A 60948-nucleotide genomic window follows, 5' to 3' on the forward strand; every position below is an offset into this window, starting at 1 on the left:
AGAATAATGAACATATGTGGATATCTGTAACTGGTTTTCAAACAAAACAAAGCCTTTACGCATTGGGTTGGAGTAAACCTAACAAGTAACTAAAAAGAACACACACATGTGAATAGGACAGGCAAATACGGATTTAGTAAATAAATACAGTAGATTAAAGGATGAAAGAATGAAAATAGATATGTTGTCATCAAATATTTTGGAAAGCACATATACCGTGAACGGTAACAACAGAGGTTATAAATCACTACAGGACCGAATAACAAACTTATTCATATTCATTTAGCACTTATAATGTCTCCCACAGAAAGAAGATATCCTCACTTATCCAGTATTTACGTGTGCTGCACATCATCTAGTTTACTTTCAGACCGCCAGATTTAGTTCTAATTGTGCGATGCATCTTTTTGTTCCTATCACAATGACGTGTTCAGAATTCGTGATTTATACTTGTAACATTTATCCTTATTCTACGTCGATATACAGTAGGTTCATATCACACAATCAGTGAAACAGTTATAGCTTTATGTGATTAAAGAATCCAATGTTCGTCCTAGCGGTGCGGTATAAATCATCCAAAGAGACGACACATTAATACCGTAGTTTTTTTTCCAGACTCTATAAAACCCGTTCACAGACGTGTAATTGTGTTTGTCGTGTTGAATTGACTTTAAAAGTTTTTCTCCGGTAAACGGCCTTTAATGTAGCCATGTACCTATGAAGAAACTACTAGTATGCGTCACACAAACAAATGTACTTAATTTCAGTTCTGGCTAAAACTCATGATATCAACTTTATGCCCGACAGTGAGATGTTATACATCAGTCACCAAACTACAGTTGTGTGTTTTGTTTACTCCCATAGGAATGTCAATTACAGTTGTGTGTTTTGTTTACTCCCATAGAAGTGTCAATTACAACTGTGTTTTGTTTACTCCCATAGGAATGTCAATTACAGTTGTGTGTTTTGTTAACTCCCATAGGAGTGTCAATTACAACTGTGTTTTGTTTACTCCCATAGGAATGTCAATTACAGTTGTGTGTTTTGTTTACTCCCATCGAGTGTCAATTACAGTTGTGTGTTTTGTTTATTCCAATGGGGGTGTCAATTACAGTTGTGTGTTTTGTTTACTCCCATAGGAGTGTCAATTACAGTTGTGTGTTTTGTTTACTCCCATAGGAGTGTCAATTACAGTTGTGTGTTTTGTTTACTCCCATAGGAGTGTCAATTACAGTTGTGTGTTTTGTTTACTCCATTAGGAATGTCAATTACAGTTGTGTGTTTTGTTTATTTCCATAGGAGTGTCAATTACAGTTGTGTGGTTTGTTTATTCCCATAGGAGTGGCAATTACAGTTGTGTTTTGTTACTCCCATAGGAGTGTCAATTACAGTTGTGTGTTTTGTTTACTCCCATAGGAGTGTCAATTACAGTTGTGTTTTGTTTACTCCCATAGGAGTGTCAATTACAGTTGTGTGTTTTGTTAACTCCCATAGGAGTGTCAATTACAGTTGTGTTTTGTTAACTCCCATAGGAGTGTCAATTACAGTTGTGTGTTTTGTTTACTCCCATAGGAGTGTCAATTACAGTTGTGTTTTGTTTACTCCCATAGGAGTGTCAATTACAGTTGTGTGTTTTGTTTACTCCCATAGGAGTGTCAATTACAGTTGTGTTTTGTTTACTCCCATAGGAGTGTCAATTACAGTTGTGTGTTTTGTTAATTCCCATAGGAGTGTCAATTACAGTTGTGTGTTTTGTTAACTCCCATATGAGTGTCAATTACAGTTGTGTTTTGTTTACTCCCATAGGAGTGTCAATTACAGTTGTGTGTTTTGTTTACTCCCAAAGGAGTGATAATTACAGTTGTGTGTTTGTTTACTCCCATAGGAGTGTCAATTACAGTTGTGTTTTGTTTACTCCCATAGGAATGTCAATTACAGTTGTGTGTTTTGTTTACTCCCATAGAAGTGTCAATTACAACTGTGTTTTGTTTACTCCCATAGGAATGTCAATTACAGTTGTGTGTTTTGTTAACTCCCATAGGAGTGTCAATTACAACTGTGTTTTGTTTACTCCCATAGGAATGTCAATTACAGTTGTGTGTTTTGTTTACTCCCATCGAGTGTCAATTACAGTTGTGTGTTTTGTTTATTCCAATGGGGGTGTCAATTACAGTTGTGTGTTTTGTTTACTCCCATAGGAGTGTTAATTACAGTTGTGTGTTTTGTTTACTCCCATAGGAGTGTCAATTACAGTTGTGTGTTTTGTTTACTCCCATAGGAGTGTCAATTACAGTTCTGTGTTTTGTTTACTCCCATAGAAGTGTCAATTACAGTTGTGTGTTTTGTTTATTTCCATAGGAGTGTCAATAACATATGTGTGGTTTGTTTATTCCCATAGGAGTGGCAATTACAGTTGTGTTTTGTTAACTCCCATAGGAGTGTCAATTACAGTTGTGTGTTTTGTTTACTCCCATAGGAGTGTCAATTACAGTTGTGTTTTGTTTACTCCCATAGGAGTGTCAATTACAGTTGTGTGTTTTGTTTACTCCCATAGGAGTGTCAATTACAGTTGTGTTTTGTTTACTCCCATAGGAGTGTCAATTACAGTTGTGTGTTTTGTTTACTCCCATAGGAGTGTCAATTACAGTTATGTGTTTTGTTTACTCCCATAGGAGTGATAATTACAGTTGTGTTTTGTTTACTCCCATAGGAGTGTCAATTACAGTTGTGTTTTGTTAACTCCCATAGGAGTGTCAATAACAAATGTGTGGTTTGTTTACTCCCATAGGAGTGATAATTACAGTTGTGTGTTATGTTAACTCCCATAGGAGTGATAATTACAGTTGTGTTTTGTTAACTCCCATAGGAGTGTCAATTACAGTTGTGTGTTATGTTTACTCCCATAGGGGTATCAATTACAGTTATATGTTTTGTTCATTCCCATAGGAGTGTCAATTACAGTTGTGTGTTTTGTTTACTCCCATAGTAGTGATAATTACAGTTGTCTGTTTTGTTTACTTCCATAGGGGTGTCAATTACAGTTATGTGTTTTGTTTACTCCCATAGGAGTGATAATTACAGTTGTGTGTTTTGTTTACTCCCATAGGAGTGTCAATTACAGTTCTGTGTTTTGTTCATTCCCATAGAAGTGTCAATTACAGTTATGTGTTTTGTTTACTCCCATAGGAGTGTCAATTACAGTTGTGTTTTGTTTACTCCCATAGGGGTGTCAATTACAGTTATGTGTTTTGTTTACTCCCATAGGAGTGATAATTACAGTTGTGTGTTTTGTTTACTCCCATAGGAGTGTCAATTACAGTTCTGTGTTTTGTTAACTCCCATAGGAGTGTCAATTACATTTGTGTGTTTTGTTTACTCCCATAGGAGTGTCAATTACAGTTGTGTGTTTTGTTTACTCCCATAGGAGTGTCAATTACAGTTGTGTGTTTGTTTACTCCCATTTTGAATGAAAAACATCTAGTTGTATTATTGTTAAAATAAACCTTTAATGAAGATAGGAACTAAAAGTTGTCAATTCGGCCAACATTAAAGGTGTTCTCGGCAATTTTCAATTTCCACAAAAAATCACTATTTTTCACCAAAAACAAGTCGAAATCATTCCAAAAGTAGTTTTTCTTTAATAAAGTGCACACTCTTAAATCTAGATATATACATTTAAAGTGAGCTGAACACAATATAACTTCTAAAGTCGATAATGACGTCGATGGAAAGGTAAATCCTTCGTATGAGTTTGGTGTACCTTTCTAAATTTAAACATTTGTTTAGAACTACATTTGTATTTTGATTTCCTAACGTTCCTTCAATACTCGGACATTTCTAGAATAAAGCACAGCTGTATAACGTATTTTATCCTTTTATTGTCCTCTGCAACAAAAATCTAATTTAATCCCTCCTGTATTTCTTTTATGTTATCCAAGATTATCGGTACCACGTTTCTTGTTACCATGATATGGTCCTTCCTTGTCCGGTGCGTTCGATTCGATTCGTTGCTGAGTATTAAAGATCTGAAGTTGCCAAACTGAATTTAGCAATCTAGACCCATATGACGTGACTCGGACCAGGAAGATATTCGCTACCTGTGCGGCGTATATCAGTGTGTCCCCAATACACACTGGTGATAAAATCAACGAATACGATCAATAATAACCAGAATAAATTTAATATTAAAAGTAGAATTCCAAATGACGGGAATAGTTAATCGACTACATAATCCGACACCAGCCATTAGCTGTTCAATTGTTCATCTAGTGCTTCGGTTTTGATTCCTAAGCATGACACTTTTCAAATTAAGGTGTATTGTTTCATTCTGATATATAATATAACATGTTGACTATTAAGGAAGTCACCCTTTATAGTTTTGATTGCTTACCTATTCATTTTGCAGAGAGTGGGTCTACTGTGTTGGTGTGTACATTACAGGGGACCAAGATGGAGTCACGTGAAAAATCAGTTGTTTACCAATTTTCCGTCTATCAATAATTAATATCTATACCTAGTGTTGTTCATACAATATCCGTCAAGTTACTTTCTATTTATTCCAATGTTTTAATTTTCATCTATAGGCAAGCCTGTACATCCTAGCATCTTTCCCCATTTTTCACATTCATTTTTATTCACAATATATTCGTTCGTACTACTTCTGTATACCATACGACTTCTGTATACCATACGACTTCTGTATACCATACTACTTCTGTATACCATACGACTTCTGTATACCATACTACTTCAGTAGACCATACTACTTCTGTATACCATACGACTTCTGTATACCATACGACTTCAGTAGACCATACGACTTCTGTATACCATACGACTTCTGTATACCATATGACTTCATTAAACCATACTTCTGTATACAATACGACTTCAGTAAACCATACGACTTCTGTAAACCATACTACTTCTGTATACCATACTACTTCTGTATACCATACGACTTCTGTATACCATACGACTTCAGTAGACCATACGACATCTGTATACCATACGACTTCTGTATACCATATGACTTCAGTAAACCATACTTCTGTATACCATACGACTTCTGTAAACCATACGACTTCAGTATACCATACGTTCTGTATACCATACGACTTCAGTAAACCATACGACTTCTGTATACCATACTTCTGTATACCATACGACTTCAGTATACCATACTTCTGTATACCATACGACTTCAGTAAACCATACTTCTGTAGACCATACGACTTCTGTATACCATACGTTCTGTATACCATACGACTTCAGTAAACCATACGACTTCTGTATACCATACTTCTGTATACCATACGACTTCAGTATACCATACGACTTCTGTATACCATACTTCTGTATACCATACGACTTCAGTAAACCATACGACTTCTGTATACCATACAACTTCTGTATACCATACGACTTCTGTATACAATACAACTTCTGTATACCATACGACTTCTGTATACCATACGACTTATGTAAACCATACGACTTCAGTAAACCATACGACTTCAGTAAACCATACGACTTCTGTATACCATACGACTTCTGTATACCATACGACTTCTGTATACCATACGACTTCAGTAGACCATACGACATCTGTATACCATACGACTTCTGTATACCATATGACTTCAGTAAACCATACGACTTCTGTATACCATACTTCTATATACCATACGACTTCTGTATACCATACGACTTCTGTATACCATAATACTTCTGTATACCATACGACTTCTGTAAACCATACGACTTCAGTAAACCATACGACTTCTGTATACCATACGACATCTGTATACCATACGACTTCTGTATACCATACGACTTCTGTATACCATACGACTTCTGCATACCATACGACTTCTGTATACCATACGACATCTGTATACCATACGACTTCTGTATACCATACGACTTCTGTATACCATACGACTTCTGTATACCATACGTTCTGTATACCATACGACTTCAGTAAACCATACGACTTCTGTATACCATACTTCTGTATACCATACGACTTCAGTATACCATACTTCTGTATACCATACAACTTCTGTATACCATACTACTTCTGTATACCATACGACTTCTGTATACCATACGACTTCTGTAAACCATACGACTTCTGTATACCATACGACTTCAGTAAACCATACGACTTCAGTAAACCATACGACTTCTGTATATCATACTTCTGTATACCATACGACTTCAGTATACCATACGACTTCTGTATACCATACGACTTCTGTATACCATATGACTTCAGTAAACCATACTACTTCTGTATACCATATGACTTCAGTAAACCATACGACTTCTGGATACCATTCGATTTCTATATACCATACGACTTCAGTAAACCATACGACATCAGTAAACCATACGACTTCTGTATGTCATACGACTTCTGTATGTCATACGACTTCTGTATACCATACGACTTCTGTATACCATACGACTTATGTATACCATACGACTTCAGTAAACCATACGACTTCTGTATACCATACGACTTCTGTATACCATACTTCTGTATACCATACGACTTCTGTATACCATACGACTTCAGTATACCATACGACTTCAGTAAACCATACGACTTCAGTAAATCATACGACTTCTGTATACCATACTTCTGTATACCATACGACTTCAGTAAACCATACTACTTCAGTAGACCATACTACTTCTGTATACCATACGACTTCTGTTTACCATACGACTTCAGTAAACCATACGACTTCAGTAAACCATACGACTTCAGTAAACCATACGACTTCAGTAAACAATAAACTTCTGTATACCATACGACTTCTGTATACCATACGACTACTGTATACCATACTACTTCAGTATACCATACGACTTCTGTATACCATACGACTTCTGTATACCATACTACTTCAGTAAACCATACGACTTCTGTATACCATACGACTTCTGTATACCATACTACTTCAGTAAACCATACGACTTCTGTATACCATACGACTTCAGTAAACCATACGACTTCAGTAAACCACACGACTTCTGTATACTATATACTTGCATTCATAATCATTTAGTAATTCACTTTGATAATCGACTTATCTTTTTTTTAAATCATTATCAAATATTACTGTATAATGCTTGGTCTTGTTTTGTTGTTGTTTTTTTATTGTTTTTTGTTGTTGTTTTAACGTCAACGTAAATGGGTTTCTAGATAAATTGATTTTCGCAAAAAAATACGATGTTTGATACATTTTTGCATTTCAAACTATCAACACTTTCATTAACAGTATATTCAAATGTATAGAAAACAGTATAATGCCAAACACACTACGTATGGTATATGACATAATACATTAATGAATACACGAACGGTTCACCTCATGGGGTCAAATTGTATATAGTCCTACATTCATAACAGGTTTCAAAATAGAAAGTAAAGATATATACATGTACTTTGCACGAACGGGAATTCCAGTAGACAGAAAACGTATCGCTTGCTCTATTCAAACCTGCAAACAATATTGGATCTCAAACATAAGTCGGGTGGTCGGGTGGTCGTCGGGTGGTCGGGTGGCACAGTGGTAACACACTTGCCTTTCAACTAGGCGGCCGAATTCGATTCCCCGATCTGACGTGCAACGGTGTGAGGTCACCTGCTCGATCACGTGGTGCAACATGCGTGATTGATAATTGTTGTGAAATAAATAAAGTTTACAAAAGAACATTTGTATATCTGAACCGTGTCATTATTCAAATGAATCAATGCGTAATATACAGGTTAGGGTAAACATAATCATACTTTAAACATGACCATTATCATATATTAAACTGTGGCTGTAGTAGTTATGTGTATATGGTAATAATAAGTTGATAACAATTAATGCTTTTCAATTTTGGAAGAAATAACATAACAATTACAGTACATATATTATATATGTGATATATTGTTATTCTATCACATACATTAACATTTTTTATCATTTTATGATAATGCCACGATGAAACAGCATATATACACGGAAACGACTAAACATGTGCAGTTTTTCATATCTTTTCCCCTTAAAACGAAAATGTTCAATATGGTAACAACAATACGGCCCAATTCTATTTAAAAATTAAGCTGAGAAACAATATGGCTTGTCTTTTTGTCGTACTATTGGAAGTTCATATTTTAGTTTATCCCAAAACCAACGTCTTTCCGATTTTGTTCCTCCAGGTGAAAGCATTTTTCTATCGCCTATTCTTGATTTCCAGGGATCCTTATTAAGAATTTCTGTGACACTCTCATGATATCTTATATAAATAATCCTTCCTTCGTTAAAATCTAATATTTCAGCTCTTTGACATTCAAATTGGCACCATTCATGTTCATCGTACGAATCTGATAGCACAATGATGACTCTCTTACTTTGCTCCAAGTTTGTCATCGTTTCATCACTTCTGTCCGCACCTACAGGAAGGTCGCGAATAGGAATAAACATTTTATACGTAGGTTCAAGTCTGGCGGCCAGTTTCATCAACACCCATTGTCTAATATGAATATCTTCATCATCAAAAGACACATATGCATCAAATTCGGTCCCGGCCTGTCTGTCAACAATGTATCTATCGCGTGGGTGAAAACCACAAAACCTAAACAGCAGGACTTTCGTTTCGTATGGACAACGTTTCGTCCATATCACTACAATAAGAACAATAATAAGAAGGACACCAAACCCTACAGCCAGTCCTATCGCTAAATCGTATGTACAGTCTAGAAGCGAACTCGTAACTTCTAAAATGGTAAATTCTTCTTGTTCCTCAAATGTGCATTTCATGCTTCGCCCAGGAGAAAGCATGGGTGACCGTTCTATCCACCCAGCCATCCAGATCATATCACAATCACAAACAAATGGATTATTACTTAAATCTGTCATCTCAAACACTATCTTCTGCATTGTATTTGGTATCGATTTCAGTTTATTGTTTTTTAAATCTATGAATTTCAAGTTCTGAGTTTCACTGATTGCTGTTGATTCTATCTCTTGGAGTCCATTCCCTTCCATGTCAAGTGTCTGAATTGTATCCAGATAAGGTCTCTTTGTCATACTTCTGATGCTGTTGTAGCTAAAATCCAGAGCATATGTATAGTTAGGTGGTAGTGAAGGCAATACTTGGGGCAGGGAACTCAGTCCTCTTCTATTACAATCTACTATTAAAATCTGATTCTCTGGCTGTTTTTGACAAAGACAATTTTCAGGACAATCTACTGTTATATTACACACAAGTTCCTTCAGCCTTCGTACAAAAAGCATTCCTTCGCCATGAAGCTGGTACGGGTTTTGACACTTAACGTCCGTCAATTCGTTCCGCACATGCAAGAAGAAAGTACTTTGGAATCTGCTTACGACATTGTGCACATAGCAGTCACACTTCCAGGGGTTCTCTCGTAGGTCCATGTTGTAGGTGATAAGGTCGACGTTAGGGTCACCTTCGGGATGGTATTGAAGTAGCAGGTTGTCTCTCCAATTCGTCATATTGTTGTACCTCAAGTCTACCTCAGTCAGGAACGGTTCCCTCAAGTCATATTTCCATCCGATGGTGTTGCTGAAGTTAGAAATGCTGTTATTTCGAAGGTCAAACAATAGGATGCTCCTTAACACATAAGCCCAAGGCTCCATTACCAATAGGTCATTGTTTTGCATATTAACATGAGTCAGAAAATCAAGCTTTCCTGACCCAAAGACTGAAACATCAATGGTTTGTATTGAGTTGAAGGAAAGGTCCAAGACTGTGAGGTAGTTTAATCCATCAAAGATGCCTTGCGGGAGCGTTGTCAAACTGTTGTGACTCAAATTCAGCATTGACAAAGTTCTGAAACAAGAAAATGTCCCATTTCCAATACTATTAATACGATTATTTGTCAACTGAAGCAGTCTGAGACTGTAAAACGCACATAAACCAGATTTCTTGAAGGACATTTCAGTGAGTGATCCCATGTTGTTTTCAGATGCCGAGATATCATATGCACCAGCTGGACAAACAGCATACGTCGTCTCGTTAAGGTAGCTAAATGTTTGGTTGTCGAGGAAAAGAGTTGATTGGTCGCCACTATTACAGGTGAGCCAACTGTAGCTAACGATAGTTTGTACGAGGATCCAGAATATACAACGACATAGCCTGCCGACAATCTTCATTCTGGTGATCTTGGTGTGCACTCAAAACACGTACGTATCTGAAAGGTAAGGTTTTAACTTTACGTACGTAGACAGCATTAAATATGGTATGTATGGTATACTATTATACAGTTCATTTGTACATTTTCCCAGAAAACACTGATATTTTTCCATCATATTATATTTCAGATATGAATGAGACTGCTTCGTTACGAACGTATTCAAATCCACCGAAATTTATATATATCTATATATCATATCCACAAAGATTTATATACAGATTCTTTATGTTTGTATCAACCGATATTCATATACAGATACTTTATATTTTATATCCTTCGACATATATAAAGTTACTTTACATCTCATATCCACAGACATTTATAAACAGATGCTTTGTATTTCATATCCAACCACATTTATATACCAATACTTTATATTCCATAACAGCCGAAGCAGCTGATCAAAATACTTACCACTATGAGAATATCCACACTAGTCTGCAGTCAAAGCTTGTATAAATGTCAAATTCTAAACATGTACGTTAAGAAAAGCTTTACTTTATATAAAATGCTATCGTGTCCTTTTCATTGGACCTGAGAGAATTGTTTAAGTGTGGGGTTTAAATATCATATCAGCACCTATCCCGGAAGATACCCGGTACGGGGGAATACCTGTTTCGTATTTATATACACTGAGTCATGACGAAAGGTGTATACACAATTGGTTTGAATGTGTACAAGCATGACAACATATACAGTTACATGTATATATACATACACAATGCTGTCCGACGATATTTACTGGAACATGAACGTCCAATAGTAACACAGTTTTCTGGCAGCGACCCCCCCCCCCCCCCCCCCCCCCCCCCCCCCCCCCCCCCCCCCCCCCCCCCCTACTCATTCTTAGGCCGAGCTGTCAATCAACACTTGACAAACATTAAGCACATCACTTTTTATCCAGAAACTTACATAAATATACATATGTATATGATATGTAAGTAGTTACGTTACCTATGTGGCGATTTATACAAGTTTCTTTACAAGGACGTCGACAGCCTTTGATAAGCCTTCCTTCTCGCTTCCTCTCTGATTACACAGGTTTACGGGGGTGTTGTTATTATCCAGTTTTATTGTTTTGGAAGGGGATCCGGATGGAGGGGGTTTTCTTCTGAGAGTCTAGCTAATCTTTACTTTAAGGACCCTTTGTCTTCCCTTTTGTAAATTATTCTCTAATGTATATATTTTCTTAAAACATTCTTAATAAAGCATTTAGGAATATGTCAAGTTCTTATCAGTCTGTCATTCACTTTTAATGATTCACTTTAAACAATAAGCACTGAACTGCAATTGTATCATACTAAATATTCATCGCACATCCTTCGTTACCCTACAGAAGTGATCTGTATTATAGTTGGAGTTTAGCACAATTAGCTTTTCCACTTTGTGCACTACCAAACAACGTTTCAAACTGGAGGGACCTGAACTTGACATGGGAGCTTTCCTTTTAATGAGAGACGATGGGATGACACTAAAAACTATCATAGTTTTTGTCAAATCTGGAACATTGTTTATTAACACGAACATTGTGAAAATAAAGTATACCGAAACTCATGGTCCGCTGACATACTATAGAACTCGTGTAAACAATGTAGTTCACCGATCTTGGCCAACTTCTCTTCGTATACCGGTATTGTACGAGGCCGATTTTCCTTAACAGTGTACATGTATCATTCAAATATCAATCTTGATATATCTCCTGAACTTTAAATCAATAAAACATAACCTTGTTACAACGTCTGCGAAATACAGGAGAAAAGCAAATATTACATGAATATAAAATAGCTGGTAATAAGAAGACATTTTTATTGTTTTTTAAGTGCCTTCCTGAATGTTTTACTGGTGATTATCCTATGTCATTTTAAGGAATTATATTTACTTCAAAAGGGCTGTGGTTCTATTAAGTTGTGATGAACAGTGAAGAATTACGTTTTTAAACATCACTTGAATTGGTATACTATGATTAAGTTTAATTTTAATTTTCTTGATAAACCACATCGCGATTCCCTAAATTATATTATGTCCGTGTCACACCTTAAACGTTTCAGCCAGCGTATGCCGACGTATGAAAAATGTGGCGAATACGCTAGCGTATGTCGGGTACGTTATGAGTAAGTTATGTATATAAGTTACAGCACGCTGAAGTACGCTAGTATACGTCGGTGTACGGCGAGGTCGTCGAAAACTTTTGTGCATATACAAAATTTTCGACGTATACCAGCGTTTGCCAGCGAAGGCCTAAACGTTCGGCATACCTGGGGCGTAAGTTGCAGGTTAGTTCTGTGATCGTTCACACACATTCACACATGTAACATGTAAGTTATCATAAGTCAAAAAATGTCGAGATACTGTCTAGCGTACCCAACACGTATTGTAAACATATGGGTAAAGAATGCTTAGCGTGTTGCCAGCGTTCACAACTTATGTCCAACGATTGTCTAACTTATACATAACGTGCGGCAGCACTATCGCCGACGATCATGTGACTCAGTCTATAAAAGTATTGCCGCTCGCCAATTCAAATCAAAACTGCATTGACATCATGCCTAAGAAGAAGTCTGCTGGTCGTGGGCGTGGACGTGATCGAAGACCAAATGATAAACCATTGCCAACACCCTCAGACTCTCCCTCTGATGACAAAGGTACAGGAGATTACGTTTGGCCGCGTGTCCTCGCCTTCGCCCTCGTCCTCACCAACTCGATCTCATATAGGATCCAACGCCTCTCGATCGTCCGTGGCCTCTAACTCTTCTCAGGGAACCCTTGTCAAGGAGCAGAGGGCCAAAAACATAAGTGGTAAACAATCATGGACAATAATAAAAAGTGCACGACATGATCCTTTGTATATCAATGAAAAGTAGGAAAAACGTATATTTCTCAAATCCACTTTCATCCAAGAAAATACATTCTATTTCCACATTGTCCACAAATGTTCCATGATCTGTTGAATTTCACTCGACTGTTAATGCACAACTGTCAATTGACTGTAAAACTGTTATCTATTATAATAGTAATACAAATGTCATCTATATCATCCTGTCTTGCCTCGGAACTACACCAACTGGGGAGTTAACCCAATACTTGAAGAGATTCCTCTGCTTCCGTCCGTCCTTAGAGGCAGTGTTGGGGCCACTAGCTGCCTGTGTGTCTTCCAAATTACGTCCCTCTTGCCATACTCCTGGATCAAAGTCGCGGTTCTCATTCTCAGGTCGGTCAATCTGCTGGTTTTGTAGTCATGTGTACCTTGTCCTCATGAGGTTGTGCAAGATCAGGCATGTTTTGACAATGAGCTTGACAGTGGAAGGTTGATGCTGCATCGTGCCAGTAGTTGAAGATGCGTTGTTCATTCGTAAGACCCGGAGGCTGTATGGCTTCTTCATGGTTAGTCGTCACCGATGAAGAAGTAGGGCACATCCTGGTTGTCGTTCGGAAGCCTTAGATATGTCTTCAGTGCATTCTTTCAGCTCACACTTATTGTTTATCTGCGCATCTGATGCTGATCCAGTACCAGCGATATCTGCCCAAATGAATTTGCAGTCAGCATCTACAAGCGCCATCAGAAAAATGAAGAAGAATCCTTTGTAGTTGAAGTACTGGGGCCCACTGTTTGGAGGACAGCGACAATCCACGTGCTTCCAATCAAGTGCCACATATGTATTGGGAAAGTTCCATCTTTGGAAGAACTTATCAGCTATGGCGCGCCAATCATCAGGAGTACTTGGGCAAACCAGCATCTCATCCATGCGTCAATAATGGCTTGCCAGACCTCTCTGACTATTTGGGACTGGGTGTTGTGAGGAACCCTCCATCCGAACTTCATCGAGGCATATTTGTTTCCAGAGACAAGGTGATGCAAAGCCAGGGCCAGTTTCATCCAAGGCTCAAGTGGATCCCTATAGAAGGTGTACTGCTTGGTTATCCTTGGGCCCACTCTGCCTAGCAGCACGTCGAACATCGCTGGGGGCATACGCAGGAAATAAGTGAAGGATGCATGGTCCTCGTTACGGAGTTCCAACATAAGTTGGTCATACATGCCAAACTGACGTCGCCTCCCGATCCATGGTCTCACTGATGTTGGAGGACAGCTAGTAGGTATTCTCTTCTCAGTTTGGCCGGATCCTCCATCTCTCGGATGACATTACATCTGCTCACCATGGAGTTTTGAGGAGAACTGACGGGTTCCTCTTGTGTACCTCATTTTATATACCAATCACCTATACGCTGCCAATACTGCCAATACGCTATTATACAGTAGTTGTTAAGATTCCTGTGAATTAAGCTCCCAGTTTATATAAGTTTTTAAATTGTACTCAATTTACTGGGGTTTTTTTTTCGTGTAATAACTTATCTGTATCCTCATTAGAGATCTGACAACTTTCGTTAGAAACTCGTCTCGGAAATTTGTCCCCCACTGATGAATTGGTTTACCGTATCTGTTCCGATGACTTGTTGAATCGCACGTTCATGTTATATACTTTGTGCAAGCATTTCACTATTAACTGATTTAAAGCATGCAACCTCTTTATTGCTATCGGAATCTCTGTTGCGGAAACAAGCTAACGTTAGGTTTCACTTCATAAGTTAATCACTTCAACCAACTCAACCAGCACGGCATTTTTTTTTGTGTGGCATTTTTCTCGGAAATGACGAACCAATCCGAAGTATTCTTCTTTCATTTTACGTATCGAACGTAAAAAAAATCCCAGAAATTAAATTATCGATTTCCAATTGGAAAATCCGAGACTAAAAACAGTATTTGGCGGTCAATGGCCATTCTTATCAACCCAAGAGCTCGAGGTGACTTTCCAGTGTTGCATCAACAAGAGTCATTCTGCTAACTTCGGCCGATTTCGATACTCTTAAATGATGTACTGATGTAGGTACGGAATCGGCCGAGATGTGACGAACAACTAGAGTGTATACGAGTTACCTTCCCTCGCACAAACCAGGAAGCAAGCGTAATAATTTGCACCGAAAATAGTTCGGAATACTAAGCGATAAAACAGGTCATTGTGTACGATTTAAGCTGTTTTTCTATAATTTATTCAAATTCAACAACTGTCTTCAAACATATAAAAGCTTAAATCATATAACTTAATCACAAACAAATACTTCGCGGAAGGAGACAAGCTTGTCCAGTGTGTTGTTTTTTGGGGGGAAATATTGCCTGTCCCTTCCTGAACTCATCGGAATTTATCATTGAAATAAGCGGCATTTTGATTCCCCCGAGAGTCTGAATGAATTTGTTCTAAAGAAATTTGGCAATGACCGCTTAAGTTGCTTAAAGCTGCTTAAAGTTAACAGTATGACAACAATGGTCACTTCTTGACAAGGAAAAAAAACAAGAGACACAATGGGCCACTAGCGCCAAACTGGTATTCACTAGTTTGATGATTGTCTGCCTTTCGTTTAATAAGAACTTCTTTATAGATCTTACAGTCAATCAGAAAAAGTCCTTTATATGTTTGAACAAATTTGACCTCTGGGATATTAAATATGGTTAAAGGTAAATTCTTAATGCAAAGTGTGTTGGACACCATCCCTGCAACCTACAAGCAAATTATTATCATTATATGCCTTCTGGTTTGTGCGAAGAAGTCGCTTGAATGTTTCAACAAATTTGACCCCATGATGTTGAATATGGGTTCAGGTCGTTTCTTTTCACGAACTTTATGAGGCTTAATCTGAGAAACCCACCAGTCAAAAATCATTATTGCAGGGCTTTTTGTTTGTGGGAAGACATTGTTTGAATATTTTACAAAATTTGACCCCTGTTTCTTTAAATACACATACCATCATGTACATGGATATAACTCAAGGTCATTTTTCTTTTAATTTGTCCTGCTCTCACTCTTTTGCACTCAAAGTCAAAGAATTCTGTACGGACTTAGTAAGAAATACCCCTTTTATAAATAAGCCAAATTGACTCAATATTACTCATGTATAACAAATCTGAGACTAACGTGAAAGAAATGACAGGCTTCATCAAAACAACCTATCAGCTTAATATTATGATTCAAGACTTTTTGGCAAACCAAATGAAGTTAGTTAAGCTTTAACAACTTCGACCTCAATGACCTTGAATATATGTAGGTCAAAATTATTCCTTTATTTTCACAAAGTTTATGGGCTCCATCCAAGAAACCTGTCAGACAAATATCATAGTTCTGGGACCATTGGGCAAAGTGAGCTAAAGAAATCGATTTCAAGAATGTTAACTTTCCTTTTCTCAGTAATAACATGTACTCATAATACTGCATACCAGTACAGCTGATACCCTACAACATGATTAGGATTTACAGTCCTGCTACTAGTAAACCATAACTTTTCAAAGTCATTTCAATCTTTATTGTATTAGTTTAACGAATCAACAAACAAAATAGAATACTGATAATAAGTGATTAACTTTTAATTATGCATCACTTTCCTATGCAGAAGTCTCTAAATATCACATCTAATATGTCCTCTGAGGTTATTTTCCCTGTGATCTTGCCAATTTCTCTTGCAGCATTTTGTAGACTGTATGCAGCAATGACCACATCCCCACAGTGTTCCTGATACTGCTTGAGGTGACCTATACATGCCTGAATGTGCTGTCTGTGACGCGTCTGGGTCAAACTTGGAGAGCCAGCAAGGGGATTACCACATCTGCAATCATTTATTCAAGTCAATGTTAAGTATATACAAACCACTGAACAAGATATTATATAAAATTAATCTAGACAGATGTGCCAGACTTTTAAACTTTTATTTTTTATATATACAATGTATAATTTCAAACAGTACTTTAAAAATTCTTACATTTGAGCCACTTTTGTCTTCAGTAAAGTCACAAATTCATCCATTCCCTCTCCACTCTCACAGGAAATCATGCAAGATGTAATATCACACTGGTGTGTGACTGCCTTCAGCTTGATGAAGTCATCTTTTGCAAGCTTATCTATTTTGTTGAACACCAAAATATAATTTTCAAATAAATATTGTTTGTCTGTAACATCATGTTCATCCACAGAACTGTTTGTATTCTGAAGGTCATCCTCAGATTTTAATGATATCCCAAGGTCATTGATATGTTGAAGGATAAAATATGAGATTTCTTTTCCAATATGTTGAGTAGAGTCACAATCCATCATTAAAACTTTTATATCAGCCTGTTGAGCCCTGCAAAATTAAAAAAAAAAAACACAAGCATTGATAAAATAACAACCATCATCGATTTTCTATATCTATCATTATAGAGATTAGTGCAATGCACTGCAAAATCATACTGAGAAGTAGACTATTCAGTTAATTTTCAGATTTAGTCTATGATTTTACTTTACTTTCTCCCATCAGTCACAACTTTGTCTACACTTTTACCTGTTTAAGATTTCTGTGGCGCCCCCTAGGGAGTGATTTCTGTCAACCCCTACAGAATGACAGATAGCATGTGCTGGCAACAAAACAAGAAGTCACGACAAAAATGCAATGTCACTGCAACAATACAATGATGTCAAAGCAACAAAACATTCTCAGATGTTGCAGCAACAATACAATGTCACATCAAGAATGACGTTATGGCAACAATACAATGTCACTACAACAATACAATGTCACTACAACAATACAATGTCACTACAACAATACAATGATGTCACATCAAGAATATAATGTCAGGATAATCTTTAATGTTTGGACGACTGGACCATGCATTAAACAGGATGATGGGAGAAAAATTAATCATCCTCTACGTTGAGGATGTGACAGAGAAATCTTTACCGCAGGGATAATATCATTGATAGTCTAACACTTGACAGAGCCTAGGATAGGACAACCAAGAATATCACCTGTCTGCTTTAAAGATTTCTCTGTCTCACCCTCAAGGTATGAAGGGAAAAATTCTAAATTTGACAGGTACATTCATACCTTTCAACTTACTGACTGTTGATATTTTATCCTGTTTCTGAATTGAATATCATATCTACTACTGTAGCTATCCTCTGTAATTCAGTGCTGCAAATGTATGTGCTTAAATTTTACTGTAAGCATCGATCAGTAGTTAAATACTTGTAGGTCAAATTACAAGATCATTTTACTGTTGTTCAAAAGGGCTTGTGTTCATTGCGTAACATATTAAAGTTTTTTGTATCTTCTATCTTGCTATAATTTACAGTTTTTGATGAGACAGACCTGTTGAGGGCCCTTCTGACCCCTTCCTTTTCGACAGTGTCGTGCGTCTCCCTCAGACCTGCTGTATCACTAAGAAGGACTGGATACCCTCCGATGTTCACTCCTGTCTCCACTACATCTCTTGTGGTACCTGCTAGTGGAGACACAATGGCGGCAGGTCGCTGGCCTGTACAGAAGAACTTAGGACATGTACATAGTAAACTAATCAAGCAGTTGTAAGCATGCAGGGTGTACATATAAGTATATATGGTCAATCCAAATTAAAGGACTTTTCCAGGCATTTTCACATCCCTTATTACATTCTTCAAGGAACTTTTCACACAGAATAAAAGACATTTTGAATTGCTTGCTTGATTTCAGCTTTGATTCACCTGCTTTCTTTAAAGCGATCAGTTTGTGACATGAAATGCAAATTTTTAATTTTACATGTACAACTGCAGACCGTGATTTCACAAGAGTCACCCTTCCCATTTGGACTAAAAATATATTTCTCCTTATTCCACCAGGGTTCAAGGTCGCCCATGCAATTAGCAAAATTAGACTGAAGACACAGGGATAAATGTCTTTTAAATTAATACTAGGTGAAACATATATACCCACAAAAAGATACCTAACAGTTATACCGAAAACTTAACCCCTTGGAGACCTCTAAATGGTACAAATCTGTTCCACACCTGTTACACTACTTACAAACTGAGTTCCACACCTGTTACACTACTTACAAACTCTGTTCCACACCTGTTACACTACTTACAAACTCTGTTCCACACCTGTTACACTACTTACAAACTCTGTTCCACACCTGTTACACTACTTACAAACTCTGTTCCACACCTGTTACACTCCTTACAAACTCTGTTCCACACCTGTTACACTACTTGCAAACTCTGTTCCACACCTGTTACACTACTTACAAACTCTGTTCCACACCTGTTACACTACTTACAAACTCTGTTCCACACCTGTTACACTACTTGCAAACTCTGTTCCACACCTGTTACACTACTTACAAACTCTGTTCCACACCTGTTACACTACTTGCAAACTCTGTTCCACACCTGTTACACTACTTACAAACTCTGTTCCACACCTGTTACACTACTTACAAACTCTGTTCCACACCTGTTACACTACTTACAAACTCTGTTCCACACCTGTTACACTACTTACAAACTCTGTTCCACACCTGTTACACTACTTACAAACTCTGTTCCACACCTGTTACACTACTTACAAACTCTGTTCCACACCTGTTACACTACTTACAAACTCTGTTCCACACCTGTTACACTACTTACAAACACTGTTCCACACCTGTTACCCTACTTACAAACTCTGTTCCACACCTGTTACACTACTTACAAACTCTGTTCCACACCTGTTACACTACTTACAAACTGAGTTCCACACCTGTTACACTACTTACAAACTCTGTTCCACACCTGTTACACTACTTACAAACTCTGTTCCACACCTGTTACACTACTTACAAACTCTGTTCCACACCTGTTACACTACTTACAAACTCTGTTCCACACCTGTTACACTCCTTACAAACTCTGTTCCACACCTGTTACACTACTTGCAAACTCTGTTCCACACCTGTTACACTACTTACAAACTCTGTTCCACACCTGTTACACTACTTACAAACTCTGTTCCACACCTGTTACACTACTTACAAACTCTGTTCCACACCTGTTACACTACTTGCAAACTCTGTTCCACACCTGTTACACTACTTACAAACTCTGTTCCACGCCTGTTACACTACTTACAAACTCTGTTCCACACCTGTTACACTACTTACAAACTCTGTCCCACACCTGTTACACTACTAACAAACTCTGTTCCACACCTGTTACACTACTAACAAACTCTGTTCCACACCTGTTACACTACTTACAAACTCTGTTCCACACCTGTTACACTACTAACAAACTCTGTTCCACACCTGTTACACTACTTACAAACTCTGTTCCACACCTGTTACACTACTTACAAACTCTGTTCCACACCTGTTACACTACTTACAAACTCTGTTCCACAACTGTTACACTACTTACAAACTCTGTTCCACACCTGTTACACTACTTACAAACTCTGTTCCACACCTGTTACACTACTTACAAACTCTGTTCCACACCTGTTACACTACTTACAAACTCTGTTCCACACCTGTTACACTACTTACAAACTCTGTTCCACACCTGTTACACTACTTACAAACTCTGTTCCACACCTGTTACACTACTTACAAACTCTGTCCCACACCTGTTACACTACTAACAAACTCTGTTCCACACCTGTTACACTACTAACAAACTCTGTTCCACACCTGTTACCCTACTAACAAACTCTGTTCCACACCTGTTACACTACTTACAAACTCTGTTCCACACCTGTTACACTACTTACAAACTCTGTTCCACACCTGTTACACTACTTACAAACTCTGTTCCACACCTGTTACACTCCTTACAAACTCTGTTCCACACCTGTTATCCTACTTACAAACTCTGTTCCACACCTGTTACACTACTTACAAACTCTGTTCCACACCTGTTACACTACTTACAAACTCTGTTCCACACCTGTTACACTAATTACAAACTCTGTTCCACACCTGTTACACTAATTACAAACTCTGTTCCACACCTGTTACACTACTTACAAACTCTGTTCCACACCTGTTACACTACTTACAAACTCTGTTCCACACCTGTTACACTACTTACAAACTCTGTTCCACACCTGTTACACTACTTACAAACTCTGTTCCACACCTGTTACACTACTTACAAACTCTGTTCCACACCTGTTACACTAATTACAAACTCTGTTCCACACCTGTTACACTACTTACAAACTCTGTTCCACACCTGTTACACTACTTACAAACTCTGTTCCACACCTGTTACACTACTTATAAACTCTGTTCCACACCTGTTACCCTACTTACAAATCTGTTCCACACCTGTTACACTACTTACAAATCTGTTCCACACCTGTTACACTACTTACAAATCTGTTCCACACCTGTTACACTACTTACAAATCTGTTCCACACCTGTTACACTACTTACAAACTCTGTTCCACACCTGTTACACTACTTACAAACTCTGTTCCACACCTGTTACACTACTTACAAACTCTGTTCCACACCTGTTACACTACTTACAAACTCTGTTCCACACCTGTTACACTAATTACAAATCTGTTCCACACCTGTTACACTACTTACAAATCTGTTCCACACCTGTTACACTACTTATAAACTCTGTTCCACACCTGTTACACTACTTACAAACTCTGTTCCACACCTGTTACACTACTTACAAATCTGTTCCACACCTGTTACACTAATTACAAATCTGTTCCACACCTGTTACACTAATTACAAATCTGTTCCACACCTGTTAAACTACTTATAAACTCTGTTCCACACCTGTTACCCTACTTACAAACTCTGTTCCACACCTGTTACACTACTTACAAATCTGTTCCACACCTGTTACACTACTTACAAATCTGTTCCACACCTGTTACACTACTTACAAACTCTGTTCCACACCTGTTACACTACTTACAAACTCTGTTCCACACCTGTTACACTAATTACAAACTCTGTTCCACACCTGTTACACTACTTACAAACTCTGTTCCACACCTGTTACACTACTTACAAACTCTGTTCCACAACTGTTACACTACTTACAAACTCTGTTCCACACCTGTTATCCTACTTACAAACTCTGTTCCACACCTGTTACACTACTTACAAACTCTGTTCCACACCTGTTACACTACTTACAAACTCTGTTCCACACCTGTTACACTACTTACAAACTCTGTTCCACACCTGTTACACTACTTATAAACTCTGTTCCACACCTGTTACCCTACTTACAAATCTGTTCCACACCTGTTACACTACTTACAAATCTGTTCCACACCTGTTACACTACTTACAAATCTGTTCCACACCTGTTACACTACTTACAAATCTGTTCCACACCTGTTACACTACTTACAAATCTGTTCCACACCTGTTACACTACTTACAAACTCTGTTCCACAACTGTTACACTACTTACAAACTCTGTTCCACACCTGTTACACTACTTATAAACTCTGTTCCACACCTGTTACCCTACTTACAAATCTGTTCCACACCTGTTACACTACTTACAAATCTGTTCCACACCTGTTACACTACTTACAAATCTGTTCCACACCTGTTACACTACTTACAAATCTGTTCCACACCTGTTACACTACTTACAAACTCTGTTCCACACCTGTTACCCTACTTACAAACTCTGTTCCACACCTGTTACACTACTTACAAACTCTGTTCCACACCTGTTACACTACTTACAAATCTGTTCCACACCTGTTACACTACTTACAAATCTGTTCCACACCTGTTACACTACTTACAAACTCTGTTCCACACCTGTTACACTACTTACAAACTCTGTTCCACACCTGTTACACTACTTACAAATCTGTTCCACACCTGTTACCCTACTTACAAATCTGTTCCACACCTGTTACACTACTTACAAATCTGTTCCACACCTGTTACACTACTTACAAATCTGTTCCACACCTGTTACACTACTTACAAATCTGTTCCACACCTGTTACACTACTTACAAATCTGTTCCACACCTGTTACACTACTTACAAACTCTGTTCCACAACTGTTACACTACTTACAAACTCTGTTCCACACCTGTTACACTACTTATAAACTCTGTTCCACACCTGTTACCCTACTTACAAATCTGTTCCACACCTGTTACACTACTTACAAATCTGTTCCACACCTGTTACACTACTTACAAATCTGTTCCACACCTGTTACACTACTTACAAATCTGTTCCACACCTGTTACACTACTTACAAACTCTGTTCCACACCTGTTACCCTACTTACAAACTCTGTTCCACACCTGTTACACTACTTACAAACTCTGTTCCACACCTGTTACACTACTTACAAATCTGTTCCACACCTGTTACACTACTTACAAATCTGTTCCACACCTGTTACACTACTTACAAACTCTGTTCCACACCTGTTACACTACTTACAAACTCTGTTCCACACCTGTTACACTACTTACAAATCTGTTCCACACCTGTTACACTACTTACAAACTCTGTTCCACACCTGTTACACTACTTACAAACTCTGTTCCACACCTGTTACACTACTTACAAACTCTGTTCCACACCTGTTACACTACTTACAAACTCTGTTCCACAACTGTTACACTACTTACAAACTCTGTTCCACACCTGTTACACTACTTACAAACTCTGTTCCACACCTGTTACACTACTTACAAACTCTGTTCCACACCTGTTACACTACTTACAAACTCTGTTCCACACCTGTTACACTACTTACAAACTCTGTTCCACACCTGTTACACTACTTACAAACTCTGTTCCACACCTGTTACACTACTTACAAACTCTGTTCCACACCTGTTACACTACTTACAAACTCTGTTCCACACCTGTTACACTACTTACAAACTCTGTTCCACACCTGTTACACTACTTACAAACTCTGTTCCACACCTGTTACACTACTTACAAACTCTGTTCCACACCTGTTACACTACTTACAAACTCTGTTCCACACCTGTTACACTACTTACAAACTCTGTTCCACACCTGTTACACTACTTACAAATCTGTTCCACACCTGTTACACTACTTACAAATCTGTTCCACACCTGTTACACTACTTACAAACTCTGTTCCACACCTGTTACACTACTTACAAACTCTGTTCCACACCTGTTACACTACTTACAAACTCTGTTCCACACCTGTTACACTACTTACAAACTCTGTTCCACACCTGTTACACTACTTACAAACTCTGTTCCACACCTGTTACACTACTTACAAACTCTGTTCCACACCTGTTACACTACTTACAAACTCTGTTCCACACCTGTTACACTACTTACAAACTCTGTTCCACACCTGTTACACTACTTACAAACTCTGTTCCACACCTGTTACACTACTTACAAACTCTGTTCCACACCTGTTACACTACTTACAAACTCTGTTCCACACCTGTTACACTACTTACAAACTCTGTTCCACACCTGTTACACTACTTACAAACTCTGTTCCACACCTGTTACACTACTTACAAACTCTGTTCCACACCTGTTACACTACTTACAAACTCTGTTCCACACCTGTTACACTACTTACAAACTCTGTTCCACACCTGTTACACTACTTACAAACTCTGTTCCACACCTGTTACACTACTTACAAACTGAGTTGAGAAGACTACTCTTCCCCACATTTGGTTCACCCACAATGGCCACTTGTACCCCAGACCGTAAAATCTCGCCCTGACGCTTATCCTTCAAGTGATTTTCTAGCTCTGTTAAAAGTTGTTCAACACCAATATTTACTGGAAAAAATACAAATCAAGAAATTATACTATCATTAATTCATGATCCAATTAATAAATATATTTTGTATGAGGTAAGTCACCCGAGACTCAAATAATTTTTAACAAGAAATCATTTAAATATCAATTATATATGTATTTCTTTAAAATCAATCAATAGGAACATTTAATACCAAATATGGCAATATTTCAGGATAAATGTACCAATATTTTCTCTTACATTTTGTATTTACATATGATACTTGGACCTCAATGGGAAATCAATTAATACATTCATCCCAGTACATGATACAGTAAGAAGACAATGTAACATACCTTGATCAAGTACATCATCTTCTATATTGTCTTCCTCAGCAAAATCTATGTAGGCCTCTACACTGGCAGTGTGCTGCTCGGTTAAGTACACATTCAATTTAAAGACATACATGGGAGAGTCTTATCGCTAGTTTACAATTGATATTATCAAAAAATAAAGAGAAACAACATCTTGAATGATATCACAAAATAAGACATTTATGGAGTATATCTGTTATCATTGCTAGTTTTCAATTACAAATATCAAAACAAAATGAATGTAAACTGTACATGTCTTTTCACACTTTCATAACTCGGCAGTGTACATAGTATTGTGTGTTTCGTTTGAATTAAGCTCCAGCAATAAATTCCATACTGTAAAGCTGTACCTAAAACTATGAAAGATACAGATGGATGCCTGGTTATTTTCACTATTTTCTTTTTATAAATCTATCATTTCAGTCATATTTTCATACAATCTATCTGAAATTTAAAATTGGGAATCCAACGTATTATTTTTGCATTAATAAACCAGTATACATGTATACACATAAACCAATATAAAATGTTTGGCATGGACACCATTAATTAAGGTCATCAAAAAAGGCCACATTAACCTAAACTATTGATCACAGGCCCGTACAAGCTTAGTGTAAAAACAATTTAAGAATCAGTCCCCTTTTTAAATCTGATTTCAATCGTAGCTTAATGTATGAAAGCAATGGTATTGCATGATGTCATTATGCGACACTTTAAATCAATCACGCAAAACACACAAATTTTTAATTGAAAATTTAGACTTAGTATATAGATAAGTTAGAAATGGTAGGATGACATGTTGAAGAGTATGAAGTGTAATCAAAACAAAGGTGATCACAAGTATATTAACCAACTCACCTTTATAATCTGTTTTCTCCATGTTGTGTACAGCTTACTAAGCTCCCCGTCCATTTGTCGGAGAGCTTGTTTTCTCTGAGCTTCTGTTTCAGCGTGAATCAAATCTCCTAATCCCTCCACTTCTGTCAGGTCAAGTTTACCATTGGAAAAAGCTCTAAAATCATGTAATGAAATAATGATGGTTAATTACACAGAATTTACAAGATCTTACTTGATGTTTAAAGATGGGTTCCCATGTAATTATGCTCAATTTCTGAGAAAATATTTTTAAAATGCTATTTTTCCTGGATTGCCTTAGTTATGATCATGAGCTTTGCATTTATAATACCTTTCTATCAGAAAACTTTCTGTATAAGTGATAAAATGAAAAAAAAAAAATCTTATTATTAATGTCCCATATTAAACCACCTACCTAGCATGCCAGGAAAACACCATCCAAAACATTTGTACATCCATGTAGATTCTAAGCTTTCTTTTAACCATCGTGTTTTTGCTTTGGCATTTCAAATAAACTAGCTCTTATTTTGACTATAAAGTATATATACAAACTAAGTTAACAAGTTATTTAAATCTCCAAGTGTCATTTTAAATTGATTGAATAAATTCCTTCTGTTTTTGGACAGCTCATTAGAAAGTCTTAGATTAAGAAAATGCCATTCTACTTATTTTGCCATTGTTTATGATGTCCTAAAAAAAACTTGTGATGGTCCAAAACATTGAGAATGAATCCACGATTACGAAGTGATGTTGCATGTGTCTATTCTTCAATTTTGTAATTGGTTGGATCAGGAAAATGCCTTTTTATATAATTATGTGATTGGGAGTATCATTTTGTAAAATGATTGTCTGTTTACTTCCAAATATAGTGTTTTCTTGACCTGACACCAAGTATAAGCATATATAAGGTGGGTACATATTAAATCTGAGATAAAGTTATAAGTTACACTACAAGTTACTTTTAAATTATAAATTTACAAATCTATGCTAGTGATTCTATGACACCCTTCACCCTCATCAAATGCCATGTAAGACATGTGGATATTTTCATTTCAATCCACACTAAACCCAGATGCATGTAAATCACTTCTGTGCTAAATTCTTAATAGGTGTTACATGTATGATTCATTTATAGTGAGCTGATAGACATTCTTGGAAATGGGAGAAAATAAAATTGTGTAGAAAGTTAAGAGGTAAACATGTTGTTTCTTTCAAAACAGAATGCAACGATACTCATACAGACCTACAATTATTTAATAAAACATATACTGATGTTAAAAAGTGTTTTAATTTTTATTGACTATGAAACTTTTGGATAAGTTTTTTTCAAAGGAAATCATCAAATATCTTAATATTATTGCATGAACAATAATCCTACCTGGTAAATATTTTTTTGTGTAGCCTAGCTTCATTTATTTTATTTCATATTTTTCAGATTTCAAAAGACAATGTATTATAAAACATTATTGTAAATTACAAATCAAGCAAATACGTACCACATTAGAGGTTAATTACAACATTTCCTGAACCATATAATAATAATTTTTTTAAATAGAAATTTCACACTACCACATTAATAAGAAATTCTACAAACCGTTTAGTGAACTCTCCTGCTTCTGCAGGTCGGACACCATCTAAACTACCTAGGACTTTAGCCATCTCCGTGACCACAGCTGGACCTCCATGGACATGATACTCTGTACAGTCCTCACCAGTAAAACTGTCTGGACCTGATGAAAAGATAAAATAATTGCATCTAGAAAAAAATGTAAATAAGGAATGACAGTAAAAGACTAAAATGAAACAAAAAATCCCTTTAAAACATATTTAAGTAGATTTTTTATGAAGGTAGTAGTTTACACTTCAAAAATTATCCACAATCTGTAATCTGTTATCAGATTGTCACAACAACTTTGAATGGTGATTAATGGCCAAATCTGTAATAGGGAGGATATCAAGCCCAAACCAGCAATCTTAATCTCTACAAGTGTACATCCTACATCTAGGTAGTATATACTAGTAGGAAATTTTCATACGCCAAAACTAGTTAGATGACCTTATGCTCACCCACTCGCATATCTTACCTGGAAACCAAATCACAAGTCCTTTGTCTATAGGTTCAACAGTAACAGGGTTGAATAATTTCTTGAGATGAGCAAATCTAGGCTTCGGTAGTCTTTCTGTTTCGCAAATCATTTTAAGAGAACTGGCAGACCTTGGTCCCGACACTCGGATAACTGCCACGCCACATTTCCCATGACCAGATGACAATGCAAATATAGTATCGGAACACTGCGACTCACAGTATGAGCGGGATGTCTGATTATGAAATCTAGACTGTTTACATATACTTGAATATGGTTTTCGGTTGGCAAAGGATTGTATAACCAATCTGCATATAACATTGATATTACTAAGTTTCATTTTCATTATAGTTCACTATTAGTTCACTAGAGTAGTCTATCTGAAAATCACATCAACTTTAAAATAGGCTTCACCTGTTCGACTATCTTATATTATCATTTTTGACTGTTTTAACTTTATCTGAGGTTAACTCATAAGTGTGTTAGGTTCATCAATGTCATACAACAACAAAGATATGCTACACTGTCAAAAACACGTGTGCCTTAATCCGAAACCGAAAGTAAAACAGGAAGTCGGTTGATTCGCTTCCGGTAATAATTTCTATTATTTGGCTAACCTTTTGTGTGCTATATTTTTATGATTTATTGATAATTATGTGAAACACAATAAGTAGTTACATTTTATTGTGTTTTAAAGGACAGTTTATATACAACTCAGAATAAAATACCAAATACATGTATATTTGACTTTTGTTTTACAGCTAACTGAACTTACCGGAAGTCAGGATTTACAGAAGCAGAAGCAGACGAAAACGATGTCGGATGAAAAGGTAAAGTTTTGTAAGATCTTACACTGAATAATTAAACAAAACACGATCGCTTATTATAACACGACATAGTAGATTACTTATATACGTCACAAAAGTGCGCTTCTATGAGAATGGCTGTGTCGGAGGCGATGCTAATTAGTCTTACTGTAGGCCTACATGTCATGCAGCTCCGACTCCCGACTTCGAGCTCCTTGTAAATAAAACCAGCCTAAATATATTTAAACTGTATACTCAATACAACATCTAGATCTAGTGATAGACTTATTTAGATATATCTCTGTTCTAGTTCTTAAGGTGTAATCGGTTCGTTATCTGTTGATGGGTTAATCTGGTTTTAAATTTGTGCAGGTGTGTCGGAGGCACTTCTGGAGTTTTTATAGATTTATATTTTAAGTTATATTAGAGAATACCTTGTTCCAAGATAGCTCTGAAGAATAGTATTAATTGTACACATCCATGTCGCAATCATCCATAGAGATCATACTACTGACAGCCATATACAAACATATTGTTTTGCTGAATCCGTGACATATAGATCGCATACTTCTTCTGATGTATCCCTCTGTTGAATGTCGGAGTATCCCAATATATTGGGTAAGCCTTATACGATTTCAAAGATATACAGTACTTATCTGGGTACTGATTTTAATACTAATTCGCTGGTGCTGCACATAGCACTAAAATGTATTTACAATCATGCAAGAGATATATGTGCAACATCAGCACATTAACATTAAAATTAATGCATGAATACATAACTAGGTAATGTTATTAGTCATGCACTGTTGTACTTAATGAATTTCACCCACAAAAAGCCCTGGTGCATCTTCTAGCTAGCGGTGTCTCAAGGAAAGATAGCTTATGAAGCACACAGAATTAGATTGTTTCAATTTTGTACCATCATGTACATGTAGGATCCTTGCTGGTGGCGGTCTTCATCAAGAATCAGCTGATTTTCTTAATTTCTATATTTAATGCAATTGGACACCACACTTGATGGCATTTCACCAATTTTTGGTAAATGTGCCATACTTTCTGAAAATGTGTTTTTTTTTAATACACCAAATTCAGTATGGTAGCTGTCACAAAGCTGTGTAATGTTAGTAATAGACCATGTGTATTTCACAGCAAACCACCACAACTTCAATGGCATTATTGAAAAGGTAGTGTAGGAGATTATTGTAACAAACCTATATTGACATCTTAATATTCATCATTTAAGTAACAGATTCCACATTTTGGTATATTGTATATATCATTTAACTCATTGTTTTGTAATTTGATTTTCAGCCAGAAGACTTGAAGGCCAAGGGAAATGAGTGTGTAAAGAATGGAAATTTTTCTGAAGCAATATTGCATTACAGCCATGCAATCAAACAGGATCCCAAAAACCATATTTTCTATAGCAATAGGTCTCTGGCCTTCCTTAAGCTTCAACAGTATTATTATGCAATGGAAGATGCCAAGGAATGTATCAAATTGAAGCCAACATGGCCAAAGGTATTTACTATAGAACTTCACAATTTTTGTCAAAATTATGACATTTTGGGCACTAATTGATACATATGGAATGGATAAACGATTTAAAGATTCCTAATATAAATGACCATGACCTATTTTCAAGATCACAGGGTTCAAAAATGTTTAAAAACTTCAAGAATCTTCTCTAGTTCCAGCTAGTTTAGCAAATTAGCTGAAGAAATCACTGTTTAATAAGCATGAAATCTACAGTTACAGTACAGTACATTGACTGCTTTAATGCATAAAGAGTAAAATATAAATCTGTCAATGTAATTAAAGCCTGATTAGAGAAAAATGTTTACCATATCATGCTATGAACATTTAGATTTTGGATGAAGCTTTAAATTTAAACATGAATTTTCAGGGATTTTACAGAAAAGGAGAAGTTGAATATAATGTTGGAAATTACACTCTTGCACAAATGGCATACAAGGTGAGTGATTTGAAACAATTATCTTATTTCTGTATGAATTTTTTTTATGAATCATTTTAACTCCTGTATGACATTTATTGTACACCGTTATAGTTGGTCACACAAGTGATTTAACAATTCTTCCTAATTAAAATAAACCACATGTAATAGCTAGATCATGTTTTACCTGAAAAATCTGCTTATTTCATTAAGATGTTGTTCAACAGCATATATGTGAAATGAAACAAATGCTTCTTTTAATTATCATTTTTATCAAATTATTTGCAGAAAACTTAATTAATCATTGCTATCAAATTATTTGTAGATAATGAGATCAAATACATATTCCGTTTAAATCTTGGGCATTGTATTAATTATATATATGATCTATTTCCTTATTCAGCAAGCAATGATGATGGATCCAACAGATGAAGGAATAAAAGATGCAATTGCTAGGACAACAAAAGAAGTTAATAAAGTTAGAAAAGGTACCAATTAACTTCCAGAAAATATGGATCAACTGTATGGATACAAAAATGTATCTACACTTAGTCTAATTGTTATGAAGGATTAGGCTCCATGTAACAAAGTAACACACTGTATTTCATGAAATGAAAATGCTGCAGTGTAACAGTTAAAAACCTCGCAGGCTGTCTAAAGAAATATAATTGTGTAGCGATTATCTCCCTTCATCCACATCAGTTATGCATTGGAATCTCTTCTGTTGTCGAAAAAGGTTTATCTATAAATTCCAGTCAAATTTTATTTGTTCATTCAAATGCATTAAAGCAATATTGATGTCAATATTTGATAGTTTCATAGGGATATGGAAAAAAAATTGTTTGCAAACTGTATGAATCTGCATAGCATACCTGCATACCCCAATGATATGGAAAAAAAAATTAAATTGTTTGCAAACTGTATGAATCTGCATAGCATACCTGCATACCCCAATGATATGGAAAAAAAAATTAAATTGTTTGCAAACTGTATGAATCTGCATAGCATACCTGCATACCCCAATGAAACTAAAAAATATTGACATCAATGCTTTTGTAAGGATTTCTTTAATTTGAACAAATCAATGCGCAACGTCAATACTCATATTGTGCCATCAGGTTTTTTTGTGCCATTTCTGTTTTGTTTTTGTTTCTTCATAGAGGAATGAAGAGAAAAATTCAAGCAATCAGAAAGCTGCATGCTTCATACAAACAATCATGGAAAACTGATTATTAGAATTGCTGAATTTATCATTATGCATATGACTTAGTAAAATATACGTATTATTATAGGCATTACTTTAGCTGTTACACCCAGAAAAAGTGCTTTCCTCACCTGTAAAAGGCAGGAACCGTGCACATGAGTGGAAGTATAAAATTAAAACAGCATTATTGGGAAAACAATGGAAATTAATTTGGTTAAAATGCAGGTTTTATTTCCACTGACTTTTCTGCTGAGAAACAGTAGTCTTGTAAGTATATTTCAGAAGTGATGGTTTGAGGCTAATGGGATTTGATTTGGTTTCATGCAGTTTTTATGTCCATTTTTCAGCTGAGAAACAAGAGCCTTGGAAGTATGCTGCTGGAGGATTGGTGGTGGGGATTGCTGTAGTATTAGGGGACCAGTTCATGACAGAGAAGCCAGTTATTCAAGTAAGAGTACTACAAATAGAGCTGCTTCATCACTGAAATGCATATTTGTCTCCTTGTTCAAGTCATTTGGACATTTTATCAACTCTATTTTAATTGTATAGCAGTCTGGCATCAATTAACCAACATAAGTCTTGCTCATATTTAGGGTCATGAAACTTATTTTGTACAGTTACACAGATATGCAGTGTACTAGATTCAAGGCCAACAGCTCCTTGTCAAAATATAATTGTCTTGAGCATAATTTTGCCCAAGCAACTTTGGCAAGGATCATGACAATTATTGTGTATACCGGTTACACTAAGGCAGTTGAAGTGTACCAAAGTCAGGCCCCATAACCATTTATTTACCGAGTTACTGTATTGTCCTTTGTTAAAATTTCATGTCCGGATCTTATTTTTTCCTCTTCCAATCTCTCCATTCTGACATATTTTTACAGATATGTGTCCTTAAAGTGACCAAATACACAGCCTCCAATAGTGTTTGGTAGCATTCATCAGTTCCAATAATACTCTGGTCTTACACAGTAACTGATAAAAACATAACTTTGAATGCATATCATAATCTTAATTTATAGAGTATTATATCCTAAATTGTATTCAAAATAGTTACTGTATAGTTAATATGTTAGTAGTAGTACTACAGTGGACCCTCGATAATCCGAACACCTTCGTTCCCAGCCCAAACCGTCTGGATTACGAGTTTTCTGGACTGACGAGTTTCGTCTACCAGGTCTAAAAAATTGTCGTGTACGAGTTATCTCCCTTGACTATACATTTAAATGACATACTTCCATTTCATTAACACGTCTAATTGTCAGTCTTTTTAAAAAATAAGTATACATGTACTTATGTTTCTGATATGATTCTTGTTTTGTTTTATTTTGTAGAAACTAAAAAATAAACAAGGTTATTAAAAGAACTTGTAAAGTGAAAGTTGTTTTATTTTTCGTTAAACTTAACGGTGTTACAAACCGATATCCTTATTTACCCAATACAAATGTAACCGAACCCCCCTTAGTGTTCAAATGTTAATGATGTTAATTACCGATCATAAATTTATTACATGTATTTGAGATTGATTAATTATCGTATCATGTACTGTATGTTAGTGCATGAATTCTCGCTAACCACGAAATAGCAATATGTGTTCCTTTTAAAGTTGCCGTATGTAAAATAAGTATAAAAGATATTGTACGTCAAGTTGATAAAAGCAAGACCAGTCTATACTGTGTAAAGCGATAGTCTGCACAGCTGTCGACACGGGTGACTTGCCCCGACATTTTCCCCTCCACGTGGTGAAAAAATCGTCCGGATTATTGTGGGAAATTTACTAATGATTCCGATTCCGGAACCCCATTTTGGGAACGGAACGTACCCAAAGTGGGATTCCGGAATCAGAATCCGAATTTCCGGACTGATGAGTACAAATAACGTTACGGAAATCTGTTCTCGTGCATTTCTGTCCGGACTGCAAGTTTTCCGGACTATCGGCGTCCGGATTATCGCGAGTCCACTGTATAGGCATCGGTGTAAAAAGTATGATCATGGTCCTTTGAATTTTTTATTACAACTGTTACAATAGTCCTCCAGTGAATTAAAGTATTAATGACATTATTTCATATTTGCACAGCACATTTCCCCAGGTAATTAATATTTTGTTTTTCATTACAGCACATAGTTCTTCAGATATTGATGGTAATGGCATTTCTGTTGCTGTCACTGCTCTTATGGAAGGGATTTAGGTAAACAATTTACCATATTATATTGTACAAGTTTTAATGTACGCGTGACTAAAAAAAATTGTTGAAGGGAGTAAAACTGGAATAAACTTTGAGGTATAGTTGAACAAATATACTATGTAAAATTGGAATAAACCTTCAGGTACATGTAAAATTGAACAAATATACTTTGTAAAATTGGAATAAACTTTGAGGTACATGTATAATTGAACAAATATACTTTGTAAAATTGGAATAAACTAGCTGGCTTTTATGATGATACAGGAACTTTTAATCTAAGAGTTCATTTTGCTGGTGAGCTTGAATGCAGTAGAACCAAATTAGTCAGAATGTTCCTTTTGGGAAGGTGAACAGATTTTGCATAAATAGTTGCTCTGACTACCTTTTGAGCTTGGGGCCAATGGGAGTGGGAACCAATAGGGGGAACAGAGGAAAGTCCTTTTAATCACTACTTGTCACAACGTGCTGAATGGATTTTTACCATATTTTGTCAGAAACATCCTTAGGGGAAGGGGAACAGATTTTGCATGAATGGTGACCCTCCCCTCCCCCTTGGGCCACTGGGGCTGGGCCCAATAGGGGAATTGAGGTAAATCCTTAAATTGCTGCTAGTCCTGAACAATTGAATGGGTTTTTATGACATTTAGTCAGGAGCATTATTTGGCAAAAGATATCTAATAGCGTATAAACGGAGGGTGTTGGTTGGTCCCTTGGGTCTAGAGAGGGGGGGCTTATAGGGGAAAAAAAAAATCTCCTTCTTCCTTCTTGAAGAATGACAGGATTCGGTCCATATGTGGCTTAAACCAAAGTTGGAAGATGCAGCAAAAAAGGTAGAAAAATCATTGTAATATTTTTGACAAGATTACTGAAATATCTAGGTGAGCGATGCAGGCCCTCTGGGCCTCTTGTATTCAGGATCAACCAGATCTGGCAAAAATGTGAAATTTTCCCTCTCTTTTCCAGATTGATGCGTGATTGGCAGAATGATAATTTGTTAGAACCCCCTATTGATCTCCTTAAAGGTTTGTGTTTATATTTACCACATTTACACATGTATGTACAAGTAATGCTGTTTTACTACTCTTTTACATCTCTTGGTATGAATCCTTAGCAACAGCCATATTCTACATAGGTTACAAAGTAAAATGATATTGATAACTGTATGTGTCTGGGGGTCAAGGTCATGTAATTTATGCCTGTAGCAAGGGACATTATGATTTGTATAATGTTAAGCTGACAATGTAAGCTGACTAGGTCAAGCATGTTGTGTGTTGTGTATGTGTGTGTCACTGTGACCCTTGTACTCCATGCACATGCCCTGTCTGTGGTTATGTTTTTTGTAATTCTTCTTAGTATATATTGTTAAGTTGTTGTCTGAAAAAGACTGTAATTTCTTTATTCATAATATTTTGCTTTTAGAATTTGTTGATGTGGATTCAAAACAAAATCCAGAAAAGACTGCAGATGATCAGACAGAAGAAGGAAATACAAGGAGAGGAGGAACTAAGAGAGCTCAGTCAGGAAAGAGAAAATACAAACTGGGAAAGTCCTCATGATACTGGCTGTTATGGTGCTCTACTCCAGTTGTCTAAATCCTTGTCAAGGGACCACAAAGCCGTCCTTGGTGTATGTGTGGCATAGTCTTCCTAGCAATAGGTTTTGTTGAAAAAGTTCATGTACTTATGTCACAGTAATGTTGAGAGATACATAGACCTCTAGTCTGTGTTATGTAGGACTGTTCTGCAGGGTATAGTGTATCAATTTTTTACTGTTTCACACTATTTTTTTTACACTACATTGTAATGCAGAATTTTAAATCTTATTTTTTTGTATGTTGCCATGTTTTTTATTGATTTTGAAATCCATTCATAGACCAAAGCAATAATAGTAGTCGATGTGTGATCAGTGGTATTTGAATGTATATAAGTGGTGTATGTCCTACAAAGTCAGTGCAGCAAGATCAACCAGCCATTATTACAATGTACAGCGAAAAGTTCCATTTATATGTACATGACACAATTCACACTTTTTATCCAGGTATACATTTTAAAAAAGCTTAAAGGGATGTTTGTAGATACATGTATTTGGAATGTGCTCTACGATATTTGACAGATGGTAATGTTGTAACTGTAGGTGAACTGTCAATGGGCCTAGGCCTCTTGTGACTGCTTTGTGAGTTGTAAACCACTTCTGGTTCAGCTTCCAAAAGTTCTCATCATAACAAACAGATGTATAATAAAATAATGTGTAAAACAAGGAATAAAATGGTGTCTGATAAGGTTACTCTCTGGGCATTACAAATCTTCGTTTGGATATTCTTCCAAACTTGATCTGATACAGGCAATAATGCCCAGCAAAAACAACCTTACTTTTATAAATTTTGATCCATATCACATTTCTATAAAGCTGGTAACTTTTAATTAGAAAAATTTTGTTTAAAAATAATGCCTTATCAATCTAATTTTTAATTGTTAATGTTTCCAAAAAACAGAACAATGTATAGGATTCAGAAAGTACTTTGTTCTCCTTTTGAAAACAGTTCCATCACAATTATTTGTTATAATTTTTGGTCAAAAACCTTTGATTTTGAGAAATTGATACAAAAGCTTCTCCAGTTTGTTTACAAATCAGTTTATTGCCAAATTGGAATGAAACTTACCACATATATTGGATGTATTTTCCTCTCACTTTTCATAAAGTGATTTTTGGGGAAAAAACGCCATATTAAGGTGAATTTGAGAAAAAATGATTTTGCGATATTTGATAATTATTTTGCAATGCATTAAATTTCACACATATGTGTAATGTATTCAGGGTAATTCCATACTATTGCTTTGAGGTTTTTGGAAAAGCTAGATTTTATATGTGAATTTTTTGCTTCAAACTAACTACACTGATAAAGTGGGATAGGTGAGACATGATGATGTGTAAGATCAGAATCGTATCTGTAGTATAATTATGTACATGTGAGTAAGTGTGATGTACATGTATGCAAGGTGTATAAATTTCATTTTACATGGGAAAAGAATACAAAAATCATATAACCATTTTACTTTTTATTGACCTCCAGGATTTCTACACAATCATAATTATATTATTATAATTCAAACATTATTTTCAAATCGGCACACTTAAATGAGGACAAGCTGTATATAAGTTGTGTGTCAATTTAAAATGTGGACATGTATTGATTTAAGTGCCCACATCACACTTAGTATCTAAGTTGACAGGTGCTTTTTCCGTTAAGATAGTTCATATTTCTGCAAACTCGTATTTTTCTCCAGATGTCCTTTCAAAGTTCAATTGGCTGCAAAAATACAAACAGTTTCAATGGAAAAATAGATCCTTCTGTCACAATCGTGAGACTTTTTATATAACCAGCCTTCATTACATTTACAGATACATTGTGAAAAGTTCAATAAATTAATAAAATCACATGTACATCTGTTTTGTCATTATTATTATCATTATATAGAGTAAGCTTTGTTTTAATTTCACACAAGAAATGACCCCATTTTATCAAAAAACAGTGAACACAAAAGATTATCTTTTCACATTTGCAGATTGCACATCATCAATTTCTCTATTAAATAATAGAATACATTAACAAGTTGCTTTATTAAAAGCTTTTGAAAGAAATACAATTCATTTGTTTTTAATCACTCTGACTTGGAAAAAATGCTTGTAATTTATATATATATCAAGTATTTAAAAAATGTGTTTACTGGTATCTGTTAACATAATGAGGCATTCTATAATGAAGTCTTTAAAATGTCACAAAATTAATTAAACATGATTTCATGTTGATGTTTTTTTTTTAATGTCTTTTAAAAAAATGATATACATGTACTACGGATTCACATTAATCAAATATCAATTTATTATATATAATGGATCAACTGAAGCACAGGTTCTTAACACATCAGAAGACATTATAATTTAATAGTATATACTTTCTATACTATTATTTGTAATAATGTATAATTATTCGTTTGCATCAGATACCTACACCTGAAGAAATGTCACTGAACTAAAATTGCTCCAATGCCCAGGTGTTCAATAACAAGTATACATAATAATTTGTTCTTCATATTCTCCTGATAGTTAGGTTGGCTGTAAATCTATTTCAGTTTTAATCTGCAATTTATGGGCTAGCTAGGTGATGAGATCTTAACATGCTCTATCGGGAAACAAAACTTGTACCTTACTGTTCTAATAAATATCCTATCTGTAACTCACATAACAATTTACTTATTAAATCTGATATGCACTAATAACTACGCATTAGTCTGGACACATATCATTTTAACAAGTGACTGAAAAGTTAATCTTGTCATGGTCATCAGCACCAAGTTATATGATCAATCATTTGTTTTAAAACAACACAACCTAAATCTGTTTAGTAATAAATAAATCCAGAGTCTGGCATTTTCCAGATTTATAACAGAGTATACCATTATCTACAATGTACATTGTACACATATATACATGTACTTCCCTTTTGTATTACATACAGACAAAAAGAACTTTCTGCAGGATCTCTGAGATTTACAATGGTATGGAATGTTGTTGCTTGGTTTACAACTGAGTTTTGTGAACAATTAATCACAGCGATCATCAAAAGACCACATCTTTTCACCCTTATACACACATTAATATCCCTGCAAACTCTCATTATCACACAACCAAAGTTACCACAATCCTGACACACTAAGATAAACATCAGATGCAAAACTATGAAGTTAACTTTCTCATCTATAAAATGTAGGCACTAATTAACATAGCAACATAAGATTACATTAATTACCATAGCAACACAAGATTACAAATTTGATGTTTTCTCTGTAACAAATAAAGCAGATTGATACATTTTACATGTAATGTGTACCTCCAGCTACTTGTTTACTCAACAAGTACAAATTGGTTGACAAAAATCAAATATATTTTTTTACATCCATAACACTCACAAAATAAAACTGACCGGAAATAATTTCCTCAAAATACTTGGAGATTACTGTCATGGTTTTGTATGACAAAGAATTCACTGGATCAAGCACTGATTATGCTTTTAATTCTAAGATGCTATTTCTTTCTGTTTTGGAGTGAAAATTTAAATGTACATTCTGTTTATATATTTACTTAGACTTTGCAAATTCTAATATATCATGAGCATAAAAGTAACCAGAATGTTTTGCAAATATTTCTACAAAACTTATTGCAATATATTTCTCCAAATGATCAAAAGCAAAAATGATGAAAATAAACATAAATCGTGTGAAACTGCTAAATCAAATAATGATTTTTAAGTAGAATCTTCATCAGTTAAATTAAAACATTAGTTAAATTAAAATTTATCAGATAAAATAGAAACAAAACAAAAATCTTCAACATATTTTCCACAAAGGTGCCCACAATAACTGTTATAGTTAAGAGGTGAAAAAGTATACAATAACACTTGTTAATAAGCCCTCCAATATATACATTTTGTGTTTACTATGACCTAGAATCTGCCTCACATCATTGATTCGATATACATGTATTCACTTTCCTTTCAAAATCTTGTGGTATATGTAACATGTATATCACAATCATTTAGTGTATATTACCAACACTTACACACACATAATTTATCATACAGAAAACGATTTAATATGTAAGTAAAACATACAAATGCAAAAAATTATGTCTACATCATATAAGATGTTATGAAATGTAAGAAATAGATACATTTGTCTCCAAACAAGATGGAGTGACACGACACAAAGAACGTATATCAATATATAGCATTTCTCCCAAATTATTCCAAGGTGAATGCTTGTCCTTTAAGTATGAGCTCAAAGTAATCATATTTTTGACAAATATCAATAGAGCAAAAAAAAAAATACAATGTTACAGTAGTTGTTTTGTTTGTTTTGTTTTTGCTTCTTGTTTTGTAGCCACAAGCATAAATAAATTTTGTTAAGTAAAAGTTGGGAAAAACATAAATTAAGGGAAAAAGAGGAGAGGAATGGTACACACATTCAATGATTTGGTGATAGGATTTTTTCCTTCAAGAAAAAAAGACACAACATTATTATTTATATGTTTAGATGAATACATTAAAATTATAGTTTAACAATGAAAAGAGCAGGCCATGAAATTTTTTAAACATTCAAACATTAAACAAATACAATACTTAACTTATTCTGAAAAGGCGGCTTTAATAAAATGAAAATTTTTCGTTAATTGTTCCCTTCATGACCTAATCACTGGTAAAAACATTAATGTATTTCAAATAGAATGATAGATCTAGTACAAGACAAACATTGACCGGAATCTGCGGTGCTTTTTGTTTTATTTAGTGACTTTTGTGTGCCTGAAGAATATGTTTTATGAGATTCTTTTTTTAATGCGATATTTAAAATATTAAAAGTTTGCACTATTCTGATGGAAAGAAGCATTACAAACAGCATTGCAGAATATGACACATTTCGTGAAAATTATTAATCATGACAGGATAAATAAGTGTATACGCAAATTTCCGTAAATTGAATTAACACTTAGGGATTATTGAAGAAAGTATCTTGTTTTTCCCAATTTTAACTATCACATTTGCATATTATCACAATCTTGATGTGGAATATTGTAATGGAACAGACTACTTCTGTTGATCTTCGAACTTCATCTTTTTCTCCAGTGTGTCTATACTGTCATCTGCTGCCTTCACACTTCCAGCTTTATCATTTCCCTGAAATTAAAAATAAATTGAACAATCATGTATACATGTATGAAAAAGCTAAATCAGACTGTTTTACTACCGTAAGTGTAGATCCTTAAAATAAAACTTAAGCAAATGGTTAAAAGTTCATAAGGAGTTGAACTTGATACCTACATTTAATATACATGTACATGTGACCCTGTTGAAATACAGGCTGTAGTATACCGCCCGGCTAGAGAGATCTTCTCTTTAGCTTGATCGGTTGAGCGCAAGACTAGTAAGCCAGAGGTACTTGGTTCGATTCTTATTGGAGGCAGTGATTTTAAATTTAATTGATCATGCACTCTGTTACATTAGCACCCACGTAGGGACTCGGGAATGACACTCAGCAGTATTGTGAAAGCACCACTGTAACCATGGAAACTTATTTAAATAACTTGGAAACAGTGAGATTAATTGTTATGTGTATATGATAAATTATCTACTCCAGGAATGTTAGAGGTTCAATAGAAACTTTTTACAGGCAGCACAATAAAGTCGGAAAATAAATCGGTGGCACTAATGTTATAGGAATAATGGTCCTGTGTTCAGATTGAGTGTTACACATTTACCCTTGTGTTTTGTGATGTTATTATTAGAATACTCACAGGAATAAACTTAAGTTTTTCATCTCCAACATCTGTATCATCATCATAGTTGTCCTGGGAAAATATAAGCATTAGGTTACATATATAATGCATTAATACCCCATAATCTTATTTCATAAACTAATAAATACTACACAAATATATACACAATTCTATTATTGAACAACACTGCATTTCACTACTTCTAATCATTAAGTCATCTTTGAAGTGTTTACTGTCATCAAGGCTATATTTTTATTAATTCATACTTTTCAAACATTAATATCAATATTTTGTCTCATTCCATAATACAAGAAATTAATAATGAAAGTTTCAATTTTAATACAATGACCAAACAATATTGTATAACAGCTGCAGGCACTACCAAAGTCTAGATACATATCCAGAACCTGACAACTGGTATCATTTTTGTTACATGCAGGGTTATCAAAGATTCCAGTTAGTTGTGATATGCGTAAAATATAGAGATCAATGACTGATTAAACAGTTACATTAAACAATAAGAAAATCTCCAGTTGAAGACATTCTACAAGAACCAACATCCTGTTAATAATGTTAGTTCATGTACATTGTATGTGCTTTATCTACTAGGTTCCAGGATCCCCCAATGTGGATACAGTCCACGGAAACAAATAAATGAAGTTGTTACTCTGCTTGATTTATTTGTTACAGGAAAAGTTTAACTTCTGTTATAATATAAACGATTGCCTATATAAGATAGAAATTTACATACCAAATACAGTATAGAGGAGGAGCACAATTAGAGAATCGTTTTGTAATTTTTAGCAATACCTCTAAAAAAGTATGCTTATTATGAAATACTAAAAGTTACATATTTTGTACTATTACCACACTTGTAGAATTAGGGCTTTTAATTTTGTATCTTCTAATGTAAAAAAGTGAATAAATAAATAACTTCAAGCCCTAATTCTACAAGTGTGGTAATAGTACAAAATATGTAACTTTTAGTATTGCATATATAAGCATACTTTTTTAGAGGTATTGCTAAAAATTACATGTCCCCTACTGGCCCTACTGAATACAGTAAAAGTGGCATTGACCTTGACCCAACACCCTGTAACTCGACTTGTCCGAGATATTATGGCCCTTTATCAGTATGTGAAGTTTTTTCAAAATCCCTTCATGAATGAAGCCGCCAGAGCACTGACAAACTTTGGTATTACATATACATGTACATAATATATATAATGTACCAAGATGGATGAAGAGGAAACCGAAAGTCACTTGAATTTTACCAGTAGGGGACTATAAACATATAGAATATAGAACAATCTAGTTTTGCTTTAACTTTATCAAAATAACACGTACATGTACTGAGATATAGTCTGAACATTCAGCAGACCTTTGTCAATTGTTTTTTACTTGCCAAAATATGTTTTTACTTCTGGCTTTGCTGAATTTAAGGAATGATACACTTTCACTAGAAATATGTTCATTTAATTCAATTTTAAAACCTGCAAGTTCTTAAAAATATATGGAACAGCATCTTCAAGTTGATATTTTAACCAAATGATGCAAAGGACATAACTGCATTAACATCCCAGGTGATAGGTTAGTAATTATAATTAATTTAGTAGAACAGATATTAGGTGATGTTAGTGGTGATTCATTCAAGTCTTTTCACACCAGAGTTTGATATGACTTCAGATTGATATTTTTCATGTACCAATAAGCTTCTCATACCTTATGATGAGAGATTTTTGTATTAAAATGATAATTTTCAAATGTTGCATACAGTATGCATTACTTTACTTTCACTAATGCCCACAGAACACTACCTTTAGTCGATAAGACTAGTAATAGGTGGAGTCCTGTAGATGGTAAGCCTGTTACCTCACTAACTAAACAAAAACATCCACAGGAAGCCACAAACTTTTCTCGTAAACCTCCTGTCTAACATCTGTTTTACCTCATCAATAACGTACAGCATAAATGTTTAATGTGTATATGTACGTGTAACATACATTTCAAAGTAACAATCTATCAGATTTGCACATTTTTACCATAAAGAAATGTGTGAATATTACCAGGCAGGCAATAGCAGGGCTAAAACAAGGCTTAGTTGCTATAGAGATACATGTATACTGAATTCCTTAATCAAAACTAGCATGCAAATAAAGCTCCCAGTCAAAGGTCAAAGTTTGGTCAGCTAAATTTTCCAAAACCATGAATTAAAAGTTGTCTCAGTACTGCATTTATCTTCAAATCGGCCTCTTCCAACAAATATGACCCCTTCTTCATTTTTGCAGATACTTAAATTATTTTAAAATATCAAGATAAAAGTGGTTCACAAATAATTAAGATCTCCACAAGCTTTAATACTGAACTTTAACACTAGAGGCATATTGGAGGATAAATAGTCATAGAGATTTTTAAAAACATACCTGGTATTGATGTTTTAACATGTACTTAATATTTAACTGACTTAATATCTCTTCATAATTTTGAGCATCAAAGCCCAGATAAAGCTTAAGAGACCTTGTTGGGTATATTATTTCAAATCAATGCAAAATTAATACGCATGATTATGAAATTTTCAGAATAGGTCCTACAATGTTCAATATTTATGTACATACTAGGTACATAAATTATGTTCTGTCTCTTGAACTTTCCATCGGGTATTTGATACCATTATGGATATAAGGAATACAATGGGATACATGCAATGGAGGGATGCAAGCTAACATACAGTTTTGAATTTTCAATTAAGAAATTAAAAAACAATTAAGAAATTTAAACAAAATAATGTTTTCCAAGAGTCTATACATACTTTAATTTTTGTCTTTCAGACAGATGTTGTAAAGGCAGGTTAAAAGCACGTTTAGTTTTCAATATTTAACAATTTCAATACCCTGATAAGAACCAAATAATATGCCTGAAGTATATACCATAATGAATATCATAACAGACTATTAAGTGTTTTTTATGCTATGCACAAGAGAAAAGCAATCATGTGCTGTATGAAAATTGGTTTTGTCCTGACTTGATCAATGGGTGCATGGAAATCTTACAGAAAAAAAAATAGCATCTTAACACCATTCATATGGAGTTACCGGTAACCTTTTATGTGTAAAATTTTGAAATTCCTGTTGTGCTTCCATTGTACTTCTTCACTACTGTACTGCATGTCATTCATCTACGTGTGACTGCTTACACTCTTTCAGACATTAATCTACATGTGAATGCTCTCAGACTTTTAAGTTCTAAAAAGATATATTCCAATCAGTGTGTTCACCGTTGCTATTTACGTTTGATTACCATAATCAGGTATGATAATTGATGTAACTACCATGTACAACAACCACTCTGGGCTTGCTAAAGATTAAATACCGGGGACTGTAAGTGTAACAGGAGAAGGGGAAAATGTAGCAGCCAGACTGGTTTTGAACCCAGGACCCTCCGAACTACAGACGGACACTCTATCAATGAGCTACCTGGTTGCCGATGATCGACCCAGTCTAGTTCCGCTACATTCTTCCCTCCTTTTTTTCAAGTCTTTGCCCCTGAAGACCACAAGTTCGGATATCCCCCTGCTAAGCATACTCCCAATACTTTAAACAAGGGTAGGCAAGCTCGCCAATTATGTAACAGGAGAAGGAGAAAATGAAGCAGCCAGACCGGTTTCGAACCCAGGACCCTCCAAACTATAGACACACCCTCTACCACTGAGTTACCTTGTCGCCGATGATTGACCCTGGAGTCCAGTTACGCTACACAAGTGCTTGAATCAAAGGTCCGATAGGAAAACATTTCTGTATCACTCCTTAATGATTTTTGTTTCACTGTTCACATAGCCAACAGACCCCACCATTGTTTTGAGATTGTTTCACACACTTCCGATATTGTTTGACCAGCCGTTGGAGCATGTTTTAACATTTCATTTTTGAAATGCTTATCTTTTTTCAGGTTCTGTAAACTATTTATGCATGGTTGGTTGTTGATTACAGGCCTGCAAAGGTATTTTTATTGTAAATTGTTTACTTAGAACCTCGGTGCCTATACATTTGTTGAGCCCCCAATGTCCACATGAAATGTTGAACATAAACATTATTTGTAAATTCTAACAGCGACAGGCTCACAGGCAAGAAATTATCTCAAAACAACAGTGAGGCCTGTGTGCTATGTGAAAAGGGAAACAAAAACATCTAGGAGCAATACAGATATTTCCTGAACTCACTTTCAAGCAATTAAATTTGCAGTCCCTTGTGCTTAACCTTTAGCAACCGTGGGGTGGAGGTTGAACACTGTCACAGCAGTACCTATATCATGCACTCACAACAAAAAGGTTTAAAAATTGGAAACATGACCTTCAAAACACTACATTTCTAGGAAAGTATGGGGGAATACATAACAGCTAAAAACAAAATCCATTCAACACAAGTAAAACTTCATGCATCACATACGACACATCAGTAAGGGATGTGATCATTCTATAACTAACTATCATTCTATAAGCTGGTATGGATTTCAAGCATAATGCATTTCCCACAAAAACTTCAATAGTTTTTTTAGTGTAATGATTATAATATACATAATTGAGCATGCATAAGTCATTTGAGACATGCATGCTACCCCAATTCATTTCTGTTCCAGAGATTGTAGAGGCCATCCTTTCATTGTAGATTGTGTTTTTTGTTTTTTATATTGCATGTTGTGTATGTATATCTGACTAATAGTCAAGTATCAAAAAAAATCCTATGTAGCTCTAAAACAAAGCCCTGCTCAACAGCCTAGTTACAGAAAAGCAGGGTTTTAAGCTTGCCATTGAAATCAATGATTCTGAAATTTTAAATAATAGTTAAGTAAAGGCTGATCCTTTAATAAAATGAAGGTTATAAACTATTCATAACTATCTTTTAAAAGAAAGAGATATGGGATATCTTCAGGAATATATTTACTGACACTATCAGAGATCTGTTGTTGAGCTTGCATCCCTCCATATTCTACACTAAATCTACCTCCAGTTTTTTGCCGTCACCCTTTCCACCCGTCTTTTTTTCATCTTCCTCATCATAGTCATCATCATAGTCATCTTTGTCCTTGGCTGACTGGCCAGCCACTTTCTTGTTCTGCAGTGGTAAGACCTGAGTGACGGTTTTAGATTTGGTGCTAAGTTTGGACTGTTTCATTTCTACCATCTTACCGGTAGTCTGAACAGACTTGACCTCAGCAGATACCTCCTCCTTTCCCACTTCCCTCGGATTTAGAGCTGCCTGACCTTGATCTAATGTTTTCCTGTCTGCCTGACCTTGATCTAATGTTTTCCTGTCTGCCTGACCTTGATCTAATGTTGTATCTGCCTGACCTTGGCCTGATGTCTTTGAATCAACCTGACCTGTAGGTTTACTGACAATACTATTTTTAAGCTTTTCTAAAGATCCCTGAAAGTTTTGTTTTGCCTGTTCTGCAGCCTTCATGGCCAGTGAATTATGAAAGTTACCCAAGCCTAAGAGAGAAGATTTATTACTTATCAATTCAAGACTATTTTTACGAAGAGTGTCTGCTATATCTTGAAAGGCTGAATTTGCTGGTTTAGCTGTAGTAGCCCTAACCTGACCAGGTTGCAGTACCTGATCATCAGCATCCGCAGCGGGGTTGTTGTCATGGTTACCTGGAACTGAAAAATCAGTGGTATTTGTATATAGTCACCTGTGATAACAATGGTGTTGTGGCCGACTGGTCCCCATAGTCTGTGACTTCGTTTGAAACCAGATTATTACTACTGAGGGTTGTGTGTTCGTCTTTAATATTGTTTTGAAATAGCTGTTCTTGTGCATATTTCTCTGCTTCTTGTTTCAGTTCTGGATCTTGTGCTGCAGAGTTGTGTGGCCTCAGTGTTTGTAGGTGTTCTAGTGCAAGATTTGGTTGTGCTTGGACTTGTATTTCTTGGTGTGTGTCTACTTCATAGGGAGAGTCTAACTCAAAAATAAGGTATGGTTTTACTGCTCTTCAATGAATATATTCATAATTTGAAGACAAAAATTATATTCAATATATGAGTGGTGAATCTGATGATCTTGCTAAATGATATTCAGTCAGGTTTACACTAAAGTATCATTGAATACAGAAGTTGTAAGCTGAGATTAATATGTTTTTATAATTAAGCATTCAGAATTCATGAACTAATAGTACTAAATACAGACATGGCAATAAAAGCAAGTGTGAAATTTTAAATATATAAGGAATATACAGTGTTTTCATTTAGAACTGGTCGCCGGCCAAATTGACAAGTTAGAATGGTGTTTTGGCCGGTTCAAATGACTTAATTCACTTTTTAAAAAATGTCTAAAAACATATTATCGTAATCCTCAGATACATGTATACCTGTTACTATTCATTTGTAGCCTTTTACAAATATTTTTATTGAAAACCCTGAATATATCCTATGAGTCATAAATATTGATCTTGTTAAGTCAGTGAATATCCAGTATAAAAATCTAGCTTATAAATAGTTCTACCGCCAAGCTTTTAAACATGAGGACTGAAAGAAGAGTTTTTTTAAGAAAAGCAACTAAATGTGACTATAATAAATTGTCGTGATAATAGTTTAAAATGACAAAACAATGGCCAAATCCACCTTTTTTGTCACACATATGTACACAATAAATCATGTACACAACAATAAAATTTTATTAGCCCACGGTAACGTATACAAAGGAACACAGCAGGGTTGTCTGCCCTTTTCTCGAAACAAACAGGACACGAATGACAAATGTTACCAGATAAAACAAGGATATGTGCCTGTGATTGTGAATTGTTAGTTTAATTCTTATTTATCAATTAAAAACATTGGTTTTATTTCATATCTCACAAATTCATATAAATGACAGCAGTGAATAAGGTCTTTAGCCGATATGTAAATACATGACTTTGTATACTGTATTGAAGGATACAAATGCTGATTTGTCTGTGGTTAATATTTCATTACTAGGAGAAAGTCTCCCCAAACATGGTACACTAATCCTGAAAGGTAACTTTTTGACAAGATACCATGTTTAACTGCACAGAAATTAAAGTGAAATCATAAAAAGGAGTTAAATTGTGATGAAACCAGAGCCCCATAAGCTTAAGATCAAAACGCATGCAGATACAAACCTTTTGGATTGCCCTGTTCTGCAGGAGGGTTGCCAGGGGGTAGGATTTTCTGATCCACCTGAGGGTTGGGAATGTCTGGGTTGGACTGGCCAGGAGGAATAATGTTTGCTTCGATTTGAATACCAGCAGGGTTATTCTTTTGAAGGGAATTAGTATCAGCTTGTTCAGCATTTTTGGGTTTATTATCAGGATTCGACTGGCCCTCAACCTGAGCAGGGGGAATCATATTTGACTGTCCCTGGCCTGGTTGAGGATTAATTTGTCCCTGTGGTAAAGCATTGGATTCTGCAGGTTGTTGCTGGATGGGATTAGCCGCGCCCTTGCCTGCTTCCAAATTCTCACCCCCTTGAGGCTGAGCTGGCTTTTGGGCAGCATCCGCTTCACCAACTTCTGGCTTTTCTGGCTTCTGTGGCTGCTCTGCCTGGGCTTGGTTCTGAGATCTGATTAAAAAGGATATATAACAAAGATTAAAGAGTAGCTCACATTTCAATTTTACACAATACTATATTTATACCCAAATTAACTCCTTCCTGGAGTAATAGTATGAACCACTTTAAGTTTTTAAAATGATGATTTTGCATAAATAAATGGGGCTTATTTGTGGGCAGTCCTAGGGCTACTGCTTGGTATTCATGAATTAATCTTGTTTAAAAGGAAAAAATAACAAAGAATAGCTCATAACTTTACATCGTTTAAAGACAAGAATAAAATGTCTCAAAATTGGCTTACAAGACTACCGTCATCAGTGCTCGCTTCACTTTGTATATCACTGTACCTCATACTAGAACTAAAGGGGGAGTTCACCGTCAGTACAAAGCTTACCTCACATAGTATATCAATATACCTAACACATGAATATTTATAGGGGGAGTTCAACCGAAATTGATACAGCAACAACATTTAAGAAAAAAAAAAAAACAAGCATACAGGTTATTGCTAAAGCAATTCATGTCTCCTATGTACTGACTAGTTGCATGTGATATGTACTATGTACAAAACAGTCTGAGAAGAAAAACTATAGCAATCAGGTTGTTCGTCCCTCTGTAGACACAACAATCTGCTAGCTACTCCTAAACTACTAGGGATTTTCCTACAATTTTTGAACTGGGTCCAGGGTTCATTGAATAGGGAAATTCTACGAGACAAAATGTGACATTGGGAAAAACAAAAAAAATTGAAATTCATACAAATTTCGGTTTTTCTTTGATGAATATTGATTGCCTTTATTTTATTTTTAGTTTCATTTCGTTATCTATGGCAGTGTTTTATTTTTCAAAAGTACTTTTTTAATTAGTATAGGTCTTTGTAGATAAAACTTACTTAATCATTCAAAAGTGACTTCAAAATTGGGAATTTTTCAGTGGCAAATTGGGAATTTTCACAAGATTTTTTTAGGGGATGGGACCTTTTAACGGACTCTGTTTCTATTGTAGGAAAATCTCTGACTACTGAGGGGATTTCAATAAAACTTGCTGGCAATAATCCTTATACATTAATTTTATAGATGTGCATAATATATACCAGGTTTTCGATAGGTCAGTCAAGATGGCCGCCACAGCCTCTGATTGGCTAAAAACTAATTCACTATAACTCTTTTACTATTCAATGGAATTCAATAGAACTTTGTTGGACAGATGGTTACAAGATTAACTTTAATTTTGTATAAAAAACATCCAATTAAAAACAAAATGTCCATCTTGACTTCTGATTGGTCAAAATTTAGATATTGTTCGATTTTGATGAAATGTAGGCGTAGTATATATGGTACTGTGAAAACAATGGTGATATTCATTTTTTTGTAAAAAAACAAAATGGCCACCATTTCCTGGCCTCTGATTTGTTGAAATTTAAATATTGTCCAATTTTGATGAAATTTGGTATATATATTCACCAATGAACATTCTTCACTTTGCACCTCATTTTCACATTTTAAGAAAATGGCCGCCATTTACTGGCTTCTGATTTGTCAAAATTTACATATTGTTCAATTTCAATGAAAATTTGTTTATTGGGGTATTGGGGAACTGCAAATTCAATTGAATGGGTTTCGCTGTGACAGTAACCACATGGAAGCCTCTGATTGGTTGAAATTTAGATATTGTTTGATTTCTTTGAAACATGGTTTCTAGAGTCATTGTCATATAAATGCAGTGGGATTTCAACTAACCTTATACATTGTAGATGTGTATAATCTATAAGAAGTAGAGTTTACTTCCTCGTTTCTGAAAGCTAAATTGACCCCGACCCTGTGTTACAAGACTACTGTTACAGCTAATTTCAATATTCTATACAAATAACCTCATTAGCGGTGGGGGGATGAGTTGGCCCTGGACAACAGTTCTAGTTAAATTTAGGTTTTGCATTGTAGGAAGCAATGGAATCATCATTCTTTTAAAATATATTTGGCTCCAGGAAATAATATTGAATTAACCCCAATAGCAACGTCAAACAAAATACCAGTACACTCATTAAGTAGTTAACTGATGCATTGCAATACTTGCACCAAAAACTTATTTAGATTTGAAATAAAAAGTCTAATTAAGTCCAAAATTAAAAAAAATAATTTGACACCAGATAGTAAGAGTTTACTCACACAGCAACTCTGAAACCAAATACAAAGAATTGTTCTTACCCCCCTAATTTGTCCTTATATTCACCAACATCTACCCCAGCTTGGTGAAGAGTCTGAACAGCATTAATGCCCATCGTCTTCTCAACAGCATCTATGATCATTTTTCTCATATCAGCACATACACTGTAAAGAAAACAAAAAAAATTAAAATACAATAATGATTTCACATCATTAAATGCTGATCAAAATATTTCATCAAATTACATCAGAAAAGAATTAACAGATAATAAATGGATATCTTTTTAGATGAACAACTCTGGTCTAATCAGTCCAACCAGAGTGGTCCTAGTCTTAGCAATTGTGCATGTAAAAATATAAAATTAAGTCTGAGAGATTGCCTCCCCTACCTGCGACACTATATAATATAGAATCTATGCCATGGTGATTGTCTCCCCTTTAAACTAGAATCTATGTCCTGGTGATTGTCTCCCCTACCAGTGACAACATAAACTAGAGTCTATGTCCTGGTGATTGCCTCCCCTATAAACTAGAGTCTATGTCCTGGTGATTGTCTCTCCTACCTGTGACAATATAAACTAGAGTCTATGTCCTGGTGACTGGCTCCCCTACCTGTGACAATATAAACTAGAATCTATGTCCTGGTGATTGTCTCCCCTACCTGTGACAATATAAGATAGAATCTTTGTTCTGGTGATTGTCTCCCCTACCTGTGACAATATAAACTAGAATCTATGTCCTGGTGATTGTCTCCCCTACCCATGACAATATAAGATAGAATCTTTAATTTGTTCTGGTGATTGTCTCCCCTACCTGTGACAATATAAGATAGAATCTTTGTTCTGATGATTGTCTCCCCTACCTGTGACAATATAAACTAGAGCCAATTTCAATGTCCTGATGATTGTCTCCCCTACCTGTGACAAAATAAACTAGAGCCAATTTCAATGTCCTGATGATTGTCTCCCCTACCTGTGACATTTTAAACTAGAGTCTATGTCCTGTTGATTGTCTCTCCTGTCTGTGACACAATGTCTCCCTACCAGTGACAATATATACTTGTGTCCATAGCCATATTATTGTCTCCCTTACTCCGTCACACTATAAATTCAATAAAGTTAATGTCCCTGCGATTATAAACTAGTGTATGCCTGAGTGATTGATTGGGTGTTGTACCTGTCACATTTCTGAGTGTTTGACATTTCTTCTTGTTCCTTCTTCTTAAGTTGCTCAACTTCCTCTGAAATAAAACAACACTATATATAGATAATTATACATTACAACATTTATTACTTGAGTGAACAAATAGCCTGGAGATAGTGTACAAAGAACTGTAATGAAAATGTGTTTAATTAAAATAATGATATTACAGGCATGTACATTTTTTAAATAAATAGCCTAGCTGGTTAGTAGACACCAAAAATCTAGTAGCCCGAAGTAAAAATCTGCTATCCCAACAAATATGGGAAAATAATCAGATAATTAAAGATTAAATAGATTAATAAATTAAAATTAATATTCAAAAAGGCTCTGTATGATGTATTTTTAATATATATGCATGTACGGTAAACCTCCGATTAATTCGAACACGCGGATAGTTCGAACACACATTTTTTTCTAGAAAAACAGTAATTTTTTAGCTAGTAATAGTTCGAACACTGGCTGTTTATAACTGACACCATTTCGGATAGTTCGAACTTGTCAAATGAAGAACGTAAAGTAACATTTTTTCCGGCAAACTCCATTGAATAGCTCGCGACGACCCGGCCCCGATGACCGGCCCAGAAAAAATGCCAAGATTTAAATTTGATCAACAAGCACGTTTAGGTTATAAGATTGTATGCGTGATCATTAGAATGCGTCTGTGATTTAATATATGCCACATATTTTAGCTTTAATTCAGTTTTTGTTACATTGCAAAATGCACCACGCACGATACAGCTGATTGCAAAATTTAGGCCCCGACAATGTATAAATAACATGCGATATTTGTATTCGCGCTGTGTATGGCAAACTAAGAAATCGTCCGTGTATTTTCACATGTAACTAGTGTTAGCTTTAGCATTATGATTATTTAATTGTGACTGGACAATCTCTTAAGTATTGTCAATCAAGGTATTACCTGAAAACCTGCGACCTCACGCTAGGTAAGCAGGCCACGCGAGGTGTCGCTTGCGGTAAAGTTGAAAGGATCGGCCGCCCGATCGTGCCGAGTGACGTGAAGAGCATTCATATCCAGTCAAAACAATCCACAGGTGTCCCAATTAGTGATGGATAATTTTGCAGGTATCAACTATGTTTTGTAGATAATACGACTGGGCATATTAAAAAGCAGACATGTTGATGTTCTGACCTAATTTTACCAGCACATATCGCCTATTTTTACAGCAGTGACAACAGGTTATGAAAACTGCTTTTGATGTATTTAAGAGACCATTTATTACAATAATAAAGTGATAGTTTCTCATTCAGATAAAAAATATAATCATGCAAAGATTATACTGTACAAATGTTTAACTTTTGAGTCACAAATGAAACGGGTACTGTACTGTTTTGGGGCCTACTGTAGCCGATCCGCGAGCGGCTTCGCGCAAAAACCATCATAATTATCGCGAAATGAAGAACATTTAACGATCAATTAATATTGAATTAAATGAAAAACTATCATTTTACTTACTTATAAATGTGCCATTGTTCAGGCCGCCGTTGTTACGTATCAGATTTATGATGGATGTGTTTGTGTCTAATGATTTTACTCTGCCGAGTTTTTCGCCGATTTTGTCTCGAATAGTTCGAACTCACGCATATTTTCTGAAGCATAATTTCGAATAATTCGAACAGGTTCGTCAATATTTATTTAATTTTGTTCGAACTAACCGGAGGTTTACCGTATATCAGTTTCCATTTGAAAAATAAATCTGAAAGCGAAAGGTCAAAAGTTCTTCTACTGTATGTTTTAGTCAATTTGACCGATTTTGACCCCACCCATCAGCCCCTCAGGGCCAATATATGCATATCATAAAACTACTTTCCAAAACTGATAATTCTAACCAATTTTGATTATTTCCAACAGTAATTCAACAAATAATGCTCAAAAATGTTATTTCCCTTACACAAACTACGGTAAATTTATACCCCCTCACCTTGGGGGAAATGATCATGAGAGACCAAAAGGTTATAAAAATTCCCAATTTTGGTAAAACACTTTACACTCTTCTATCAATGATGTTTGTTTGGTCTATCATCCTGTGAACAGCCAGGGTCACTTTGAGGTGGGGGTCTCCTTGTAGTAGTTGGTGACTACATCACTGAACAACTTACGGGAGGCCCGCTGTATGCCATGATACAGAGCAATTAGGGTAATGCATCTTGCAAAATGACGAAACCAAGACAGCACAGATCAGCCTGTTTCTCGGCTTCCTTTGAAACACAAACCGACACAGGGAGGGAGCATTGAACCAGATACCTGGCACTTTCACCAGAGGTAAGGTGGAGGGCGCTCTAACGACCGAGTTTTTGCCATCCCTTACCTATCACAAAGCACCCTTAGTTAGGGCTTTTTGATATATCCAGATTATCTGATTCTACTCTTTTTGAGTTCCGAGAAGATGTTTTTTGAAATTTCAGTCAATTTAGCCAATTTGTGCCTCTGTTAGGTCCCTGGGGGATGGGTACAATATAATCCACAATTTTGATTGACCTTTAGCCATGAATTGTTTCTGTAAAATTTCACTTAAATTAGTTTGGGGATTTCTAGGGAAAAGGTGATTGAAACATGTACAGGTCACTTGAGATTTTGTCTCAGTTGGCCTAAAAAAGAAGGCATCCCATCATAACAAGTATGGCTGCCAGCAATGCTGAGCATGATATGACTTTACTTTGATGCCAACTTTTTGAGAGATGGACTACGGGCTACTGGATCTTTACATCTCTCTATTAAGAATATTCACACAAAGAAGTTTTTAATTCAATGAAGATTGAATTCAATTAGTAAACATGTTTACTTTCAAACCTCTTTGGCCATTTTGAAGTCAGTTATTCCTTGTGTGTCGGCCGACAATCAGTGTGACAATCTGAACTGTTCTCTACTGCATTTTATACACAAATCTTAAGAGTACATAAATGTTGCCAATCATCAATACAACATTACCAAGTCAATTGGTTTGAGATTACTTAATATACACCTGTAACAGCTGCAAAGTATTGATCATATAAATAATCTCAAAAGACTCTGTCATATAATAATAACCATAGCTTGGATTTTTATCGATTAAAACATTTGTTGATCTCCAAATAACATCAACATTACAAAATACATTACAGGTAGATGTTCTGTTCCTTGTTTAGTAGAATCGAGAGTACATACCTTTTACTTTCAAAAGCTCTTGTTGTATCCCATTACTGTTGTCTTCACAATTTTTCTGCATAAAAAAAACAAGTAAATATGAATTGATATTGTAATTTGGGCAATGTATACATTCCATCCATTTAACCATGCAAGAAAGTGTTAACTGGCATATTGTTCATTCAGTGGTGAAAACCTGCAATTGAAAATCTCGGACTTGGTTGTAAATGATATATCATAAAGGTCATGGGTTCAGTGTATGAAAATATAAATGAAAATTCCTTAGACAATTTGTCTCCAGAAAATTAAAATCCCATAACTCAACTATCCATAGACCCATTTTGTAAACATATTGAAAGTAGCATAACTGCATCATGCAAACACTTCCATCATCCAGTTCATACTCGATTGTAAGCTCTGATTTCATATGATCATTTGTCAGAAAATATTGGAATGCTGTTGGATTCAAACTTTCCATAACCAGCCCGGTTAATACTTAGAAATTTTACATAGACCGACCAGGTTTTCCTTTCGAACACTGTGGGTTATGAAGTTAAAAAATAAATTTTATCTTAGTGTCAGCTATCACATTTGTCAAATATTACATACTACAATAATGTCATTTCATTCTTGAGCTTCTTATCTTTTTTAACTAGATAAATTTTTTTGTTTTGTTTTGGGGTTTTTTTTGGGACCAATTCCAAAATAATCTGATCTTTTAAATTATGATCAAAAGTAATGAAATGAAAGATGATTACAGCAGATAAATATAATGCAGGATATAGCATGCAAATCAGAACATTGCAAATTTTGACTCCAGTTTTGTGATTTTGGAAACCAATGCAAGAATAATGACCCGATAGACTGGACAAATCACACCTAAAATTCCCCTTGCATTATTCATGTAGTCAAATTTCTATGATCCATTTTTTGTGGATGGCCATCTTCTGCTGGTGGGTGGCATATGATTCTTGGACAGCCTATCATCGGGTACCCACAGTTGATTGCATACACTACACCACACTTTTCACCATGTCAACTCAAGTGAAAAACCCTTGTTTCACTAGAAGCTATTTGAATTGGCTCATTTTCCTATAAGAATTTTAGCCAATCAGATTGAAGGTAACCCGAGCTTTAGAGAAGCTGCATATCAACAGGGGCATGGTGGCCGAGTGGTGTCCCCGACACTTAATCTCTGTTTACTGACAGACAAATTACATGCTATGCACACCTAACATCCCAAAAAACATTGCCGTACCGTACTTGTTTTAAACACTAAAGACCTGTAGGACCCACTGCTGTATATATCTATCAGTGCAGCCATATTATTACATTGTCCTTCTTCATACTTTCCCTTCTGTAAACTGAGTTCTTATTCTGGACGGGCTATGTTGATTGGTATCTAATTATCGAGCGACGCCATTGAAGCGAGGATTTTTGAAAGTAGCACAACATATAGTGCAATCAACTGTGGGTATCCAATGATGTGGATAGCCTCGATACCATATCTAGATCTGTATCTGTACAAAATTAAAGTTGGGTTTATCTATATACAAATGAAATGGAAATAAGTTTTTACCCCAGTTATCACAATTTTTTAACAAAGCATTGGAACATCATCATGTACGTGTTATTATATATAATTAGCGATGATAACCAGTCATTCTGTCATTAATTCTACAGTAATTAAATATCAATGACCTTAAATTATAGATGCATCAATACAATTCACTATGAAACAGGTCCACAAACGCTTGTTTTTTTAATGAGTAGCAATGCTCAAGCAAAGGGCAGGTAACTCGTATCAATATCTTAGAAACGCTTTAAAACACGTACCCCAATTATAGGGTTTAGTATCCGGAGGATTTAATTGTCTTTATCATTCTATACAAATGCATAAATTACCTAAAAATATCCATAAGGAATCCTATTGATTTAACTATTCGTATGTTAAAAATGGCAAAAGGGTAAGGAATGCCGATTTTTTGAAAAACTGAATTATGAATAAATGTATTACCGTGATTCCGGCCGAGTCAAACGGCGTGACCATACTGGCTGTATTACTTAGGCATTTCTGATTTTTTGGGTATATAATAATATGCATGACAATCCCGGGAAACACATGAAAATGTCATTTATTCGAGACGGGGGTCACTGAACAACATCGTAAAATCAAAGATGGCGGTCGAAAGTAGCGCCGAGAGAGCCTGATCACAGCGGTACACCATACACATTTTCTATCTAGCAGTCCACGCGAAATATAACCGGTCCGTCGGACATGTCCGAATAAAATTTCCATCGGTCCGGTAAAGTGTTGAATAAATCATAGAATCATGATGATTTCCAGGAGTTTTTAAAGTTGAGTAAAATTTGATTCCATATGTCATGTCTTGAGTTTGTTTTTTTATTTTGGAGTCAAAATATAGCTTATCAAGTAACATAATTTGGTCTGGTAAAATTTTTTACTTTAGCAGACCAAAATGTCTGGTAAAGATGAATCCGGTCAGGTAATACTTCAGCTTTTACCAGACCAAATGTCCTGTAAAAAAAAATACATTTCGCGTGGACTGATCTAGTTTTGTATGGAATCCATTAGTTTGAATTACACAGCAAACAATCAAATCAATTTAAGCATCAATATTAAACAAATGAAACATTTACAATAACAGATGAACACACCATTTCATTGACGAAGACTCAACGTCATATCGAAGTCAACTATAGCTAGTCAACCTAGTTTTGAATATGCGCATTTACAGACTTATTTTTTGTGTCGACTGCAGTTTATCACATACCAACATTACTATCATTTGTTTATATATAAAACACAATTAATTAAATCGTGTTATAGCTACACTGAGGTGTTATTACTACCTCGTTAAGATATTTGAATCTATATACTTTCAGTTTCACTTGTTAAAAATTTAAGAAGGGGAGTAACTTCCACTTAAAATGGTCATAATGGAACATTTTACCTAAAATATCTTACATAAAAATAGAATAATGTTCTGTTTTTTGTTTGAATATTACAATTGGCCAATTCTTACACCATGTATACAAACAAAATCATATTCAACTTATCAAGATGCATGGAGTACACGTTTTTTGTATATTTGAAAAAAATGCCATTTTAGGACAGCGGTTTTTTGTTTTTTAAAAATCGCATAGAAAGTTTGTTTTTCAGCCGATTTTCAATCTGTTTTCTGTTTTGTAATGAGCAAACATAGATAAACAAAATAAGATACAGTTTATATAAACACATATTAAGGAAATAAATGGTTGAGCATTGCTAGTACATGTGACACTTTTTAAATATATGGATCCACATTTGGATAAAGCAGTTATAAAATATAGGTTTTGTGAGAAGTCAAATCTGACACAAAACTAAATGGTGAGAACATACAGGTCAAATGAACAATTCAACTAATTCTGGGGAGTATAACCATCCTCTCGTGCATCAATTCAAGAGAAGTAGGCCTATCAGCTGGTGCACGCCTAGCTGCGATAACGTAGCTCTGGACGACGGACGGACAATTTCTGACAGATGGTCGTCGTCAGAGCTACGATTCCCTCCCATTGCTCGTAATGTAGCAAAACAGTGAACCTTGAAAATGCTACAAATAGCGGGTATCTTTTAACTTTGGAGTAATAGTTCGTATAATTAAACATTTCTTATACATTTTTTTGCAATGTATTAGCCTACCGTCCAATCCAGAAATCTTTAATTCGCATATTCTGATATCATACTGCTCGGAGTTGTCTCCGTGATCCGCCATGATACTTCTCGAAGAACTCTAGCGAGGATTCTAACCCAAATATGGAACCCGTGATCCATATATGGATGAAGCTACTACGATAAATAAATACATAATCAGAGATATTTAACCAGTGTTTTGTAACTCTTGTGAAGAAAGCGAATCTTACTTTGCGTAATTAAATAATTTCAGAATGAATTTACCTTCCTCACCGAGGTATATAACTCCGAATCTGTTTTTCTGTTGAAATATCGCGGGAAATCTCATTACCATCAATTTATTTTGATTTCCTTATAAGGAAATTGACCTTTACACCTGTATCAAAGATGGCGGTATGTTTGAACTGATATTTCCGTGTGTCTTGCTCGTTTTGGATTTTACTATTTATTGTCAAACAATTGACGCAATGTGCAGGTTTGTGGCTTGAAATATTTACAATAGATACCAGAATCATCAATTTACATGTGTTTTTTTATCCGAGAAAATTTTAACCACAGCTAATACTGCCTGATGTGAATCACATCGGGGCTTGCTACACTATCGGCAATGGGAGGGACTTCATACCCTGCTGGAGAGCAGTGTAGGCAGGGTATGAATATTCGTTCTAGTGCACGCCCTGTAATAAACATATGTATCATAAAATCTAAAGTGGTAAAAAATTTAGAACACCTAACCATACCATGCGGCCATATATTTTCATATTTTAACGTACGTATCCCTAGGCTTGTGCTCTTAAATGTTTAATGAAGTGTGACAATTCATGTGTAACTGCGCGCATGCATACCAAATTATTCTGACAAGACTCCTTTTCCTTTCCCAATGACTGCAGTTCTCCCACCTTGTCCTCTACTTGAGAATTCAGAGATTTAACATCACTCTCTTTCTGTGCCAGAGTGTCTTTATTTCGGTTGTAGCTCTCTGCCATAGAGTCGATCTTTTTTTCTGCGCTGATTCTTTTCGCTGAAATTTGTCGGACTTGATCTTGGAGTTCAGCCACCTCAAACGCCAACTTGCTGTTATTTGAAGATAGATTCCAGTAGTTTGCCCCTAGGATAACTAATGCTACCAAAAGGCCTATAACAAGGAATGGAGGTGACCGACTTTGAGCTCGCATGGAGCCTCGTCCATTTGATGCCATAGTTGTATATTTTACTTGTCAACTTCCGAGTCCAAAAACGTCTACGCCACCGTGCTTTGACGACGTGTTATGATGCTAACATCCGTGTGGTGGCGCTAGTGTTGCGGGTTCCGGTATTTAGGCTGTTTGAAAGGCGTGAATGAGTTCGGTTAAAAAATTAAGGAGGCGCATACGTGATATTGAAGTTGTGATTAAGGATTATCTTGAACATATATAATAATATATTTCGAGGGTTTGAGCCATAATTTAAGGTTATATGTACATAATTTTACTTTTTGAGAAAAACGCATTTAAAGATTTCAAGGCCCGCCACAATATTTATTTTACTATTGATATCTTCATCTTTGAACTATGTTTAACACCAGCTATATACATATTGCATG

At 35.5% G+C, this 60948-nt stretch overlaps 4 protein-coding genes across 7 annotated transcripts; 1 reads left to right on the forward strand and 3 right to left on the reverse strand.

Moving 5' to 3' along the window:
• Positions 1–7728: 7728 nt before the first annotated feature.
• LOC117335073 (slit homolog 2 protein-like) lies at positions 7729–10865 on the reverse strand. The gene is made up of 2 exons (XM_033894993.1): positions 10637–10865; positions 7729–10219 (listed from the first exon to the last, which is right to left on the reverse strand). The coding sequence occupies exon 2, from the start codon at positions 10179–10181 to the stop codon at positions 8121–8123; it is 2061 nt and encodes a 686-aa protein (XP_033750884.1). The 5' UTR covers positions 10182–10219; positions 10637–10865; the 3' UTR covers positions 7729–8120.
• Positions 10866–16615: 5750 nt separating this feature from the next.
• LOC117335016 (tRNA modification GTPase GTPBP3, mitochondrial-like) lies at positions 16616–28477 on the reverse strand. Its single transcript, XM_033894906.1, has 8 exons — positions 28125–28477; positions 27635–27770; positions 26044–26197; positions 25168–25240; positions 24709–24852; positions 18392–18557; positions 17024–17383; positions 16616–16870 (listed from the first exon to the last, which is right to left on the reverse strand). Exons 1-8 carry the CDS (start codon positions 28468–28470, stop codon positions 16642–16644), a joined length of 1608 nt encoding a protein of 535 aa, XP_033750797.1. The 5' UTR covers positions 28471–28477; the 3' UTR covers positions 16616–16641.
• On the forward strand, positions 18497–37716 carry LOC117335017. The gene is made up of 9 exons (XM_033894907.1): positions 18497–18606; positions 28886–28954; positions 30245–30454; positions 30840–30908; positions 31291–31375; positions 32439–32539; positions 34210–34280; positions 35241–35299; positions 35697–37716. The coding sequence occupies exons 2-9, from the start codon at positions 28940–28942 to the stop codon at positions 35831–35833; spliced, it is 747 nt and encodes a 248-aa protein (XP_033750798.1). The 5' UTR covers positions 18497–18606; positions 28886–28939; the 3' UTR covers positions 35834–37716.
• On the reverse strand, positions 37321–60641 carry LOC117335014 (protein CASC4-like). Of its 4 annotated transcripts, XM_033894903.1 has the most exons (9): positions 60212–60641; positions 55694–55748; positions 52504–52567; positions 51370–51492; positions 48738–49177; positions 46891–47259; positions 46601–46860; positions 41622–41675; positions 37321–41004 (listed from the first exon to the last, which is right to left on the reverse strand). In XM_033894903.1, the coding sequence occupies exons 1-9, from the start codon at positions 60563–60565 to the stop codon at positions 40915–40917; spliced, it is 1809 nt and encodes a 602-aa protein (XP_033750794.1). In that variant the 5' UTR covers positions 60566–60641; the 3' UTR covers positions 37321–40914. The 4 variants fall into 4 exon arrangements, with proteins under 4 accessions (XP_033750794.1, XP_033750796.1, XP_033750793.1 ...); XM_033894905.1 differs by lacking the exon at positions 46601–46860 and having other exon boundaries at positions 47213–47259; XM_033894902.1 differs by having other exon boundaries at positions 46601–47259.
• Between the last annotated feature and the right edge of the window lie 307 nt (positions 60642–60948).

The sequence above is a fragment of the Pecten maximus genome, chromosome 9 (assembly GCF_902652985.1).
Source record: "Pecten maximus chromosome 9, xPecMax1.1, whole genome shotgun sequence".
Lineage (NCBI taxonomy): Eukaryota > Metazoa > Mollusca > Bivalvia > Pectinida > Pectinidae > Pecten > Pecten maximus.

Bases quoted from the DNA above. Each gene is read 5' to 3' on its own strand.
- LOC117335014 (XM_033894902.1), bottom strand. From the start codon at position 60,565: ATGGCATCAAATGGACGAGGCTCCATGCGAGCTCAAAGTCGGTCACCT. The intron at 49,178-51,369 runs GTAAGAACAATT...CTTTTTAATCAG, and splicing joins TATAAGGACAAATTAGGGGG to ATCTCAGAACCAAGCCCAGG. The intron at 41,005-41,621 runs GTGAGTATTCTA...TTTTAATTTCAG, and splicing joins AAAAACTTAAGTTTATTCCT to GGAAATGATAAAGCTGGAAG.
- LOC117335016 (XM_033894906.1), bottom strand. From the start codon at position 28,470: ATGAAAATGAAACTTAGTAATATCAATGTTATATGCAGATTGGTTATA. The intron at 27,771-28,124 runs GTAAGATATGCG...TCTTTTCATCAG, and splicing joins ACTTGTGATTTGGTTTCCAG to GTCCAGACAGTTTTACTGGT. The intron at 24,853-25,167 runs GTATGTTACATT...TATTTTTTCCAG, and splicing joins AGATGATGTACTTGATCAAG to TAAATATTGGTGTTGAACAA.
- LOC117335017 (XM_033894907.1), top strand. The intron at 32,540-34,209 runs GTAAGAGTACTA...TTTTCATTACAG, and splicing joins CAGAGAAGCCAGTTATTCAA to CACATAGTTCTTCAGATATT. The intron at 35,300-35,696 runs GTTTGTGTTTAT...TTTTGCTTTTAG, and splicing joins CCCTATTGATCTCCTTAAAG to AATTTGTTGATGTGGATTCA.
- LOC117335073 (XM_033894993.1), bottom strand. From the start codon at position 10,181: ATGAAGATTGTCGGCAGGCTATGTCGTTGTATATTCTGGATCCTCGTA.